This window comes from Benincasa hispida, chromosome 8, assembly GCF_009727055.1.
Source record: "Benincasa hispida cultivar B227 chromosome 8, ASM972705v1, whole genome shotgun sequence".
In the NCBI taxonomy this organism is placed as follows: Eukaryota; Viridiplantae; Streptophyta; class Magnoliopsida; order Cucurbitales; family Cucurbitaceae; genus Benincasa; species Benincasa hispida.
In genome coordinates this window covers 47,817,648-47,887,802 of record NC_052356.1, presented here as the reverse complement: position 1 = coordinate 47,887,802, position 70,155 = coordinate 47,817,648, and the positions used below count along the sequence as shown (strand labels likewise).

The window sequence follows — 70,155 nt, the reverse complement described above, 5'->3', positions numbered from 1 at the left end:
AAACACTTTAAGAAGCTGGTAATCTGGAGGCTTATTGTATAGGGTTTCATAGGGAGACTTGTTGGTAAGAAGAGGTGTGGGTAACCGATTTATGAGCTATGTGGTCGTGTGGAAAGTAAATGGCTAAAAGATGTGTGGAATAGAGGAATGGGCTAGCATGGACAATCCGACCTCTACAACATGTCTATTCTTTCGCTCAACAACGCCATTTTATTGGGGGGTGTAGGGGCAGGATATACGATGGAGTATGCCAAGTTTGTCTAGAATAGATGAGAGGGCTATGAATTCACCTCTTCCATCAATTTAGATTGCTTTTATAGTGCTGGAAAATTGATTAGATATTATTGTTTGAAATTTAATGAAACAGGGGAGAACATCAGATTTTGCTTTTATTGTGTATATCCAAGTGAAGCACGAGAAAGCATCAATAAACAAGAGAAAATATTTATCTTCATTCACTGAATTTATAAGGGAAGGACCTCATACATCAGCATACACAATGTCAAAGGGAGAGAAGGGACAGGAAGTGGAAGTATGAAATAGTAAACGATGGCTTTTGGCCATTTGACAGTGCTTGTAGTAGACATATTGGCATTATTTTTGTAATTTAGTCTGTATTTAGACAAGGCTGACTGAACTATTGGAAAGGAAGGGTGTCCCAAGCGACGATGCCACAGGGAGACATCAGTGAATGTTGAAACAAAAGTTGTGGGATGAAGGGAGGAAGTAGATGAACTTGGAGCAGCTGGATTGATATAGAGCTTGTATAGACCACGATCAAGTATGCCCTAGAGGAGTGGATTCTTGGTTTGAAGATCCTTCACAACAAACGAGTCATGGAAAAAGTCAACATAAGCATGATTGTCATAACATAGGCGACCAATGTTAATAAGATTTTGAGAGATGGAAAGGGTGTGAAGGACAGAATGAAGATGTACATGGGTGTTAGATATAGGGGATAGAAAACGTGAAGAACCAGTATGAGAGATGGGAAGGGACATACCATTGCCTATCACAACTTGTTCACCACCATAATATGGAGTAGGCTGTTGGATGTTAGACAGATCAGGGGTCATGTAGTGGGTAGCTCCGAAATCCATATACCAGTCTTCATTCGGATGATTGGATTTGGTAATAGGGGATACGGTTACATAAGATAAGGATTGATTAGTGGTTGGAATGGTTTGGGCAAAGTGAGCTTGGGGAGGGTGGATGGTTCTGTATTTGGGGTTATCAATGTTGTAGCATGATAAGGTTGTATGGCCAACTTTATTGCAGATTTGACACTGAGGCCGATTTGAGGAATTCGATGGTTGGTGAAGGGGTGGTCATTGAGCTCGGGCAAGGGATCGAGGAAAGGTATAGTCAGCAACATTAATAGGAAAGAAATGAGGATTAGGAAGAATACCTAGAAGGGGAGGGGGGGGCTGAAGGATGGTCTGTTGTTTTGTTGCCAATGTGGTCGTCGAGGTTGAGAATGTAGAGAAAGATGGGCAACGTTGACTTGGACGAGTTGAAGTTGATCCATGACAGTTGTGTTTCCAACCGAGAATCATATGTGATAAGCTGGCTTCGAACATCAGCTATGGAAGGCGGTCAGTTCTGTTTTGAATAGAGGTCACAAAGAGATTGTACTCATTTCCGAGACCTTCAAGAATGTAACTGAGATGGTCACGACAAGACAGAGGTTCTCTAATGGCAACAAATTTATCAGCAATGTCCTTGTTCTTCGCTAGGTACCAGGACACGGTAGTACCGTCCTTCCTTATTTTTTTGTAGTTGAGATCTCAGTCCCATGATCCGAGCTGTTGAAGACGACTTATAGACCATTTGAAGAGCTTCCCAAATCTCCAATGTTGATTCATAGCCGACGATTTCACCCATTTTATCTTTATTTAAGGAGGAGTAGAACCAGTTGATAATAGTGTGATTGCACTTTTGCTAATAAGAAAAATGAGGGTTGATGTGTGTCTATTGAGGATCGAGATATTTGGGAGGTTGGGGATAGGTGTCGTCGATGAAGCTTTCAAGGCCGTAGCCTATGATTAAGTTTAGAAGCTGATTTTTCCAGAGGAGGTAGGTGGAATCATTGAGTTTGACGGTGAGGGATTGGGACATGTGAGGGAAGTTTGCTAATGGAGATTACAGAGATGGGATTGTGGAAAACGGATTATGTGGTACCTGAGTCGGAAATGGGTGGTGGGCAGGAAAATCGACATACTAAAGATGAAGAGGCGGTGGTGGAGGACCATATTAGGGAGGGAAAATTGGGTTTCGAACGGGAGGAGGAATTTGTTGAGTAGTAGGTGGGGTAAATGATGGTAAGGATATGGAGATGTTGGTTAAAGGTGGGACAGTCGAGTGAGTACCTGGATTTGATGTCACCGGCAGAGTGGAATCTTCTTCTGATGTTCCTGAGCTTGACGCCATAAAGGAAGAAGGGGTAGGATGCTTATAGCTCTGATACCATGTAGAGAAAAGAAAAAAGCAGTAGAGAAAGAAAAGGAAATTTGGTAGACGAAGAGACTCACTACCATGCAAATGCTATCGCGGTGCTGATATTTATTAATGTATAAAATGCCACTTGGCACAAAGTGACAGGGAAAGATAAAAACCAGGAGAGAGAAAAATAAAAACTTAACCAAATAGTGAATTTTGAAAGCTAAAGAAAAACAGAAAATTTGAGGAATTGGGCGTCTATTTTATCAGGTAACAGCTACATGCAGTTTGCACGTGGCAAAAATGGCGGCTTTCGAACTTGGTTGTGGTGGTATCTTTGCTTAAGCAAAGATTAATCCCATGTTACGTGTAAGTGGGTTTCTTTTTCCTGCCATTTCTCTTTCATAATTTTCTCTATTTCTTTAGTATCGTGGACAAGTTACTTCAATGTTAAAGATTACGGAAAAAAATTTTACGATAAAAATTGAATGAGATTTTTTTATTGGAAGAATTACACTGTAATTGACTTTCTTTTTTCTTTGCCAACCAATCTTACTCATAATCATGGGTTTCTCCACTTTAGAAGTTGAATGAAATTTTTGTATTTGAAGAATTACACTGTAAATTTTTATATTTGAAAAATTACACTGTAATTAACTTTTTTTTCTTTGTCAACCAATCTTACTTTATAATTATGAGTTTAGAAGTCTAACGATATTTGTGTATCCGAAGAATTACACTATAATTCATTTTTCTATCAGATACTTTTGGTGTTATGAGGTGAGTTTAAACAATATTTTCTATTTATTTCACTGCATGTATTTATAAACCAACTTTAGTTTCTAATTTTTTCATTTCTTTTGTTTAGTTTTATTGTCCTTCAAACAAGTAACACCCATATGAGATCCCAACTTTTTCTAAACAAATCTTGTACCATCATCCTATTCCAATTTTTTCTTAATTTTTTAATTTTATCTTATTTCTTTTATTATTATCATTATATTGAATTTAACTATATTTTTTTAGTGCCATCTTGATTTATCTTCATCTTATTTCGATTTTTTCTTCATTTTTTAGACTTTACCTGATTTCTTAGGGGTTCTATTTCATTTTTAATTTATTTTCTAATGATTTGTTACAATTCAACTGGATTTTGTTAGGATTAAAAAATTTGTCTCTTTTTAATTAAAATGAGAATGTAATCTATTGGAGCTGAGGGTATTAATGATTTTTGCAAATTATTAATTAATTATTAATTTAATCCTTTTGCTACTTTTTAAATATGAAATCAATTTGCCATATTTTCAAATTAAACTTTATAATTTGTAATGCCCAAAATTTATTATTTTATTTATTTATTTATTGTTATTATTTTTTTCACACATATGTTTTATATATTGGGAAATTGTGGTAGATGTGGATAGTTCTATTTTTCTTTTCAAAATGAAAAATGTAAAGTTGTCGATATCAGAAAAACATAATTAAGTTTTTAATTGTGTATAATCTGATTATTAGCCTATTTGACAACTTTTTTAAAAAAATTAGTAAATCTAGTGGACACATAATAAAAAATTTAGAATATCAATAGATATAATATTTAATTTTATATCTAATAGATTAGTTAATTGTCAAATAACATAATTCAACTGATATTAAAATGTATATTATTAGTCCACAATCGATATTAGTCCAAGAAAAAAAAAGACAAGTTATTTTTTTTAAAGACTTCAATACATCTTAGGTCTATTAAATGCAAAATTAAGTTTCAAGGATCTATTGGACGTTCTTAGGTTCGAGGATTATTAATTGTCACATGATATTTGTTGAATTAGTTATTTTTGATATTTGTTTAATTTGAAACTTCTAGTCCATTTCATCCCTTCAAAACATTAAAATTTGAACCAAACAATGTTTTAAGGGATTATATGTATGTTCTTTCAGATAATAATAAATATAATAATAAAATATAATAATAATAATAATAATAAATAAATAATAATAATATAACGTGACAATGATTACGTGCAACTTAAATTCCTCCTAAATATCTATTGTCAATCTAAAAGTCGATAATTTCATCCTCCATTTATACAAATTATTGAGAAAAAAAGGACGAATTAGTTTCTTTTAAATTTCATGCCAACGTAAACATAGCTCACCCATTAAAATACAATTTCTTTCCTTTTATGTTAACGTTAAATATTCGAATCTCACAAACTTACTTGTTGAATTCACTAAAGGAGTCGGAGGTACCTAATCGAGTTGTAAATTAACTTCTTGTTTGGTTCGAAGAATTCTTAGATCTTATCGATAAAAATATCAATTTTATAATTACGTCTCAAACTTGAGAGCTTCACTTATTGCCCTAAACACCGTAAACAAACAATAGCAACAAATTTTATTTATTATTTTTAAATGTTATTTTTATTTTTGGAGTTCCACCCTTTTGCTTGTCTATAAAAGTGGGAGTTGGAAGGGATAGCAAAGTGAATCCATTATTGCCATAGCTGCTGTCCATTCCGTTGAAATTGGAGCTGCGAACCTTCAATGTTAATCCATTAATGTTGAAGATGAAGATGGCAGGTTCTTATATTTCAAACTTTCCCTCCCTTGTTATTCGTGTTTTGCTTTCTAATCCGAAGCAATTTAATGGCCAATGTTTTCAAACGAGGGGCTATGATTTGCCCGATTTGTCTTCAACAAAGGACAAAGCAAACCTTTCTTTATTCATGAAATGAAAGAAACTTATCCAAGTTTGGTGCTCATTTAATCCCTCAACCAACAAAATCAAAAGCAACCCAACAAGGAAATTTTGGATTTTTCAAAGGCAATTGATTGTTGGCCGTTGGGAATGACTAGTTAATTAGTTATTTGTTGGAATGACTTGTCTTAACCAAAATATTTTTAAATGTATTTTCATATTTAAATTTGATAACGGTTATTTAGATATGAAATGTTTTCCTATTTAATTTAGATATGAAACTTTTTTATATTTAATTAAGATCTGAAACGTTTTTAGAAAAACATTTTTGTTGGATTCTTATAGAAAGAAAAAATGGCTGTTTTCACTTGATTCCAATCCTCTGAGAAGGATATTGTGTTAACTTTGGGGAGCAATCGACTTCTAGTGATTTAGCACCGAGGTCATACCGATTTTATTTTCAAGGTCGTGGATCTTCCACTGCGTTATAATGATTGAGATTCGAAATTGACGATGACTAACAATTTGAAAGAAAAATTAAAGAATACCGATCGATTGCATCTCCATTTTCGATCTCCCTCTCCAGATCGAATCAAGAATACTGGAACAGTCAACGGATCTCACACCATTCTCATCTTTGCAAACATTTCAAACCAGATCTGGTCGCCGGAAAAGTACTTAATTGGATTCGAAAAGGTTCATCTCATGGCCGAGTTCGAATTGGAATCCATGTTTGCAATAATCTCAGTCGAATCGATCAATTTGGAACTTGAAGAATCTTGATTAGAGTCCGCAATGGATGTCGGTGGAGGCAATAATGGATGGCTTCTTGTTTGAGGAGAAAGTTATCTCTTTGGATATCGATAAGGAATTTCGAATTTGAAATTATGGATTAGCTTGGATTCAATGAATGAAAAGGTACAAAATTAAGAGAGTAATTTTCCTTTTTAATATATAAGTATAATTGGATTGTTAGCTTGCTTTGTTCTTTATGAATGAATTATGTTGGGAAGAAATTTTGAGCGATATTATACTTTAATTCTTGTTTTGAGATAGATAAGGGATGATCTAAAATTAAGAGAGACTTTCATTCCAGATTAAGAAGGAAAATTAAGAAAATATAGAACGTATTAATTTTGTTAAACTAAACTAAGAAAATAGATGCACTTATTATTATCAATTTTAAATAATAATAATTTGTTGACAAAACCATTTGGCTAGAGACATGATTTGAGGAACTTGGAGAGACAACTCAACATATATAGTTTCCACTTTGTAATGAACAAATTGGTGATTAATTTATGTTGGTTATGTTCTTGTAATAAAATTTTTGTAATATGTGGGTCTTGTAGCATGATATTGAATTTTGTAGTTAACCATCACTGTCAATTTGGATGATGATGCTAGTGATCTTTTTCTTGATTTGATTAAGTTTCATATATGTTGGATATTTTGATGGGTTAAAAATTGGGTTAAACGTAATAGAGACTTCTTGAACTCTACTTAGGCAATCTTGACATACAATTACAATGACTAAAAATTTTTCTTTTTTCTTATGTGACCAATTGTCTACAAGTTTTCTGAAAAGTCCAAACTATAATGCTCAATGGAGAGCTTTGTATACAAGGAAAGAATTATAATCTTTCTAATAATTATTTCACCATGGTTTTGAGCAAAGACCAACGATACATTAGTTGAAAAATGTATTAGGAACTATTTTCTCAAAAAGAAGGAAATATAAAGTAGAGAAATATGCTCATGGTGAGAGCTATTATGTAAGGAAAATTGTGAGGTTTGCTGTGTGTAATATCCAAACAAGGAAAATAGAATTTGCAATACTAGATATTATAGCCATTGAAAATTTGACAAGAAATTATGCATCATTCCATTGTTTGAGATGTTGACTGATGATCTGTTGGACTGCAATCTCTTTGTTGAATGGATTAGTTGAGTTTGCTCTTGATTGATGAGGTTGATATGGCGCCTGTTGATATAGTTAGCTCATGTGGTTGGTGGTTTGTCAGATTGTTTTACAAATTTAATTTTTACATATGGTATGAAAATTTAACAATTTTATTTTATTGCTATTTTATAGCATGGTATTCAATATAATTTTATTAGTACATATTTGAATATTATAGTAAAGTGTATTGTCTTAAAAGAGATGCTATTCGTGATCTACTTGAGCATGTCTCATATTAGCATGAATGGAAATAATATTCCATGCATATGTTATATTTGACAAAGATTATGTATGATTAAATTATCATGTTTGGCCATAAATTTTCATGAAGTTGAAAACATTATTTTGACTATCACCTAGCATGTTTCTAGTATGAAAATATGTAAATTCCATCATCTTTTGTAGAAAGCTTGTAGAATTAATAGTAGTTTGAGACATTGTCAAGCTATAAAATGTGTAATATTTTTAATTTTTTTTTCAAGATCTCGATGGGTATATAAGTGAGGATAATTATCTTTATTGGTATGAGTCCTTTTGAGGTGAAACCAAAAACAAAGTCGTGAGGGCTTATGCCCAAGATAGAATATCATACCATTGTGGAGATATTTAGAGGATTGTTGTCCCTAGTAAGTGGTAGTAGAGTCATGCCCCTAGTTTAGCTATGTTGAACAAAGATGTAGTAGAGCCTCAAAAGTATGTCATGGTACGATCTAGAGTTGAAATCTGTCAGATAGGCAACGTGCCCTAATGAAGAAGAGTTAGCCTAGATAAGAGTTAGACGGATGAATGACTATTTGAGGGGAGGCTCGATGGTCCTTTGTTTGAGGGAAGGAATATTGGGAATGCGACCAAAGTCCCACATTGGTTAGATAAGGAGATGATCATTAGTAATATATAATTTCAATTTATTAAAAGTATGCATGTCTAGGATCTTGAACAAAGAAAATGAAGATCGATGATTTACGATTTTTATAAGATTTAGCAACTTTTGAAGAGACATTATGAATTAAATACGGATCTTCAATTTCTGAAAGAAAAAAAACCAGTTAGGTTTAAATGAATCTTCAAATGTTTTTATGCATGTTCTCATATGACTAAAATATTTGAAATAACCATTATAAACCCTTGATAGCATTTGTATAATACATCGCATGGATGTAAATAAGTATTTACTCAAGTTGTTTGAGATGATTATGTGAATATTTGTTAATATCCTTTGATACATATGTTTACTCAAATTTATTTGAGCTGATTGTGTGATTATCCGTTTTCATGTTGATGATATACTGATTTTTTATACAAACATAGATGTAAGTAATGATACTAAGTTATTTATGACCTAACAATTTGAAATGAAAGATTTAGGTGAGGATGATGTGGCACTTGGTGGATAAGGAAAACTGAAAATAGATTTTCTTTATATCAATCACACATTGAAAAATGAGATTTGATTGCTTTGATAATGCTCCTATAAGAACACCTTATGATGCTAGTATGAATCTTAAGAAAAATAAGGAAAATAGTGTTTCTCGATCTAAACATGCAAAGATTATGGGAAGTGTTATGTTTTTATGAACTATAATAGACCTATGATTAAAGATCATTTGATTGCTCTTCATCATTTATTAAGGTATCTTAATGGTATGATAGGTTGTTGTTTGTATTTTAATATTTTTCCACCATACTAGAAGGATAATGTACGCAAACTGGATAATTAGAATGACGAAGTAAGCTTTACTAGTGGATGTATTCTTATTAGGTAGAGGAGTTATTTCATGGAAGTCTACAAAACAGACTTGTATAACAAAGTCCACCATGGAGTTTGAATTTATTGCAATAGAATTAGTAGGACAAGAGGCTAAGTGTCTTAAAAGCTTATTGGGAGATGCACTATTGTGGGGGGCATCAATATGAGTGACTTAGAAGACTAATGGGAGAAGTACCATTGTGGATGGAAATTAGTATCATACTCTTTGCACTATGATCCATAGGCTGCCATAGAAATTGTCAAGAATAGTGTGTATGATGGCAAGAGGAGGCATATACGCTACAGGCATGGAGCTATGAAACAATTACTGAAAGAAGGATTACTTCATTGTAAGATTTGAGAGGAATTTTATATATCCTCTCACTAAAAGGCCTAACAAGGAGAGTAATTCTAGAATTTTCAACAAGTATGGGACTCAAACTATTATAGTGGTCCATAACCCTTTATCTGGGTGGTTTATTGTTATAGATTTGATAGTCCATAACTCTTTATCTGGGTGGTCTATTGCGATAGACTTGATGGTTTATATCCCTTTATCTGGGTAGTCTATTGCAATAGACTTGATGGTATATAGCCCTTCATTTGGGTAGTCCTAGTACGAACTTAATGGACAGAACTAAAACCTTTAAAAATTTCACAACCCTTCCTTTCGGTGGTCCTGGTATGGACTTGATGGATAATTGTAAAATCTCCATAGCTCAGTTTTTGAGTGGTTTGTCTTTCACATACTTGATGAAGTTGGTTATGGACTAAATATGACGTCTACATAGTTTAGTTTATGAGTGGTCTATTACGATAGACTTGATGAAACAATTAACATGATTGTAAAGGTGTGGTTGTTTTCTATGGAAAAGTTTAAGGGTCTTTTTCTAGAGCTTTCAGGTTGACCTAAGGTTCTATGTGCATGGCCTTAAATAGTACCCTTTTATCGTGAAACCAATCAAAATTTAAGGAATAAAACGTGTTGTATGAGTCTCTACCATAGTTATTGAAAGTTCAAGAGGTAACTCACTCTCTCTAATCAAGTTGTTGCCCTACTTCACTATGCATCAATTCAAATCGAAAGATATTGATGTTTAAGTTATTCTCCTATATCTGCTCGTGTTGAAAATATGGTTATTAATCTAGGGGCGTTTATGTAATTGTGCATAACCCTAGGGTTTTCTACTGTCTATTTATACAGTGTGTCCCTGTGTATTCAGTGTATCAGATTTAAAAGAATAAGAAAAAGTCTTTATATCGTGGTTTTTCTCCCTGTACTAGGGTTTCCACGTAACCTTGTTGTTATTCTCTTCCCTATTTTTTATTTTTAACATGGTATCAAAGCTAGGTGACAAAACCCTAGCCGTTATGGAAGAGAATCAATCCCAATCTTCTTCTGTTGATGGATCTTTGAGTTTTGACATGAAAACGGCTATTCAAGCAGTTGTAAAGGAGTGTTTTCACGCAGCCCTACCGGAGTTACTTTCTGTCGTCCAGTTGCAGTCATTGGAGAGTCGCCGTCAGTGGAAGCCATCGCACCAGACTGTGCCGATTGGACGTCTCCATGCAGAAACTAATCGAACCCGCAAAGGAGGTCAGGTCGCGATCGAGTTCGGCCGCAAAGAGCATATGAATCATCTGGTCGCAATCGAGGCTGGCTGCGAAGAACATACGAACCACGAATAGAAGAGTCGGTCCGATCTGGGCAAAATCGACCACTTCAGTCGTGAAGAACAGGCAAGTCCCTCTGAACTGGGCAGAATCAGCACCTATCTGGTCGAAATCGGGTCATTCCGTGCTGAACCTAGGCAGATCCTCGAAGGAGAGACAGAACCTGTCGACTTCCATTCCAGATTTTCGTAGACTTTTGCTCCAGTGGGTTTTGCACCAGCTAATCCTTCCACGACAAACCCTTTGGGCAGAGAATGAGCCAGTTATCTCGAACAGCCCAGCCGACCGACGACCTCCTTCCAGCCGGTGACCTCTTTCCAGCCGACAGTGACGGCAACGTTCCCAGCCGCTTGTAGTTCAACTCATTACCCATACGATGTGAGACAACGGTTGGCTTACCTGCAACAACAGATTTCTGATTTGAATACAATGTTCGGTGCAAATCCTCATCCAGTTCAACCAGTTTATTCAGAAAATCCAGTAAACTCGTTCCCTATTTTACCAAATGTTTCCTACTTATCTGGTTCGATGGGTAATTCTGCAGGACTTATTGTAGGGAAAAAATTAAATGGCCATAATTATTTCTCCTGGTACCAATCAATTCGAATGGTCTTGGAAGAGCGTCACAAATTTCGGTACTTGACGGGGGAAATTCCAAAGCCGGCTCCAAGTGATCCACAAGAACGAATCTGGAAAGGAGAAGACTCGTTGTTACGTTCTGTTTTGGTGAATAGTATTGAACCCCAAATAGGAAGATCACTACTATATGCTGTACCGCCAAGGATATCTGGGAAGCAGCCAAGATCTATACTCAGAAAGACAGAATGTCTCTCGGCTATATACACTCCACAAACAGGTCCATGAATGCAAACAAGGGTCCATGACTTCTTATTTTAACAAACTATTAATGTTGTGGCAAGAGATGACCTGTGTAGAGAGATTGTCTGGAACTGTGCACAAGATAGGGCCCAATACTTGAAGATTGAGGAGGCAGACCGTGTTTACGTGTTCTTGGTTGGATTAAACCCTAAATTTGATGGTGTTCATAGTTGGATATTGAGCCAGCACCCGACTCCTTCACTCAGAAAAGTCTGCTCTGAAATACGGTTCGAAGAGGATCGATCGTGTGCCATAAATAATCCCATTCCCACTACTGATGCAGCCACTTTCATCTCAAAGTCGTCCAGTGCTGATGGTGATAAAAAAAATCCCACATGTTTGTGAACATTATAAGAAGCTTTGGCATATAAAGGACCAATGTTGGAAATTGCATAGGAAGCCCCCAAACAGAAAGCAACGACAGTCTCATGACAAATCTAATACTAGTCATGCCCTGTTAAGTGACTTAGTAGATGAACAGATTCAGAAGCAATCTTTCGTTGACAGTAAGCACAACTTGAGTACAGTTGGGGTGAGTGCAATTGCACAGTCAGGTAATTTCCCTTCTTTTGACCTGATTAGTATAAATGGTAAAAAGCCATGGATTGTGGACTAAGGGGCCATAGATCATCTGACGAGTTCCTTAGAATTGTTTATGTCATATAACCCAAGTGCTGGTAATGAGCATATTTGCATTGCAGACGGGTCTTTTGCCCCTGTTGTGGGGAAAGGCAATATCTCTCCGTTTAACGGTTTAATTCTGCGCGATACCTTACATGTGCCTAAAATATCGTATAATTTGTTATCTGTCAGTATAATAACAAGAGATTTGAAGTGTAAGGCAATTTTCTCACCTGATTCCGTTTTGTTTCAGGATCTGAAATCGGGGATGGCGATTGGCACTGCCCGACACGATAGAGGACTATACTTCCTTTCTGATGAAGCTTCCTCTAGAAATGATCATCAAACTGGATTTATGTCTTTAAATTTCTCTGTTTCTGAACATGATGTTATGTTGTGGAATTTCCGTTTAGGACATCCGAATTTATTCGTGCTAAGCAATATCGTGTTTCTTTCCGTCTCAGCCTTACAAACCCTCGAGTCCGTTTTCCCTTGTTCACAGTGATGTATGGGGTCCCTCACCAGTTACTACTTCCACTGAAAAATTTTAGTTTGTCACATTTATAGATGATCACACCTGCCTTACCCGCCTTACCTGGGTTTTCCTTCTTATTGACAAATCTGAAGTGTCCCCTGTTTCCAATAATTTTATACAACTGTCGAAACTCAGTTTAAAACAAAGATTGGGATTTTACGAAGTGATAATGGGCGAGAATTTTCCAATGCCTTCTTCAGGGATTTTCTTGTTTCTAAGGGTATTGTCCACCAGAGCTTGTATGCTTACACTCTGCAACAAAATGGAGTAGCTGAGCATAAAAATCGGCATCTGGTTAAAGTAGCTCAATCCCTTATGTTATCTGCCACTCTTCCGTCATACCTTTGAGGAGATGCAGTTCTCACTGCTGCCCACCTCGTTAATCGGATGCCCTCTCGTATTCTTAATCTTCATACTCCTTTAGAATTTTTTAAAGAGTCCTTTCCAACTACTCGATTGATCTCTAATGTTCCTCTTCGGGTTTTTGGTTGTGTTGCCTTTTTTCACTCCCATGGTCCAAACCGCACAAAATTTACTCCTTGTGCTCAGAAGTGTGTCTTTGTTGGATATCCACTCCATGAACGTGGATATAAGTGCTATCACCCGTCATCTCATAAGTATTATGTCTCCATGGATGTCACCTTTCTCGAAGATCAGTCGTTTTTCCCTATTAGTCATCTTCAGGGGGAGAACATAAATGAAGAGACTAACGGGTCATCTTCTGCTATTCCTTTAGAGTCAGCATCTATTCAAAACTTGTCTAACCCTAGTTCTGAGCATAATAGTCTGGTCCTTCCTACCAATTAAGTCCCTTGGAAAACTTACTATAGGAAGAATCTTAAGAAGGAAGCAGTGTCACCTGTTGAACCAGAACTACTGGCTCCAGTGCAGGAGTCAGAATCGCCACCAGGTCCAAGTACGTATATTCCTGAAATTAATGATGTTGATATATGTATGAAGACTGATGAAGGCAGGCAAGACAAGTGAGAAGGAAGCAGTAATAATGAAATAGGACGAAGGGGAAACTGCAAAGAATGAAATGATTATTGCTAATGATGATGTGGAGGATACTACTGAAGTTTCTGATATACAGATAGTCGATCATGGTGAGGAGTCTAGAGAGGTGAAAGAACGTGATGCATCGCTTGATCTTCCTATAGCTTTGAGAAAAGGCACTCGTTCATGTACTAAATATCCTATGTATAGTTACATGACGTATAGTAATCTGGCATCCGAGTTCAAAGTATTCACTACTAGTTTGGACACTAAGGTGGTTCCAAATGACATAAGTGTTGCAATGAAAAAACCAGAATGGCGGTCTGCTATTATGAAAGAAATAAGAGCTCTCGAGAAGAATAGAACTTGGGAACCTGTGGATTTGCTTGAATGGCATAAGACAGTTGGATGTAAATGGGTGTTTACTATAAAATACAAGTCAGATAGGACGATTGATCGGTACAAGGCTAGACTAGTTGCAAGAGGATTTACTCAAACTTATGGAGTAGATTATTCTGAAACCTTTTCACCTGTGGCTAAACTTAATACTATCCGAGTGCTCTTGTCAGTCGTTGTGAATAAAGATTGGCCTCTACACCAACTTGATGTTAAATTTTTTTTTTTTTTTTTTTTGAATGGGAAACTTGAGGAGGAAGTCTATATGAGTCCCCCTCCTGGGTTCGAGAGTCAATTCAAAAACAAGGTGTGTAGATTGAGGAAGTCGCTATATGGATTAAAACAGTTTCCAAGGGCCTGGTTTGACAAGTTCACAACTTTTGTGAAAGCACAGGGTATGTTCAGAGGCATTCTGATCACACTCTTTTTATAAAATCGACATCAGGGAAGATAGTTGTTCTTATTGTCTACGTTGATGACATTGTTTTATCTGGAGATAATGATGTAGAGTTCATGAGGCTCAAAACAGAGATGGCCCGAAAGTTTGAAATTAAAGACCTCGGGAAGTTAAGATACTTTCTGGGAATGGAAATGGCTCGCTCAAAAGAAGGTATATCAGTCTCTCAATGAAAATATACTTTGGACTTGCTAAAAGAAATAGATATGACTGGGTGTAAACCTGTTGACACACCAGTAGACTACAATGCGAAGCTCAGTGATAAGAATGATAGAGTTCCTGTTAATGAAGAAAGGTAACAACGGTTAGTCGGGAAGTTGATATACTTGTCTCACACAAGACCTGATATTTCTTATGTAGTAGGTGCTATGAGTCAGTTTATCAAGCTCCTTGTGAGGATCATATGACAGTAGTTGAACGTATCTTTCTATATCTGAAAGGAACTCCTGGTAAAGGCCTAATATTCAGAAAAATCGATAAACGATCTGTTGAAGCCTACACTGATTCTGACTGGGCAAGGTCAGTTGTTGATAGAAAATCGACGTCTAGGTATTGTACATTTGTCTGGGGTAATCTAGTCACCTGGAGAAGTAAGAAACAAGGAATTGTTGCTAGAAGTAGTGTTGAAGCTGAGTATCAGGCCATGAGTCTAAGGATTTGTGACGAAATTTGGTTGAAGAAAGTATTATCAGATCTCCAGCAAGATAATGAGCTTCCGATGAAATTGTTTTGTGATAATAAAACTGGCATCATTATTGCAAATAACCCAGTTCAACACGACAGAACTAAACACGTAGAGATAGACAGACACTTCATTGAGGAAAGGTTGGACAATGGAAACATATGCATCTCTATATTCCTTCAAATCAAAAAGTTGTTGATGTACTTATAAAAGGGTTACTGAGATAAAGCTTTGATGATTGTGTAAGCAAGTTGAGCCTTGTCGATATTTATGCTCCAACTTGAGGGGGAGTGTTGAAAATAGAGTTATTAACCTAGGCGCATTTATGTAATTGTGTAGACCCCTAGAGTTTTTTACTGCTATTTATACAGCGTGTCCCTGTGTATTCAGTGTATCAGATTTAAAAGAATAAGAAAAAGTCTTTATATCGTAGTTTTTCTCCCTGTACTAGGGTTTCCACGTAACCTTGTTGTTATTCTCTTCCTTATTTTTTTTTTTATTTTTAACGGCTTGAATAAATTATTTATTGTTTTTTATTTGCTTGTCATTCGTGGGGGTTGGTTGGGAATGACTAGTCAATTAGTCATTTGCTAGAATGACTTGTCATAAAATTAGCCAAAATTTCTAAATGTATATTCATATTTAATTTAGATTTGAAAACAGTTTTTTGTATTAATTTAGATATGAAACGTTTTCCTATTTAATTTAGATATGAAACTTTTTTGTATTTAATTTAGATCTGAAACTTTTTCTACATTTAATTTAGAAAAATGTTTTTGTTGAATTCTTATAAAAAGAAAAAATGGTTATTTTAGTTCTGAAGGGTGAAATTTGAGTTTGGCATGATATTTCTCTCTCTTAAAAGTGACTTAATTCTGAGTAAAGTTTTCACCCGATTCTAATTCTTCTTCGACGAGTGCACCTCTGAGAGGGGTGTTGTGTTAATCTTGGGGAGCAATTGGCTTCTGGCGATTTAGCACCGAGGTTGTACCGATTTTGCTTTCGAGGCAGTGGATCTTTCACGACGCAACAATGATTGAGATTCGAAATTGACGACGACTAACCATGGGTATCGTATTTTGATCCAAGTATATAGACAGAATCATTTCATCACAGTCTGTAAGCTAGAGGTTTGAATTTTCAAAGAAATACAGAGGAGAAGACTCGGTCTCTTTCTCTCACAGTTAAATAATAGAGCATTTCTCCCAGAAAAAAAGGCCTCTATGGACTGTGGGATACATAAAGAAACAATTTTGATATTCTTCTTCTCTTCGATCATATTCATCCGGGTCGCTCTTTGGCATTACATTGATAACAACAATTTCAAACAGAGAGGATGTTGGATTGTTATCAGAGGCTTTCTTCTGGTCATTCTTACAAAGATTTCCTTGAGTTTCTTGAAGCTGACATGCTCCATTCCAATGCTTTGTGAGCTTCTCTCTCTCTGAATTTTTGTATATACATTTTTCTTTTCTGAGTTCTTTATGGTTGGTTGGTTGATGCCATATCTTTTGGGGCTCTCTGTGAAGCTTGGTTATGGCATCTTTTGTTGTGGGATTTTGTAACCCAATGCAAAAAATTTGTATGTTGTAATTACTCTACTAGGTAGTGGTATGAATCATTTGTTCATGTCCCTTAAAGTTAATGGAAATATGATTGGTAAGAGTTACCACGGTTTGCCTTTATGGTGTTCTGATTCTTGTTCTACAGTTGGTGGGTTTGTACTTTGAAGAGGAGAAAAAGAAGTTGATCTTTCTATCTTTTGATGATACTTTAAAGAAAGTTATTTGTGTTGGTATGAGATGTTATTGCTCAAAAAGAAGACTAAAATCTCAATAAATTATGATCCTCGTGGTCGTAACTCGACTTTGGTGTCGGTGAAGCCTCTCCGGAGTGAGTTAGGTGGGATATGAGCATAATGCAAGTGGTTGAGATCTCGATATCCCAGTTATAGAAAAAGTTATTTGAGGACAAAAGTTAATAGCAGCTCCCTTCAGTTTCTCAATTATTTCTAGTAGGGACTAGATGCATTTGCTGTCCTAGTAATTAGTTCTGGAGTTTATTTGCAATGTCAAGATATGTTGAGCTCTATCAACTAAAAATGTTAGTTTAAAAATGGAAATGAAGCAATTATCTCATATTGAAATATCTTTATTATGACGCAGTGCAGCTTCATTTCCAAGAGGCAAGGATGGTTCATCCTTCCAGGTGAAATTAGTTTGTATTATTTGACACCAGTTATTCTTTACTTGCTTCAATGGATGGACATACCTATCTATGAGTTACTTCAACCAACACATAGTTCTGCACAAGGTGAGCAAGTTGACTAAGACGTATTACAAGTATTTTATATGAATTAAATGTACCATACCCCACCTATTTAAACTTTTGAGTTGATTGGTTGATTTATGTAACAATCCGACCCTCTAGGACTTGGTTAGGCCGTTACTAAAATAAATGCATGCGTAGAATTTAAAATGACGCTAAGTTATGTTAAAATAAATGCTAATTAAACAAGAGAAATTCAAAAGACATTTATTAAATGCAATTGTTAAACAATAATAGAGTACCCAAAATTCGTAAAGACTAATAAAAGTATGTAAAAGAAATAATCTTTAGTAATAAATTTCAAACGGTAAAACTAAATATTAAGGGAAAAATAAAGACTCTAAATTTCATCATGTGGAAGCGAAAAAAACTAGTCCCAGTGACACGATCACGAATTCCGCTGCGCCATCGCCAGTACATCTTTACCTTTACCTGAAACATCAACATAAGAAAGAATGAGTATGAAATACTCAGTAAGTAACCCCACCACTAGGGTCAAGCTAGACATCTATGTCCTCTATATACCCACCTATGGCACATAAACACATGAAATAGGTAAGAGACTGAGTCCTATCCTAAGGATGCCCACAAAACTGGTGAATCCCGAAGGAAACGCAAAACTGGTGAATCCCGAAGGAAACACAAAACTAGTGAGCATCTAACTAATCAGTGAGGATATTCACACAGTCTCAACGTTCAAAAATCAACACCGTATGAATCTATGACATACATGTAATCCTTGATACCATGGCTCTACCACATACACATAATCCTCAACAACCTATTCTACAACATTCATGTATACCTTAACATCATAATTCCACAACATACAAGTATGCCTCAACATCAACAAATTAGATATCAACATATGAAAACACTAGAAGAAATTCGGGCTTTAATGTCAGTTGGCAACTGACATTAAAGATAGTATTATAAAAGCCCTTTAATGTCAGTTGCCTTTAATGTTGGTTTTAAACCGACATTAAAGGTCTTTAGTGATTAAAGCCTGTTGGTTGCCTTGTGTGATTTACCTTATGTTCTTGTAGGTTAGTTTAATCACTAAAGACATTAAAGGTCTTTAATCTCTTACTTCTCTACCTCAGAAACAGATTCATTGAGTAGGTGTTTGAGGGAGTGATGATCCAAGAGATTGGCTTTTTTGGCATTTTTGGTCGCCATTTTTGATAGCTTTCGGTTTCAGTTCTCTTCACCATCTACGAAAGTTTGTCTGAAATCTGAGAGAGAAAGGAGAGAAACAAAATGTAACCTAATATCATCTTCGTAAGAAACAAAATTGGGGGGGGGGGGGGGGGGGGGGGGTGGGGGGGGGGGGGGGGGGGGGGGGGGGGGGGGAGGGGGGGGGGACTGGGGAGGAAATGGTTTGATGGGGAAAATAGGGTTTAGAAAAAGGGATAGATAGGGATAGATAGGGATAGAAGCGGGAAAATGAAAAAAAAATGGGAGGAATGGGTTTTGTTTTTTTTTTTTTAAGGAAAAAAAGAAAAACCGGATCTTTAATTGTCCGGGTTTTAAACCGACATTATACATCCGATTTCACCGACATTAAAGCCCAAAATTCTTATAGTGAAACACATACCATCACATACTAACGATCAAGTGCCTAGGTGTATCTTTAAACAAAACAGAACCCATGCTAGAACATACTTGATTCAAGTCATACTATCAGTCAACATGCTAATATTTACCATAACATACACTTACCACGCTAGCATACAAATAAAACCTGGCCCGTGGGCAGTTCTAGTGGTAAGATTACTTACCTTAATCAAAATTCCACAGATAAACTCAGACAAGCAAACGGTGACCACGGTTTGAAGTACCATATGAATACAATCGTTAAGTTTCAGTCCAAAAATAATTGCGACAACTCATATTCAAAACCACAATACCCATTGGAAAACTAATGGACAGCATTCTCCTTACCACAATCAAAAAGCACTACGGCAATGGCGCTAAACCTGCACTCTCATTCATCCAATAGCTTACCCAAGGAATTTGGTTAACGACCACTCTAAAATCTCCTTCCAACAGATTTTAACTCCCAAAGGACAACAACTTAGAACCTTAAAGGTACAAGGGTTAAGTCAAACTTAGTTCAGAAATCAAAACGTGCCCACAAACCAACAATAAGGACTATAATCCTTACCAAAACTCTTGTCGAACGATCTCGAACCCACTGGACAGCCACTCCAACAGTTTCCAAGATTCAAACTAAAGCCAAAAATAATTTGAATAAGTCAACCTTCATTCCAAACTTAATGGACCCAAACTTCCACCCAAAACTTCACAAAAGGACCTACTTAAAATTGCCAGATCCGACGAAACCCAAAGATGACGGCGGTGACAGACGGTGAACAAGTGGCGGCAGCAGGGCGGCGGACGCACAGATCCGGTGGCTGGGCTCGGACCTGGGTGAAAATGGCACGTTGGGGCTGGATAGTGGTGCGACTGGTAGCGAGAGGCGCGGCGGTCGGCGTGAAGACGGCAAGGAAGGCGCGGCTGGAGAGCTGGGCAACTGACACGGTTCTTTTGTACATCAGTAGAAAACAATCATCTTCATGTATCAATTTTCGTCTGGAAAAGAGTTGTGGCAAATGGCTGAAAATGTGCTTGCTTATTGTACGGCTAAACAAACCAGAAAACTTCAGTTCTTTTGTACTTCACAGTTAAAATGATATTAATACTCTTTAACATGAATGCAGCTGTTATATTACCATCCCTACAACGGCTTTGTGATTATGCATCACAGGTAGATAGCATTAAAGATCTCGACAAGGGAATGGCAATCTCAAAGAGATTAGAGCACAAGAGGGAACTTTTAGATTTGAACATAGGAAGAGAAGATGAATGTGGGATCTTTTTGGAGTCACGTACCAAAATTGTCTTGCCACATTGTTGCCATGCCATGTGCACAAATTGCTACCATGATTGGTATTTTCTAATCAAGACTTCACTCTCATATCCATGCATTTGACTCGGTACATTCTTAATGGCTGAATGTACTATTAGAAAAATAAAAAAACCTTTGATGTTCCTTGCCCTCATCTATTACAGGAAATCAAATCTTCCCCGTTCTGCCGAGGACATTTGAAGAGAGTAGCCTCAGGGGATCTGTGGGTTCTCACATGCAGTAACGACGTGGTCGACACTCATACTATCATGGAAGAAGATATGTTACGCTTCTATATTTTTATAAACAGCCTATCTGAGGATACACCTGGTGTTCTATTCTTAATGTATTATGAACACTTGTTGTGACAAACCAAATGTTTAGAACATTGTACATTAGAGGACTTTGCTAATTATCCACAAATTTGGAGGGTTGGTTTTCGTTCTTATATCGGCTCTCGTTCTGTTTGTCGTGTGGAATGCTGCACACGTTCGTTTGCAGTAATGCAGTTTGTATATGAGGTTCCCTTCTTACGTAATATATTAGTTCTTAAGTTTGAGTTCTGTAAAGCCATTAGAATAGTTGAATAAATGTTCTATCATCAGTTTACTTGCTGTCTTCTCTTGGGGAAAAGTCCAATGATGGAGGTGATACAGGAATTTTGTTATTGAAACACTTGTTAAAAATCGGAACACTTCTTTTCCTCTGTTGATTTTAACCTCGACTACATATTAAATGAATGACTTTTATGGGTGCCTATCTGTTGAGTAGTTGGTCCTTCAAACCATCTATTCTTCTCTAATTAATTTCTAACCGTTTTTTCTTGTTCTCTTTTTACCGTCGGCTGAAATAATAAAGTATTATTAACTATTAAGCTCTTCTTACGGACTGTTTTCCCATGTTGCATACTTTAATCTATAGCTGTTAAGTTTGAAAGAAGCCATGAATGAGTAGTTTTTTTCTTTGGTTGAAGAAGGCTCTTGTTTGAAGTTACTATCTCATATCTTCTACTTTATGAACAAGGAATTTTATGTTGATATGACATTGTGAATGTGAAAATTTTCAATTGAAAATGAACATTATGGTGTGATCTGATTTCCAATATGGTTCATTTCACTAGTTACAACTAGTACTGCTCACGTTTGTTTCATAGCGAAATTTTAGAGATCTCAAAGATAAACTTTAACAAAACCATCAAACTGATTCACTGTCAACAGTATATCCTTGGTGACGTTTCATGTCCAACAAGTTACTGAAAGGAGGATGGGTAAATCCACCTTCAATTAACATGTCATGAACTACTTTATACATGGCTTCAGTGAGGTGAACCCCATCCCAATTAATGTATTCAGATGGGTTTTTGCAGGAACCGACAGAAGACATTCCACAGACAGTAAATATGTCAAAGTTGTAAGGTTCACCGACACCGCAGCAGGCTTTGAAACGCTCCCTGAAACCGTACTGGCTGGGATTCTTCATAACCGATCGATATGCGTTCCAGTAATCAGCATATATGATGACAGCTTGAGGAAACTGCCCCCTTAAAGATTGTAATGAAGCTTGGAGAGCAATATTGTGAACATAGGTTTGGTTGTTTAAGCTCCCCACGCAGCCGATATTGTCTCTGTCGTCGACAGGAGCTAGAGACATTGATAATGCCAGACAACCACTTGGTGGTAAACCTTGAACAACCACATACTTTGCACCCTTCTTCAGCAGAAACTGGAAAAGCAAATCAAAAGCAAAGAATAACATTGTCAAAGAAAAGTTCTCAATTCATACCATGTATATCTCATGTGTAATCTGTAAGCTCTCTGAATTTTTCTCAACATCTCATTTCAAGCTTCAAAATAAGTAAGATTCTAGTATTTCACAGCTTAATAAACGCCGCAGAGGAGAATTCATTTACCTGCAAAACTCCAGTCACGCTGGCGACACCGAGCTTACGGATGGTATCTTCAGGGATAGAAGATCCAATGCTATAAGCATAATCATTGACTCCAATTTCACCAACCCAGAACAAAGCATTATCAAATGCAGCTTTGCACTGTGGCTTTGTCTCTTCCCCTCTACATCCTTGAGTTTCCAAGAACTTGTTGAACCAAAGGAGCTGAGTTTGGATAGACTGAGGAGTAATGTCAAGGCTAAGGTTGTTTCTAACAAAGAATTCATGGTTTATAGCTGTGGATCCTGCAACAGCAAAGTTTACCCCATGAAAGGAGTCGTTGCCCTTCAAATATTTGTAAGGTGGCAAGAAAGGTAAGGACAGTGACTGGGCTACAAAGTCAATCACCAGTCGTCCATCCGAATATCGGTTGGTCGAGTGGTGAAAGAAGGTACTGCCATAAGGAGGACTAGAGACATGGCCAAATCCGGTTGGCCCTGAAACAGACCTCGTATTGCCAGTGTCTGTGAATGAGTCTCCAAAGGCGTAAATCTTATTGAAAAGATGTGGATGCGTCTCAGTTGCGGTCGGTGAAGCCGAAGCAAAAAAACACAAGAGAATGAAGATTGCACTGCAGGATGTTAAAGCCACCATCATTTCAAGGTTCTTTTGGTTTACTCGGTTCTTAATTTGTGGATGTTCTCTGTGGTTTATATAGTAAGAACATTAGACATAACCAATATTTTTATAAATTTTCATCTCACACCATTCCATTTCCCTTTATTACTAATGTGAATATATTGTTAACTCTAGAAAGATCACAAGAGTTTTTCCATTCTCAAATAAGAGCCTTAACTTTGGAGTCTGGATATCATGTAGATGGACGGAGAAAATTTAGTTGGAGCATTCAATAAAGGACGATTTATTAACAACTTTAGTCTTTATATTCCTACTTCAAGAACTTTCTCGATAATTTTAGAGAAAGGCACTGTGAAAAACCCATTGACCATGAAATTATGGCTACACACGTTAGTACACATCCTTAAATGTTTCAACAACTATCGTTCCTTTCTGGCTGGCGATTTTAATGCAGCAGCTCTCTTTCAGATCGTTTCCTCTTTTGACCTCATTTCAAACAAAAACGTGGAGGCCCACAGAGAAATTAACAACTCTCACCTGATTTTTCTGCATCTATTTACCAACTCACCTCCATGCAGATCAACTTTAAGTTCAATCACCGATTCATATATATTTTAGTGGATAAAACATCAATTATTATTTATGGGATCGATAGTTCAATCCTCACCCTTGCAATTGTTGAATTTAAAAGTACAAAAATCCTAAACTCAACCCTTTTCCACCAACAATAAAACCAACGTTCTGAATAGTTTAGGTTTAACGTTCTGCACAATTAGCGGTTAGATTTTGTCGATTAAGAGGATAGAGATCAAAAGATCAATAAATATGAAGTTGAATTTCTCTCTTATCAAGTATTTTTCATATCCATGCACTCCTCGACTAATCTCACTAAACAATCCATCTGATCTTATAATATTTGGGTGTCAAAGAAATTCATAAGATATTAAATCCTAAGTATAAATGAAAAATGAGATCTGAATTTTGTAATTTATGAGTACAAAAAATGTGAAGTATGGAGATTTAAACCTCTAATTTCAAGAGAATAAGTATATGTCAACTATCACTAAACTATGCTCGTATTGGCATCCTGCATTTTGTAACTGTAGTATATCTTTTCTTACAGTTCATTGAAATAGTTCATTTTATAATCCTCTTGATAGGACTATCAAACTTTTTTCTTAAGCTCATCACATCAAGATATGAAATGCTTGTTTCCTACAACAAAAATATGAGGAAAAAAAAATGAAGTCGATCGATTGATAAGCTAAGGAAATATCCTTAAAATAAGGTTCCAAGGCTTAGAGTGCCTCTACATAATGCACAATAGAGGGTTCAGCACAAAGGGTAAACAACGACGAATTTTATACAGGATTAGCGAGCAGAAACAACAACTTTTAATTGTTAAATAAACGGAAAATCTTCTACCATTTCCATTTCTCCCTCATGACAAAGTCTTCGTGTCCTAACTATTCACCATTTTTGGCACTTTGTTGCATTCGTGACTCATAGAAGAGTCTCACAGTCGAGAAGATTAAGGAAGGTTCAGCCATTGCACCATTGCCGTAGTCCCCACAAGCTAGTCTCTTGGTAACAGGTGGAATAAGAGTTATCCCAAGCTCATCAATTGCAATGAGATGCCGCTCTGTGAAAGGGTTGGTCCACATAAAGGTATTCATGGCAGGCGCAACAAAGAGTGGCTTGTTATAGTCCCATGCTCGCACGACACAAGTCAATAGATTGTCACATAATCCGCCTGCAATCTGGAAAAAAATGCAAGCTATAGCATCAACTTCAAGAGGAATTTTTTCTCAAGGTAGCAATGCCACAATGTCGATAGTATTTACAAATCCAGACAGAAGCTACCATGAAAAGATAAATAACAAGATGAGGAAAAAAAAAAAAAGTTCCTCATGATCTGTAGACAAGAGAATTTAATATTCTACCATCTTAAATCATTGATTGATCTAAAATCTTAAGCTGATGGGTGAAGATAAATTAATATTATATCATCTAATAAAATTTAAAGGGCAAGCTACAAATGATGGGAGTACAATTTACTGAGCAGAATATTTTGAGTACTCTATTATCTTCGGAGATTAAGCGCTTGAGCTGAAGAAGCTTCAGGGAAAAGCAGCAAAAATAATTCCTAAAGACATATGGTACCAGACTACCAGTCATAAGATCATGTGAGCTAAATCCAATATAGATGGATGCGAATCTAAACAAATAATAACAGTTCAGACTAGCAGCATTCATAAATGTACACAGACAGGGTGGATATCAACACATCTTTAACCAAGATGGAAGCAATTAAACAAAGAAACAAACCAGAAATCAATACAGATATTCACAACGATGATAGACTTCTGGACCAACCCAATTTTGAGGAGGAGCCAGATTCCGTATTTTTGGTGCCAAGTGTGAGTAACATTCAGCCCTGTCTTGGAATATACCGAAGAATGAGATCAGGAATAAACAATTTTCATCTTAGTTAAACGACTGTACCTTGCCGAGCGTGTTTGCAGACAGAGGGGCAATAACCATGATATCAGCCCACCGGCGAAGCTCAATATGAAGAACACTGTCTCCAATTTTGTTCCAACCAGTCCACTCATCCTCATCGGTGTAAAGTATGGCATCCTTGGGAAGAGATGCTCGATCGATGAAATGTAAAGAGGCCCTAGTAGCAACTGCTCTAACGTCTGCCCATTCGGAGAAAGAATGGTAGAGATTCCCAAATTTAATCGAAGCTACACTTCCACTGGCAGCAAGTAAAATCCGGGGTTTCCTCGGAGCATTGTTGACTTGCATCACCTCCCGTTCTGCATTAGCAGATTCCGGATACGCCATGCCCTATGGAATAAGCTCCCAAGACCGGCTCCAATTGAAGGATTGTTAAAGCAATTGTTGAACCTAAAAAGAGGATGAAATTGGGAAAGTTTTCGAGCACTTAGAACCGCGAAATTGTGTATTCGAATTTCGAACTGAAAAGATAACGATGGAGTGAAAGAGAAGAAACCCCAGAAAATTGATCAACAAATGATGTTATTGAACAAACAAATCCCGAGAAAGAACAGGTACAAATTAGGAAGTTCAACTTCAATACCTTTATACTTGCAGTTGCAGCGAGAAGGGCTGGAACAAGAGAGAGACAGAGAGAGAGACGGAGATGATTGCAATTTGGGAAGAGCGGGAACCGGTGGGTGAAGGGTAGGACAGAGACCGGAAGAAATACGAGCTTGGAGATCCCGGTTCACTTAAATCGGACTTCGGGTTTCCTCGTTTGGGCACCATTTTATCAACTCCAAAATAATAATAATAATAATAGTAGTAGTAATTAAAGTTTAGCGTTTTTTTCCTTAAAAAAACAAATTTAAAATTTAGTTTTGGAATAAACTTTCCATTTTGTATGTAATATCGTCGGAAAAAAAAATCAATGTAATATGTTTTTGACAAATTCCAAATTTTTAATAATTAATTGGTGTCCTAGGTCTAAATTTGAATTTTATATTTAAAAGAATTCTAAAATTTTCGATTTCATGTCTAATAAGTTTATGATATTTACAAGATCATGGATTATTTTTTAAAAAAAAAATAGGGACAAAATCAAGGTTCGAAATATCGAGATTTTGATTTTATGAAAATATCAATGAAAATACCGATATCGATAGAAATTTCAGAAAAAATTATGAAAATTGATGGAAACTGTTATAATTAATTAATGAAACTTTGATTGTGACTTAACTAGACTATAATAAATCATTTTTAATTACAATTTATGTAAAGTAAGATAACATTTAAATGTGTAAATGTTGATATGATAGCAAAAATTTTAAAAAGAAATACAAAATAATTACAAAATAATATAAAATTTAGGAATAATTTTAAGGTGAAATGATGTCAAAATTATGAAAGTTTTGGATGATTAAAGAAAAAACTCACATCAATTTAATATTAAGGTGAAAAGATGTGTAATGAGAAAAGTTTGAATGAAGTTAGAAATAAACTTATGTTTTTTTATGGTTTTTTCAAATTCGATTGTTTTAGAATTGAAAGTTTTGGGTTGAAAATAAAGCTAAAAATTGAGAAAAATTGGAAATTAGAAAAACTAAATCATTTATTGCAAATGACATTGGCGTGTGGAAGTATTAAATTGTATATAATTAGGACCATAAAATCGAAAAATTTAAACAAACTAGTATATTTAATTAAAGAAAATCAATTTTTTTTCAAAAAGTAGAAATTTATGAAAATTTCGTCCAAATAGGGAATAAGAATATTCTCAAAATTTTCTCGAAATCTCGAAATTTCTTCAAAATTGGGGGAAATAAATTTTCTCCAATCAAAATTTCGAGATCATCGAAATATCGAAAATTTGGGATTTCCATGGAAATTTTAAACAATAGACAAAATAGCCATAAACCAACTCGATGTTTAGAGACTGGATGCCTAATTTAACCCAAAAAACCTAAATTATATATAGTTAAAAAAGATACTTTTGGTGAATTTTCATAAAAAATACAATTTAGTTTATGAACTTTAGTCTATAACAATTTAGTTCCTTTATTTTCAAATGTGTTACAATTTAGTCTCTATCATTAAAAATTTTTAAGAAAGTTAATTATCATTTTTATTATAGAACAATCTAATCTTTAGAATCTAAGAACGAATGTGACCCTTAATTAGTTTCTAAATTTATATGGGTAAGAAATTTCAGAAAATCTTAATAATATTTTCACGATTCCGACTAAATCACTATATGACTATACAACACAAAGACTAAATCGTCACTTATTAAAATTCAAATATTAAACTGGTACTTTTACCAAAGTTTAAGGATAAAAAAATGTTATGAAAATAAGTACTTATAAGTTAAATTTTATTTTTATCCCTCACTTTCAATAACTGTCAATAACTGTGAGTGTGACATGCTTAGATTGATCTTCCATTTTACTCGATGAACTTTTAAAAAAATCATCTTATTCATTAAAACATTCCAATTTCAAAAACATTCCAATTTCAAATTTCTTCCATTTTGATGTTGAGCTTTTAAAATTCTTGAATTTTGAAAAAATATTTATTTTGATAATTATTTTCAAAAATAAAAAAAAATAAGAAAATTATTTACATAAATAGCAAAATTTAATTATAGTTGTGATAGACAATGTCTATCACAGATAGACGTTGATAGACTTCTATCAACCTCTATCAATGATAGAAGACTATTAACATCTATTAGTGGAAGAAATTGATACAAGTCTATCGTTGATAGGCTCATCAATGTCTATCAGTGATAGAAACGGTTAGAAATCTATTATTAATAGAAACTAATAGAAGTTTATCAATATCTATTAGTGATAGAAACTAAGAAAAAAGTCTATCATTAATACCATCAATAATAGAAATTGATACAAGTCTATCATTAATAGATGCTTATAGAAAGTCTATCTTTTTTTTTTATTTCGATAAATAATTTGACATTTTTTCGAAAATTTCTCTATTTTTATTTTGTTTCTAACTTATTAATGTAAACATGATTTTAAACCATATAGATAAGCATTTGGCAAGAGAATATTAGATTTTCTTTTTTTAAAAAAAAAATAACACGATGTAACAAGGACTAAAAACCAAAATAGACAATTTCAAAAATAAGAAACGAAGATAGAAAAAACTTGAAAATTTATGAATTAAAATCATATTTAAACATTAGTTGCGTAAATTAAAAAAAAATACAAAATGATGACACACGCTATATTTTCGCTATTTATTTTTTTCAATTCAATAACACATAGAAATGAAGAACCGAATCTTTAATATTTAGATCGAATGTGAATGTCTTAACTAATTTAATTAGGCTGAAATCCACCTCTTATTCATTAAATTATACTAATGAAAGTCAACATATAAAAATTAAAAATAAAATAAAATAAAATAATTTTAGCCCAAGCGAGAATTTTTTTTAAATAATCTTTTTTTAATATATAATGATAAAAATAGGGTAGGAGGGAAAATATTGTCAAAAATAGGTTTTTAAATCGTGTACTTGGTACAAGTACACGATTACACCCGTACACGATTAATCCATGTACTGGGTACACGAGTTCCTGTTGTTCTGGCATGCGCAGTCTGCCGTGGCATGAGGTAATCGTGTACCCGGTATACGATTACCTTAAGTCGTGTATCTGATACGACGTATACCGGTACAAATTTCCCCTCCCATTAAACTGCATCACGCCTTTCTTCTTCCTCATCCGAGCGCTTTTGCTCTTTCCTCCGTCCACTGTTTGTTTCGTCTTCTCCCCCAAAATCATCCGAAATCTTCCTCCGTTTTGCTTTCCATCTTGTCATCCAAACGTATCATTTTTACCTCCATTTGTTCGTCGTCCAAAATCGTCTGAACGCTTCTGTGGTAAAATTCTTTCCCTTTGTGTTCATATATAATCTTTATATATATAATATATATATTATATATATATATATAATATAATATATCATTTTATTTGGCATTTGGACTGAATGTTTATGGATTCATGATTTATTTGTTCGGTTGAATCAAGAAATATATGTATATATTTGTCTATTTGTTAGGCTGATTTTGTCTAATATAGTTTATGAACTTAGAAATTAGATTTTGTTGGGCTGATTTTGTTTGACTATTTTTTGGGAGGATTATGTTTGTCTATTTGTTGGGCTATTTTTTTATGATTAATTCGTTGGTTTGCAATTGAGCTGAATTAAATGTATGATTCATGGATATTGTTTTTATTTGGACTGATTTAAATGTGTAGTTTATGGATCTTAAATTTGGACTGATTTAAATGTATAGTTTATGGATCTTAGATTTGGGCTAATTTAAATGTATAGTTTATGGATTTTAGATTTGGGCTAATTTAAATGTATAATATTGAGATCTTTAACTTAGAAAATTGGATTTTATTGGGTTATTAACCTATTTTTTTATCAACTATAACCGTTGAAAAAATCATAATAAATATGTCGAAAATTTAGTTATTCTTGAACTTGGAAATGATGGAGATAGTGAAATTAACATTGAAGTGGATGAATTATTTGGAAACGATATGAACATAATCTTGAATTGGTACCGTCGGATATGTTCACCCAAATAGTTTGGAATAAAAGAATATAGGTGTAGATAACTGTAGTTTAATATGGAATGTTGTTTAATACCAAAGAAGAGAATCAAATCAAGATCTTTGGTATGTCAGAGGTAAATCATGGAGTGATAATTGTGCTTTGAGGTTACAGTCATGTCGGTGTAAAACTCATGGGATGTTCGAAATCACCAAACTTTAGGGGAATACAAACAGATTGGTTTTTCCTTCCCTCTGATGTGTCAGATACGACTATTTTTGGTCGAGTTTTTTGGTCCTTTGTAGGTCATTAATCCAGATCTATAGAACTCATCTCTACGGAAAGTATAAGAGGAAATTATTGACCGCTCTATTAATGCAAACAGACATATATTTTCTCTTGCTTTTGCTATTGTTGAAGGTGAAAATTCATCCAGTTGGTCATGGTTTTTGTGGGCATTGCATGAATATGTTACACAAAGAGAGGGTATTTGCTTGATTTTTGATAGACATAAGGGCATTCTGCAATTAATAATGAAGAAATTGGTTGGAGTGAACCTAGAGCGTACCATCGATATTGTCTTCGCCATATTGCCAGTAATTTCAATATGAAATATAAATCAAAGCAACTAAAAAATTTGATGTTTAAGGCAGGAAATCAACACCAAAGGCGCAAGTTCATTTAGTGCATGAAAGAATTGAAACAATTGCACCTTGAATGTCTTGAATATTTTTTAGACATTGATTTGGAAAAATGGACTCAGTCACATGACGGTAGGTACCACTATGGGTGGATGACAAGCAATGAGTTGAATGCATAAATGGTGTTTTCAAAAGTGCTAGAATGTTACCAATTACTTCTTTGGTTAGGCTAACACTCTATCGCACAATACTGTATTTTGAATGCTGGAGACAAGAAATCAGTGAAGCACTCAATCGTGGAGACATGTATACAAAATATGCCCTAGAAAAACTTAAGAGGTGGGAAAAACGAGCATCTACACATACGGTGACATCTATTGACAGGGAAAGTCAAACTTTTGAAGTATAAACTGGCATAAGTATGATTTCTCCCTATAAAGGACAACACATCCAAGTTTTGAGCTTGAAAGAAGGAACATTTTCTTGCAATAAGGCAGTCATTCAAGATTCCATGCTCTCATGTAATTGCAGTTTGTAATTACATGCGTAAGACATACATATCACTTATTGATGAATTCTACAAATTGTCCAATTTCAAGTGATGTTATGAAGACCACTTCCATCCAATACAACACCCAGATTATTGGCCATAATTATCATTTACAGAAGTTCGTCTAAATGCGGACTTACTAAGAGAACAAGGTCGGCCAAAAAGTACGTGCATTCATAATGAAATGGATTGGAGAGAGGCAAGTCAAATAGTGCGATGTACAATTTGCAAGAGAGAAGGACATAACAGACACACTTGTCCGCAACGTACATTAGGTGTTTCGTCTTGGGGTCATTAGGTGTATTTTTTTTTTCTTGTATTTTTTATGTAATTGTATATCTTATATACTTGTATTTTTTATGTACTTATATTTTTCATGTAATTTTATATTTTATGTACTTGTATCTTTTATGTACTTATGTTTTTTTTATGTACTTATACATTTTATGTAATTGTTTCATTTTATATAATTGTAATTTTTATGTAATTGTATATTTTATGTACTTGTATTTTTTATGTAATGAATTTATTTTATGTAATTGTATCTTTTTATGTCATGAATTTTATTGTGTAATGTAATTTGAACTTTTTAGGTAATGGAGCCCGGTCCTTCTAATCCTATACAATTATACCAACAAAATACGCATCGTTCACAATTAGTATGGGATAGTTCTTCCACTGTAGTGTTGAGTTGTCGGAGAAGGGATGCGACACTACACTATTCCCTATGTTCAACAGGCAGGTTTTCTTGGGTTGCACAAATCGGTTTTATCCAGCTTGATTGACACCTTATTACTGCTCTACTTGAGCGTTGGAGACCAGAAATCCACACATTTCACCTGCCTTGTGGGGAATGTATGATTACGCTACAAGATGTTGCCATACAATTTGGGTTACGAGTGGATGGGCAACCATTGACAGGTTCACACAGTATGACTGGAAGAACGTTTGTAAAGAGCTCTAAGGCATTCTACCAGATGATCTGAAAGGATCAAGATTGAGTATCCCCTGGTTGGCATCCCAATTTCCAGAATTACCTCCCGATGTCAACGACATCAGTGTACGTAAGTATGCACGAGCATACATCATGCAACTTATTGGAGGATTTTTATTCACTGACAAGTCAAATACTCTGGTGCATCTCATGTTCCTCCTGCTACTGTCTGATTTCAAGCACGCTGGTACGTACTCATGGGGTGGTGCATGTCTTGCATGGTTGTATAGAGAAATTTGTCGGGCTACCTATGCACTAGCGTTGAAAATAGCGGGACCACTGTACTGCTACAGATATGGGCTTATGACAGATTTCCAATTATAGCACCACAAATCCCGTTACAGGTCCCATATCATCGTCCACTTAGTGCCAGGTATTATTTTATTTATATATTTATTTCTTTACCATTTTATGTAAGAATATAAATTAATTGTATTTTTTATAATTTTAGATGGAGTGGTGTATTAGCTGCCTCTGAACAGTCAGCAAATATGTTCGTGTGCAAAAAAATATTTGACTTGTTGATGCACAATCAGGTAGCAAATGTATATATAAATGAATATTCAAAACATTTTAAATGTATACTTATCTTTTCTTTTTTTTTTTTTGTCAGATTATGTGGACGTCATACACACAACAGATTTGGTCATCCTTACCTGATTATTGACGTGATGATGAAGATATCTGGTTGACTATTAACCCTCTTATATGCTTCCATATAGTAGAGTGACATCATCCAGATCATGTGTTAAGACAGTTCGGTCTGTGACAAACGATACTTTCGTTGTCCTATACACTCCCAACATTACACCAGATCAATTTGAGAGGTAAACACGACCAATATTGGAGTCGAATCCATGCAGAATATATATCCTACTGGCATGGACGACATGATCGTTGTGCACATGGAAAATTAACGAATGGACCAGTTATATCAGACGACTACTTTTCCTGGTACAATTCAACAACGAGGCGATTTATCACACCTGATGGCGCTTATTATTACTGCATTGTAAGAGATTTAAAATCAGACATTTTCCATATATGATATGAATATTGTTTAATATTTATTTTTTTTTTAGATGTTCAATAATATTCAATGCAAAACAACTCACCAGACTTAGGTTCAATGTGTCAGCAAACATTGGTCAACGTAGAAGGTATTATTCGACAAACAAGACGACTCGATGTTACTAACACCGATCGAAGACGTATTCATCGTAGATGACAGCGGCAACAGGGAGAACCTAATTTAGAGGGACACAAAGATGAAGAGTAGGGGCTAGGGGGTCGTTTTTAAATTTCATGTAAACTTTCATTTTCAAATTATAAAATAAAGAACTAATTGTAAATATTCTTTAATATCATGACTTTTTTTTAATATGAGTGCAAGATAATTATGTTTTCACGATTAAATATATAATTGAGTTTAATAATAAAGAAATTTATGGACCCATTCCTAAGGTCATAATATTGTTGTACATCTCCAATTAAAAAATAATAATTATTTAACACACTTTTTTAAAAAAAAAAAAAAAAAAAATCATGGACCGGGTCCACGAGTTTGCATCTAACCAGTCAACCAGTCAGCCAACATGGTGTTGGCTGGACCGAGTACACTATTTCACTATTCCAATTTTGTCAATAGTTTCCCCAAAATACCTATTCTTAGAAAAACTTTCCATCTTACCATATTTTTGTCATTACATATATATAAAAAAACATTATTTAAAAAAAAATTCCCCAAGCGAGCAATATTTGAAAAAAGGAATTTATTTATAAGATTGTTCATTGAAATAATCAGCGACGTGCAACCCACGTTATCTTGCGTGTCGTTTCATTCTCGACTGTCTCTCTCTCAAGAGATTCTGTGTTGTTCTTGCAAACTATTCCTCTTCCATCCTGTTTTGCCCGCACTCTCTTTTTGTTTCTTTCCGTTTTTGGTCTTCTGCTATTCGATCCCCGGCCCTTTTGTCCTGCAATCATGGCATCGGTAAGAATTTCTACACCATTTCTCTGCTCTTTCTTTTCTTACATCAACCCGAGCTGTTCGCGCTACAATTTCCGTTATCAAAATGCGATTGTGTACATTTGGATGATCAGAATGGGTTGTTGATTAGGGTTTGTGATCGTAGTCGTAGAATTGGGTTATTGACACAAGTTAATATTGTTTAATCAATGATGCCAATATTAGCTGACATGAAGAAGGGAGATTTTGGTTCCTATGGAGCTACCAGTGCTCCATAATGCAATAAATAATCGTGTGGTTTGTTTTCTCCTTAGTTCTATTTCGCTTGACGTGTTGAGAACAAAATTGGTGTAGAAATTTCATCTCGTTTGGTTTGTAAGTTTAACAAGCTACGAGCAGGGAAATGTAAGAATCTATATGAATGAAAATATAGAATGTTCACTGTTGTTTTTTCTTAAGTGTCATCTTGCTTGACCAAATTTTCAGTCATGGTAGTCTGATTAGGGAGGAGTTAGCTTGGGTATGTAGGGAATCATATTCATAGCCGCCATTCGTGCAACGAAATGTTAGCTTATTACAACATTCCAAAACATAGAATACGTTGGGTGTGTAGACTGGACCAATGGCAACATTTATATCTCTAGTATTCAAGAAGACCGGGGGAGGTTTTTTGAATAGTGAAGTGGAATAGGAGAATTTTTAGAACTGACGGGCTGCCTTGAAAGGGTTTTGTCTTTAGCTATGCAACTCTATGGTCTGTTTTTGTGGAGTTCTGAAATTATTATTTAGCCCTTATTTCTGTCCAATGAACCCTCATAGTATATGTTTTTGTTTAAGGTCCCCAACATGTTGGTTTTTTCACCATAGCAAGCATACCTCAACTGGTAGATAAATGTGTTAGCAACCAAAAGGTCCGTGGTTCAAATCTCCCTACCTTCTATCTTACTCAAAACACATTGGGCTTGTTCTTTTTATAAGCTTGTATTCCATTTTTTTACAATGAAAGTTTGGTTTCCAATCAGGAAAACCATGCAGGATATTGAAAAATACTGATGTAGACAAGGGGGATTGGTTGTATTACTTATCTTCAGATTAAAGAGTGAAAAAAGCCATTTTATCCATCCATGTACCATGCCTAATTCCTGTGATTCCTTTTGTCGATCCTTCTATCTGCAAGTAGAAGAGTTACTGTAGGCTATATAGAGTTGCAGCGTCGATAATAAGTAATTGTGGCCTTTCCTTTATCTGAAGGCTTTTACTCGCAGAGATCACTTTTAACTTTTTCGTTAGATGTTAGTAAAATACTCAATAAAGAAAGTCTCATGTAGTAGATATCATTTGTGTTTTACAGCAGGACAAGGGCCGTCCATTGCCAAAGTTCGGTGAATGGGATGTAAATAATCCTGCATCTGCAGAAGGATTTACAGTCATATTTAACAAGGCTAGAAATGAGAAGAAGACCACTGGAACTGCTGCCAATAAGGTTCCTCAACAAATAAGTGAACCTGTCTTCAACAATGAAAGTTACCCTCAGTATCCTCCACCCAAGGTCTGTTTAATAGAAGGCTTGATAACCAATTTGTTCTAGATATCTTAAATCTAATCTATATTTTGGTATTTTGACGCAGAAGAGGTGGTTTTGCTGTGGTTGAAGCCACAGTGGTTTCAGGATCTTGAAGTTGTGTAATCTATTATAGCGAAGACATAAAATTTTGCAGCCTTATCCAACCGCGGAACTCTGACTCCACAAAGTTGTTGCACCAACAAATGACTCATACTATTCTTTTTCCCTTTTCACTTTGGAACGTTATATAATTATTTACATCACATGGTACTCAGTTTATTTGCAATGTTATACAGGATGGAAAAGGCAAATTACATTTTCAAAATCACGTTTCAATTCCATGGTGTCGTTTCTATCTTTAACTAAACAAAGCAGATATCCGATCATTCTTCTCAAAAGCTTAGATTGTTAAGCTTTTCCTAGATTTAGGAACCGAGATATTTGAAAGAATGAAGAGACTTAAAATTCAAGGACCCGTGTACAACCTATAGAACAGATAGTGTATAATATACGATATCGACCACGATCAAGTAAAGCTGCAAATGTAAAGAGAGGCTTTGGATGAAAGTCTTGAAGCAAAAGCATTGATCGTTCATGTTCTGTTTAGCCAGGTGACATGGCCGTCAAATGTTGATCTCGAAATCCCCAGATAAGATTGTATCTTAAAGCTACAAGATTCTAGCCACCGTGTGTATTAAGACAGTACATGAGAGGAATTTAAGTATAATTTACATTTTTCCTTAGTTCAACGTAAATTATAGAAAATAAGTGCCATCATTTGAAAAGCTTATGGCAGCTCAACCCGATGAAAACAAGTTGAATATATCCTTGTCCCAAACAAATGCTCCATGAAAAATCCTATATCTAGGAGGCCTCTCTGCACAAACTTCTTATGCAGACTGCTCAACTGTGGCACTGTTTCCGCTCCCTCCAGCCATTTCAGCCCCTTCTGCAGTGCTAAAGTTGCCGTGGTGAGGTTGCTGTTCAAGCTCGCCCACAGTTGAAGAAGCTGGAAGAATAGGATGGTCAAACTTGCATGATGGCCCAAACTTGCAGATGCCATAGCGACTATAATACGTGCATACGTTCTGATCCTGAACGCCATACAAAAATTGAAAAAAATCTAGTAAACAAATAAAGCCAATATATATAAGAACAATCCTTCAGTTTTGGATATGTAGAGCAAATCAAAGGAAGAGAAGGAAGATGGGGGCTGAACAAGGCGTGCAAATAAACTACAAAATTCACAAAGCAATGTAAAATCATTTACAATTTCTAAGTTTGAGTATAATGATTTGTTTCAGTAAAATACGTATTACTCTGGTCCCTTGGAGTAGGGGATCCTAGAAGTTTTCTACAGAAAAGTCTTTCATAACAACCAGGAAATTAGGGCAAGCTTACAGGTCTCAAAGGCAGGCCTTTATCATTGAGAGTGCAAGTTGGTAACTTCAGGTTCCGATTCTTTGGATGGTGATATTTGCAAAGAGATTTGAACTTACAATCCCCCGTCTTTAGAAAGTAACTGCATTCAGGCTGACCAGGTCGTTCAGGATATTCATCCACCTGCTGATGAGAAGAATAGAGATCCATCTCCGATGCTATATTGTTCACGACATATGTTGGAGGTGGAAGCACACTGATTTCTGATGGATATATGGGAGCCTTAACATTGAACATACCATGGAAGAAGTCAGCCAAGGAGTACCAGAAACAAAACCTAATTATTCTAAAAGGCACATCAAGGCACAAGTCCAACAAGAATTACTTTTCTTCCAATACCCCCATATTCGCATCAAAAGATAAAGAAATTGTCGTGAATACCAAGATGATGCAGACAGAAAGATGAGGTGTAAGTAAAAGAGGGGAAACATGAAGCTTATGTCCCGTTTGGTGACCATTTCGTTTTTGGTCTTTGGTTTTTAAAAATTAAGCCTATTTCTTCTCAATTTCTTACAATGACTTACCTCTTTTTTAAGTATAAGAGTTGAATCCTTAGTCAAATTCAAAAACAAAACAAGTTTTTAAAGACTATTTTTAGTTTCTACAAGATCATGCAGACAGAAAGATGAGGTGTAAGTAAAAGAGGGGAAACATGAAGCTTATGTCCCGTTTGGTGACCATTTCGTTTTGGGTTTTTGATTTTTGAAAATTAAGCCTATTTCTTCTCAATTTCTTACAATGACTTACCTCTTTTTTAAGTAGAAGAGTTGAATCCTTAGCCAAAATCCAAAACAAAAACAAGTTTTTAAAGATTATTTTTAGTTTTCAAAATTTGACTTAATTTTTTAAAACATTGCTAAAACGCATATTAAAAAGCAAAAAATTTAGAAGTGGAAGGAATGTTTATAGACTTAATTTTTTATTTTATTTAAAAAAAAAAAAAAAAAAAAAAAATTGCACATTTATCGAAAAAATTCCATATTTCAATCTTTCTCTATTTCTAATAAATCCAACATCCTAGCTACAAACTGGTTATTTTTGCAGTCATAGGAATTTCAACTCCTTTTGGTACTCAAAGAAGTATTGGTACTGAAATTTACTCATTGATATCGAATCGAGTGAGAATCTGAGATGAAATCAATATAGTACCTGGTACCCATTCCATTCTGAATCTTGAGATGGTGAAATCATAGCAGGTACAAATGTTGTGGTTTCATTAAGTACTCTTGGTGAAGTCCAGGATGTGATCTGTGATTGTGATGCACCTTGTAAGGGCACTCCATTATTATATCCTGAAAGAGATTCAGATATAGCAACAGCTGTAGGATCAGGGTGATTAAACTTGCAGTTTGCTCCGTATTTGCAGGACCCTGTGCGCATGTAATAGGGACATTCTTTTTCATCCTGTCAATTAAAAGATCATTAAATTCTTCAAGAACAAATGAGATAAGAGATCCAGTCTATAAAGCTGATGATGAAAGAGAGGTGACTTCAAGACAATTGATGATCCACACTTCAAATTTGGAAAAGGTTCATCTTTAAACAATAATAAAGAACAAACTTAACTGGTCGGATTGGCAGACCAAGGAAGTTAAGCTCTAGAATTGGGCTTGTTAACGCTCTTGGTCTCGTGTGGTTATATCTACAAGCGTTTCCATATTTACAACCCCCGGTCCTCGAGTAAAACTGCAAATGGCTCATCAGGTGTAACAGTTAATCTGATATCAGTAAATCATGCATATCGCAAAGGAATATGAATATTTCACTATCTTGTACGGTAAAGAGAATTCAAGAATATGTGAACTTCGTTCAAGTCCAACATTTCAACATAATTACTATCTATGTATCAGAAAAAGATCATAGAAAGATTCAGTTGGATGAACAATTGTTGAATTTTTTAAAAACCAAATCTCAAAATTCGTTTAAGATGAAAATTCCTGTTCAGCATTTGACTAAAAAACGTCAAGAACCACGAAAGTCTGTGTATGCAATAGACTGCAAATTTTAATTGTTTGAAAACATCATCTTAGTTAAAGATTTTGTCCTTAAGACACCGCAGCAAAAGAAATTGAGAAGAAAAACTTCCCGAGTGGCATGGGAAATTAAATTAATCCAAGATAACCTCTGTTATAAAGGAATATAAGAAAAGTTCACAACTGGGGGAATGCATGAGGCCCTATAATTGTAGTAAAATACTTGAAACATTTTTCATGAGACCACAATGGAAACCTTGCATTCTGCCTTGCTTGCTATCCCAGCTGAATCATCCTCGTACTTCAATTTCTCAGAAACAACCTTTAAAATTAAACAAAGCAAAACCCATCAAGAAAAACGTCATTCAAAAATAAATAGATAGATTAACAACAGAAAGATAAAATCCAGATTTTCTAAAACAAGAAGTAACACTGAGAAATCACTGAATGAAGTGAGAAATAATAAAAAAGAAGAAGCTGAGAAGAAGAGCCATACTAACTTGCAATCAAATAATTAGCAGTTTCACATGCATAAAAAAAGCTATTCGACTATACACAAAAATCAAGAGCACTCGAGACATTTCTTCAGCCCTTCGGACTGGATTGACAAGTAGATGAGAAAATAATAAATGGTTCTACACTTTGCACCAGCTTGGCCTTCATCATCGACCATGTTGAATCTTTCATTGAAAACAGAAAATTACAAGAGACCTAAGCATAGCTAAGAACCACACAGTCCTCTGCAAATTTTAACTTCATACTTAACTAGTATATAAGTATATTTAAGCACTTTTGTTTTAGAGTGTTCCTCCAGAAAATTACCAAAAAGCCAAAATAACAATTCTTCAATGAGTACACTCAAAATATCATAAGATAGCAGTTCCAAATCCATATTTTTACCGATAGAACAAGAGATGGACGGATGCCAACACACCGGAAACAGGAAAGTCTCACCTCGGACAAAACTATGCAGGCTGATACATGTTACTAGCATTTATAATGATGCCTGAGTGAAGGCTACTTCCTCAAATTTAAGAGAAAAAGAGAAATATTATGATCTTTCCAGCTAATTTTATCAGTTTATGGAGTTGTCTTTGCAATCTCCAGTAGGTTGGACTTGGCCCTCCTCATTTGCACTTCTAATTTGTTCAATGATTTTTATTTGTTTTTAATCTAAACAAGTAGACAAAGTTAATGCAGAAATGTACAGCAATCTAGCAGACCAGTTCTTCTGTCGTCAATTCTCTTAACAGAATTGAATAGTTTCTTCTCAGGTAAAATATTTAAAACTATCTGGCATCCCATTTGCATAGATTATAGATGTAGGAGTATAAAAACTGTACATGCAAAAATTAACTTAACTTATCAGCTGAATATAATACTGGAAAAGGGAGATTTTATGATCAACAAACAAATATAAACGATGAAAGTATTTGCTCCTCAAGTGAATGAGATCGCCAAAAGCCCACCTGGTTTTTCTTTCGCGCAGGGTGATTGAATTTACAAAATGATCCGAACTTGCAAGTCCCAGTCTTAAGGTAAAACGCACAATCCTCAGCCTCAGGCCGTAAAGGGTACTGGTTGCTTCTGCCTCTCCAATCCCCTTTCTTTTCCACTTCACCGCCGTCACCGTCACCATCGCCTGCATCAACCTCGTCATCGACATCATCATCATCCTCATTCCTAACGCTTCTATCTCGATCACTTTCATCGATCTTCTTCGTATCATTTCCTTCATCTTCACAGGGATTCTTCGCAACTTCCCATTCTCCACCTTCATCAAAATCTTTCACAGTTTCCTCTTTGTCATCCTTCAAATCCAAATTCTGAAGTTCTGCATGGATGCGATCATCTCTGGCTACATGCTTTGCATCAAATGGTGCAGGATCAAGAACAGAACTATGAAACTGTGAAGATTGAAACCCAGAAGCCGATGCTTCACAGTGATTAGGGACCGAAACAGCCTCAGAAGATTCCATTTCTGCTTCACATTTGAACCCAAAAACCCTAGCTACAGAGAATAAAGTACATGGAGAAATGGGTGTAGTGAAAAAAAATAAACTTTTGTAGCAAATATCAATTGGGTTGACGCTAATTGCTAGTGAGAACTAAAAACAAGAAAAGTTGCACAAAAAAAAGGTTACTTTCTGCACTGCGTACGTTTGCGCTTCTCTCTCTCTCTAAACAATTTTCAAATTTTCATTTTCTTTTTTCTTCTCTTCTGGACGATTCTTGTGGTGCTTTGACCTTATTGGATAGGAAAGTAAATTGGGTTGGATTGGATTTCATTTTTTTTACCAAAAAAAATTTGGAGAAAAATTGTAAATTAAAAAAATTATGAAGCCATTAAAGAGAGGAGTTTCCATCCCAAGGTTCCATGAATCTCAGTAAAAATGACATAAATATGTGTAAAGCCTTAACTTTATTTATAAAAAAAAGAAAAATCCCTTTGATAAGAGAACAAAGAATATTAAACTTTTTTTTCCCCAATATTTATATAAACTTTAAGCTCTCTTTTTTTTTTTCCCAATATTTATATAAAGAAAGTTCTTTTGACTACCTTCCCACTTGTGGTTTTTATTTATTTATATTAAACATGAATTGGATTAACTAATAGAAAAAGATGACTTTTGGGTTCCATAAGAAATGCTCTGTGAATCACAGTGCATTTAAACTGAAATTGGCAACATAATTAAAAGCGAGTGTTTTAATTGCTAAAAACAACCTCAAAATAAGGCATGGAAAGGTAGAGAGAGTCTTAGATTCAGACGCAAAATTTGTCTCCTAATGATAGATTCTTGCATTCAATTTCCCTGCCAGGTTAAGCTCTGAATATTAGAGAGCTTTTGATGTTAAAAAATCAACCACAACTTCCTACATAAGGTTAAGATTTGAATCTTTTATCCTATCTTTTTATTATATTCTTCACTCGAGATCAAAAGTACAAATTTTCAGAAAAGTTTATTTGAACTAAGAGAGAAATTTAATGTGAAAAGAGAACCCCAAGATCCATACATAGCTTAAACTAATAAGTAAAAGGATGAAAATTGTCACCATAGAAGACAAAGAAAGGACTCCTTTGACATTATATGAAGAGAATTTAACAGGTGAAAATCAGACAAAAGTTCTATCTTTTTCAGTAATTTGAACATACTCAACTGGTCAATATCATTTTGATTTGATGAGAAGACAACTTCCAGAGTAGGTCCAAGAAGATTTCTAAAATGTTTTATGTACAAATATCATAAACCAGAAGATGTGCCACCAAATATAGCACCAATATTTCAGTTGTAAAAGTAAATCATTGCATCAATGAAAGGAAAAGAAAACTGCACAAAGTTCCCAGAAGGGGTAAGGTCCAACCCTCAACCAAGATCAGGATTAGCATCTGACTTCATTGGTGAAGAATGTTTGAAGATCCAAGCAATTGCTCAGGTTACAGAAAATAAATAGCCCCAATGAAAACAGACAGCACAACAGAATTAATCGTTACTCTGAATGATAATAATTACAGGGATGTTCTAAACCTATCCCTATATCTAAATCCTAAATCTGTCGATTAACCAACAGAACTACCCAAGTTAAACACATTTTCATCTGCCGCAATATTAACCTCTACCTTTCTTTGTCGAATGTCCAGTCTTCCGCTTGTGACGACTGAAATCCGAAACAAATCTGAATGTCTGACCACATCCTGGTTCAGCACAAACATAAGGTCGGGCACCTGTATGAACACGAATATGTTCTGTTCGTGCCCATGCCCATTTGAAAGTCATCTTGCAGCCCTTCCATGGACATTTGAGGGGACGGTCGTCCATGTGGACTCGACGATGCTGCACAAGGTACTTGTGTGAGAAAAACTTCTTTCCACACCCCTTGACGGGACAAATGTTTCGTTTGTGCAAGACAAGTTCTTGTTTTGAACCAAAACTCATATTGCAACCCTCGATGTCACAAAGATATTCTGATTCTTCATCCCTTGCTTTTGAATCTCTATGGCCTGCTGAAGTCTTCAAAGATGAACCATTCTTCGCCTTTTTCTTGCCAATTGGTTTTTTATCTTTCAGTTTTGCTTCTGAAAGTTTTGTAGGCTTTGGAGTTCTTTTTCTAAGACGTGTGCTAGGTCCACCTGGTTGCTCTTCCTCTGATTCTAAATCAGTCGATTTACCATTCCTCTTAGTTTGCTTACCCCGCCTATTTGTCGCATGCTGTGGCTGAGGGGTCTCTAATTTTAATGTATGGCGGCCTCCACGTTTTAAAGATTGAGCAAATTCTTCTTTCAAAGTTTGGGAGGTTCCTCGCTTTGCGGGTCGCAGGATCTCTTGTTTCATTTGCGAAATTGTCTCTGTCTTGACTGGCTTACTTCGGAGTACCCTCCTACTGCATTGATTAGCACTATCATCAAGCTGGTCATCTGATGTAATTTCTCTGAATTGCATGTTTCTTCTAATATTCCGATGCTGCAGAAGAGAATTATCATCTTCATCTGGACCATCTGAAAATGCATCTTCCCGTGCAGTACGTTTGGCTGGTTTTCTTTGAGGCATACTTCTATGCTGATGAGAATTATTTTCTAGGGAGTCCTCTGAAACTGCATCTTCACTCTCCATAGATTTGGCCTTCTTGCTTCTCGAAGGCCTTTGATGATGCCAAAGAAAACTATCATCCCGTATATCATGTGAAAGGGCATTCTTTTTAAGAACTTTGGTTTGTTTGCTTTTCGGAATCCTTCTATATTGCTTAAGAGAACCACTCTCCAGACACTCATCTGAAAGTGCATCTTGTCTCTCAATGTATGTCTTGCTTTTAATCTTTTTCCCCCGATGCTGAGAAGAATAGTGCTCTAAGGAATCATCAGAAACTGAAGGTTCTATCTCACCCCACTTGGGCAGCTTGAATCCAGAGAACCCTCTGTGCAGATTATGACGATCTCCAAGAGAATCATCTGAACCAGTATCATCTGTCCCACAAGATGTCACTCCCTTGCTGATGGGAACTCCATGTTTTCTATAAGAATCATCCTCCACAGAATCATCCGACATAGCATCATTGCTCTCTTCAAATTTGGATCGCTTGTTCCGTAGAATACTATGATGCTGATGGATACAATCATCAACCGAAGCATCTGAAACCATGTCCTCTGACTCTATAGGTTTTTTGGCTTTCTTAGTTGTTCCACTCCCATAAGTCATTTTTCTCTTGCCAGCAGACTTTCTATTTACCATAACAGTCTCATTTTTCTGAATATTTTCTGATTTCCTATCAACCTTGTCATCTGACATTGTCCAAGAAGGGAAGATGTCTACATCTTCTTCTTGAGGATCTCTCTTTGCTAGCAAAGGATGAACTTGATTTGACATCCAGACTTTCCCACACCATTTCCCTGCAACTACTCTTTTCAACTTGCCAGTCCTCCTTTGATAGACTTTCGGCTTACCAGAAGAGTTATTAGCAGAAGTACTACGGCCAAATGCATTATAAATAACAGAGTTGTATGGCATCTGCTTACTATAAAGAGGAGAGTGACTAAGGTTGGCACTATAAAAGAGATTTATTACCAACTTTACAGCCCAGTCTCCATTACCTGGAATTGCTTCCTCGCTATCTAAAGCTAACTGGATCCTCTTTTCTTCATCTTGGGTGGCACCTCTGAACATTGTATCGGTCCAAAGATGGTTCATACTTAATTCTTGTGCCACCAGTTTTGCTTCTGCCTCCATCTTCGGATAGTCTGTAACAATTTTTCAGTAATGCAGACAATGTTAGATGCAGCAAAATTTTCAACTTTGGCATAATAGTCAGAAAAACTAACAAACAGTAATAACCAATATAAAAATCCAAAACATACTCTATGAACAGTAATCGTATATATTTACCGATAACGTACTTGATATATTTGAATAAGAATGAAATAATTCTATATTGGAAGTAGAGGCATAAATGAAAAATATTGAGGGTGTGTGGTTCAAAGTTGTAGCATTAGCAATAGTGACTAATACCTCTAGATGGCCCTGAGACGAGTACAACTCGGTGACTCATCAACATCAGAAACCACAAAAAGAAAGGTAGAAGGCTTGAAGAATTCTAACAGAAAAACAAAGAAATTGACCTTGTGCTCCATATAACAAGAAAAACTAACATAGAAGTCACCAAGATCTTTACATAGAAGCCTCCACATAACACTAATCAAACTGACATTAATTAGCGGTTTGACATTGTGCTCCATGCCAGTACAGAACTTGACACCAGTCCAAACTAACCCAAGATCTTTGATCCTGTTTTGAAAATATTCCATGTTCGTCCCCAACCACAAAACCCAAAACTACGATTTAAATACTGCAGCAAAAGAAGTAACCCTTCTCAAGAGGCCTCCAGATGTAACTAAGAGATTGAAATTGTTGTTCTAAGAAAACCTAAAAAACATAAAACTCATGTAGCAAGATGCCAAGACCCAACTCCAGCAGGAAAGATAATGATTCGAGGATTCAACATTATATTTACACATTATCAACTGAGAAGAAAGAAAGAGGAGGCCTTTCCTTTGAATGTCCAGTCACAAGGAACCTTTTCAGTGCCAAAATCCAAAGAAATTCAAACTTCTGAAGGGATGACTCCATCATATCATAACACCTCCATAGATAATGGAAAACTTACTAAACCACTTAAATGGTTTGAAACACCAATCAAATCACAAATCAGTGATAAGCAGAAGATATTTTAGGAAAAAATTTTACGTTTATTACCATTAAAATTAGTTGTTACAATTATAACAATAATAATTATTATTATTATTTTGCAGGTTACGTGGAACAGACCAGGGTTCAATCCGTCTAACCCTATATCACAGAACAAGTATATGACTAAATATTGCACCTGGATGACAAAGTAGAAGAATGTGTACTCCTCCAATTGGCCGAAGTTGTTGTTCAACTTCTTTTGCATGCTCTAGACAAAATACATGCAATCTAGAGGAGTCTTCATCGATATCTGGAGCAAATGGCATATTCTCAATCTCCACTGGTTCAGTGGACTTGTCAAACACTGGTTTTTCAGTATCAGCATCTAAGGAAGATCTGCCATTCACATGTGAATCTTGATATCTAGTTGACAAGCCATTTTTCTTTATTGAACCTATGCCATCCATTTCAGACCCAGAAGAACAATTGAACGAGTCTTTGGAATCAGATTTAGCTCGTCCAAATTCTTCATAGTCATTGACTTGAAATTGCATTTGATCTGCAGCGTTAACACGAAATGCCGAGGGATCGTGATTCGAAAGTGCAGTGTTCTTGCAATATTCACTAGAAGTAAGGCCAGAATTCTCAAACTGATATTGGTCTTCTGAAGAACAAATCATTAGTTTAGCATCATCTGCTTCAGCATTGTCCTCCTCAGAATCAGAAGAATGTCCATAAGTCAATGCAAGCATGCCAAGGGCAGAAGTCTCATTCCGTTTTTCAGTATTTAAATTTGCTTCATGACTTTCATCAACTACTGGAAGCTGGCGATTGACAGCCTGGACTGGGACGTCATACAAACCATCAGAAACACACATATCTCTTTTTCCTGCATTGTTGGTAAAATGAGCGTTCTAAGAGAGAATGGAACCTCGACAAAATTATTAATTAAAAAAGGCAGCCAACTACAATATTAATTAGTTATAAAACCTACCACTGTTACTAATCGGCTGAGAGCTAACTGCATGCCCATCTCTAATAGCAATCCCTTCACTGGCTATCCCAGAACCAACAACCCAATCATTAAAGAAGCTACAGTCAGCTGACATAAGGTACCTAGCAGCTTGTTCTCTGGGTTGGATGATGGCTACACAGGCAAAGCTTAAAATACCACACGTGACACAAGAAAATAGTCTTTGATCTGATAATCCATCGCCTTGAACATTACCACCTCGTTCATTCTTGGCATTCAAAGACCTTGAACTTGAAGCACATAAATTGTCCATACTTCTTTCAGATAGAGTAGAATATGGCCCATTAGCTGAATAGAAACCTTTCACTCGATTAATTCCTGGGCTATTTTCTAGTGCAAGATTATCATAATCAAAACTTTGAGGAGATTTCGTTTCTTCCTTAGAACTGCAAACACCAGCAGGAAATCTAGGTTTTGCTCTCAAGTGGGATCCAACACGCAGTCTCGAATAAATAGATTCTAAAGAACCTGGGGGAAGAAGTACAACTGAAGCTCCTCTTCCAAGAATGTCCAGCAAGCTGTTATTCTCTACAATATTCTGTACAAATAACTCTTTTATAACTGTATCTCCTTCACTCTTCCTTTTATCTTTTAGTCGTGAACTTCTTGGTTCAGCACCAGTGCACAGAGGTGCTCTGTAAGTTAAAACATAAGATGTAGTCAAACGAGTGAGCGAGAAAGTCATATATTAGGAGCGATAAAAAATCCAAAAGACCAATATTGATAAGATAGAAGAATTTGTAACAATGGCTACTTAGTAGATTTCCAAATGACACATGTTTAAACCTTCGAAATAGCATACAGAAGGAACATAAAGTTGATGCAGCAATGATAACAAATTTTAGCACAGCAAGTATTTTACATTTCATCAGACTTGAAATTAATTCAAAAAAGTTAAAAGAACAAAGAAAGCAACTGAAAATGAAAGGAACCATTTTGGTAAAATGGATGTTACAAATAAAAGGCAAAACAAACCTGGAACTTAAAGCAAGATCATATAGCAACTGATAATGAGAGACCATTGGAGGATAATTGATCGAAGCTCTACGAATAGCAGCATCTTTAGCAACCCTTAACCATTCTGGAGTTGCAATATTGGCTGCCTCCCCACAGTTAAATCCTAGAGGAAAGTACCAAATACACATAATACATGAAACAGATATAACTATGATTTAGAGTTTATATTAAACAACAAAAAAACATATATTATTTTTTACACGAAAAAACAAACAAAAATTATAAAATGAACGGCAGAGACCAATCACATATGCATCATGAAACTATGGTAGAGACCTCACCATGGCTGAAACCTGTATGATAAGCTCGAGGAAAAGTGACAACAAATTCACCTGCATTTTGCACTAACCTGATGCAAATCAATTAAAGCAGTGAGTATACAGTTCTGACTACTTTTGAGATCAAATGACGATGCGAAGGAACTCCTATTAGTGGGAAAAATATCACATCCACACAGGGGGAACAGGTGGTAACAATAGAAATGGCAATATTTTTTGGGCCAATATCATCAACTGGTCAGAGTAAGACCATTTGTAATGACTGATGTTTTAACTCCCAGGTGCCTACCCTAGAGAAACAATACCTAACTCAAGGAAGTCAAAAGGTTAACATAATGCTGGTTACCTGCAACACGGAACTCCAGCGCTAACTAGAACTTCAGGTGACATCACAGTGGTCTTCTCACCAAGAACAGCAAAAGTTACTGGATGAAAAAAGGAAGAATAACTGATTATGAAAAAAAAAATCCAAAACTGATGCTCATTTTGGGAGCAAATTGAAATTATAGCCATTCTGTACGAACTTAATTTATTAAATGAAGACGACTCCAAAAAAAATCTTCATCGAGAAAGAAAAATGACATAACAAGAAAATATTGATTGTGGAAAGAGAAAAGAGGAGGGCAGGGGACGATTGTACTACTTATATATGACACACATATGAAAAAAGTGGGAAAAGCTAAGAATGATCCACTTCCTGAAGCACTCTTATAATCAAAACTTAACTACAAGTTCCACATGGGGGAGCCATCATTATCATAAATAATAGATAATAGTACAGAATTTTGAACAAGAAAATAGTTGAACAGAGTTCTGTGGAGAAAACACCAATGTAAACGCAAAAGGGAAAAATAAAATGCACAAGAAGCATTGATGGACGGAAACAAGGAACTGTGCAGGCAGTCCGATTGGTAAAAGAATGAACCTAAAAAGTCAAGTGAATTACAGAACCTATCACAATGTGATTGGTCTGACAAGTAACAGGGCCCAATTTTCCCTTGAACAGTCAAATGCCAATAGCATATACAATTATACACCTCGTTATGCAAGGGATAATGATCAGAGGAAGATCCCATTCAGTAGCATGTCTATAATAATGCTATCCGCTTAAAAACACATACTCAGTTACATCAATCCAATTTAACCAATGCAACTATAACATTGCTTCCAAGAACATAACTGAACATGCGTAGTAGACCAGAACTGATCCAGATGAAGTTTAGGAGTGAAGTTAATTTGGTAGGGTGAGAGTGCAAATGATATTCAGAACTAACTTTCTTCCTGTAACCATAAAACATATAAGATGGGGGAAATTGCGAGTAGTAGTTTCCTACTTCAATGAAGCCATCAACTCACCAAGAGGATTGATTTCTCCTCCGTATCCCTGAACCCTTACAACCTCTTCAAACGCCACAGCAGCATCTCTAGGCACGCCATACCATGTCTTTCCCGCCCCCATATGCAGATAATTCAAACTATGCAAATCATGGTCTTCTACATGCCAAGCAAACCAACTGAACATCATAGCAACATAGACCATCGGCGAAGTAACTCCTGGAATCTCTTCCTTCATAAACCTCAATAGAGACCCTTTCGCCCTAGACACACCTCTCATGTTCCACGCCGTTTCCCCAAGCGTCGTTCCTTCCCCTGCCTCCCTAAACATTTTTGCACTTACAGGCACAAAAGCTGAACCAGGCATATCGTTTGCATATTCCACCGAAAAGGGCTTGTCCAAAGTGGCCCTCCAATAGAGTGTCTCGATTTCCAAAGGCGAAAGCCCTCCTTTCTTCGTACATTTCTTCAAATAGCTTTTCTCAAAGCTCTTTGCCTTAGCCTCAAATTGCTGAAATGTATAGTACTCACCGCTCTGCCACACTGATTTCTGAACCGGTCGTGGTTTCCGCGGGCAAAACCCGATCTGTTGTTGTCGAGTTGTGAATGTAGGCGGAGACTTGGAATTAGTCAAGTCAGAACAGGGGGCACGAGCTGCAAGCGACTTATTGAAATTGACGATTACAGTTTTCTTCGGTGAAGGTGGTACAGGGGGCACAATTTTGCAGATTCCAAACTTGGAAGCCTCTTTTTCGATCTTGAAAATGTATGAAATTGGATCTTGAAACTCTGCTAAAGTTGGGTGATATTCAGGAGCCAACGGTAGGGTTTTGAGCCAAGAAAGTACCTCTTGCGTAGGCTCTGCGGCCATGGCTGTGGCTGCCATTAATAGAAGCAAAGTTGAAGGTGAACTACAGCAGGGTTTCTCATGCAAGACCCATTTTCAACGAATGCACAGAATCAAACACAAAAAACAGCCTTCTTGCATTCCCTGTTTCAAATTTTCTGCTTCTTCTTTCTGGAAATCTTGCCGAATACAATTTTGAATTTCCCCTGTTTCTCCAATCATACAGAGGAAAGGAAAGAGAAGAAGAGCAAAAATTGAAAATAAAATAAAATAAATAAATAAAAGAAAAAAGAAAAAAAAAAGTTTTATATTTTGGGGGCAGAGGAGAGTGAGAGGTTGGAGTAGAGTAGACATGTGAGTGGGGGGATTTATTCTGGGTTTGCGAACGGTTCTCAAAATCACGCTTCTTTCTCCATTAATTTACGTTTTTGCCACCTATACTTTCAATTCCAGAAAAATAACTCTACAAATTCGTAATTGCAATCTTGTCTCGCAGTTACCCAATCCTAGTGGTTATTTATTTATTTTATTTGTTTTTCTTTTTCTAATGGTTATATAACTTATCTTTTCGGGAGGGTTGTTTAGCCCATCAACTTTAAATGTTGGACCAACTCAACTCCATCTCTCCCTTCTTTCAATGTTTTCAATGGCTTCACTCATTGGTTATTGTCACACTCCGAAAACTAACTTCATGCTCTGACAACCACCTTCATTGAAAATTCTAGTGACTAACTCCAAGCTCCGACAACCACCTCCAATGATAGCTCCAATGACCAACTCTGGACTCCGACAATCTTCGTGCGACCAACTCCGACCTCCAACACCCACCTCCGATGACTCAACTCTGACGACCACCTTCGCGCTACCAACTCCCACGACCAATTGACTCCGACAACAAACTCTGATGAAAACCACATTCGATGACCACCTTTGAGCGAGCAACTTAGATGGCCAACTTGGAGCTTCGACAACCACCTATGACGACAAACTCCAACAATCAACTCTAATATCATCTCCATGCAACTAACTTCGGACTCTGACAGCCACCTCCGACTACAATCTCTAGTGAAAATCATATTTAATTATCAACTTCGACAAACCACTTTTTTCCGACCACTCTAGGATTTGAAAACCACCTCCGATGACAAACTTCAACAACTAACTCCAATACCACCTTCATATGACCAAGTTCGGGCTTCGACAACCACCTCCGACTACAAACTGCAGTGAAAATCAACTTTGATAATCAACTTTGTCAACCGCTTCTGACTACTGTAAGACTGGTGACTGTATATTGTAGGATTGTTGATTATATAAAAAATATTATTTTGTCTACATTAAATGCAATATTTATATGTAAAAATTTGTTAAAAATTATTTTTATTTAATTGAATTCACATACCAAATGAGTATTAAGAATACTTAGACAAAAAGTATATATCTAGTTGAAAAGTATGTAACATATAACAAAAAGAAAAACCATAAAATGAAAGATTTAAAGTAGAGATTTGTTATTTGATGATACTCCAAATTTAGAAGAATTGAAAGTAAAATTGTTGAACAAATGTAGTGACATTCCATTGGTAGTTAACATGATGTGGGAGATTTAATTAAAAAAAATTATAACATAGTAAAATTAGAGAGCAATGGGAAGAAGAAGATGATAATGAAATTCATGGAGGAAAAAAAAAGAAATAAAAGTTTAAAAATTAAAAGAAAAAAAATTACAATCCACATTTTATTCAAACGAAGAAAAAAAATTAATCCACGTTTTATTCAAACAAAGATAGTAGAATTATTGAATAAAAAAGTTTCAAAACAAAAATAGTAATCATAAAAGCATATTATTTAGAGTTGAAAAAACTACATAAGATACCCATATATGTAAACTCAATTATGCATCCCAAACACAAATATATGAAGTCAGACCAAATAACTCTGCAACCCAAATACAAACATATGAACTCCGGATATCCTATCAACTCCTTCATATTTTGATATCGCTAGGAAAGGGAAATATATAAAGAATTTAACCCAATTAACTTTTAGATTTTTATATTTGTATTTATTTTCATAATTTTAGATCTTTTTTTAAACGACTTTGTTACATTTACATGTATTTGTATGTTAATAAAAGAGAAAAAAAATACTTTTTTTGGTCCCTAGGTTTGAGGTTTAATTTCTATGTCGTCTTTAGATTTCAAAATGAAGTTTTGAAATTGGTTTCAATTTAGTCTCTAAATTTTAAAATATTGTAATTTTATTTTTAACATTTGAGTTTTATTTGAATTTGGTTCTTAAATTTCAAGATTTTACATTTAACCTCAATTTTTTGCTAAATACTCATTTGCAAACACTGACATGAATGTTTATTATTGATTTAAAATATTTATTAAGTACAATTTTAAATTTTAATTTTAAAAATGATGAAAAATAGTGAAACTTAATTAATTATAATTTCATTTAATTATTTTTGCATTAACACTAAATACAAAAAATGAGAATTTAGTGAAAATTAATATTAAAATGTAAATCTTGAAATCTATAGATCAAATTCAAACAAAATTCAAATGAAGGGTAAAATGCAACATTTTGAATCCTAAGACTAAACTTACAAAACAAATAAAAATGGCTATGATGCCTAAGTCACTAAGGGAGCTAAATAATAGAGAAGAAGTAAGAAGTTCTTATATCCCATATCAAGATCAAAATCTCTCCCCCCTTTGTAGAATTATAATGATGTATTTATAAGAAAAATGAGACAAAATTTACTTTTTCTTCTTACAATAAGGATGAGATGAATTCTTCTTAATTCTATTAAGTAAGGATGAGATATGATTAAATAAATTAACTTTATCTAGTATTTATCTTCATTTATCTTTTCCTTATTTTTCACATATCTTGTGAGATCTAAATTCACCCATTAGACCCCAAACCTAAAAACCAAAAATGATTTTTTTCCCTAATAAAAATAATTAACAATGTTTTTGTACAAATTACAAGCATCAACGATAAAAAAAGGTGGTAAGTAGGTATAATGAGACTACAAAATTTGACTTGAGATTCGACCTTTTAGTTTATATATGTCATTTAGGGGCTATTTAAAGCACCGAGTTGAGATAGGATGTTTGGAGTTCATATATCCGTAGAATTCATATGTCTGTAGAGTTTATATGTCTGTGTTTGGGGTGCAAGTTATCTAGTCTGAGTTTACATGTCTGTGTTTGGGTGAGTTCATATGTTTGGGTATCTGATGCAGTTTGTTGAATTCTAAATAATATACATTTATGATTACTATTTTTGTTTTGAAACTTTTTTTATTAAACAATTCTACCCATCTTTGTTTGAATAAAATATGGTTTGCAATTTTTTTCTTTTGGTTTTTAAAACTTTTCTTTTTTTCTTTATTTTTTGGGCAATGAACCCATTACATTTCAGGTATAAATATGGTTAAATAAAATGAGAAACTAAAGCGAAATCAAAACTTTTGATTATAGCTAATTTTTCTCAATGAATTTCATTATTATCTTCTTCTTTTTCTTTTTCTTCCTATTGTTGCTCTATATTTTTACTATGTCATTATTTTTTTTAATTAAATCTATTTCGTAATCGTAATAGTCAATTGAATGTCACTACATTTCTTCAACAGTTTCACTTTCATTTCCTCTAAATTTGGAAGATCATCAGAGAACAAAACTTTATTTGTCATTAATTATTGTTGGAAAATGTTCAAGGAATTTTTTTTTTTTTTTTCATTTTATGGTATTTTTTTTGTTGTTATATGTTACATACGTTTCAACTTCATACATACTTTTCATCTAAATATTCTTAACACTCATTTGATATGTGAATTCATTAAGTATAGATATTGCACTTAATGTGGAAAAAATAATATTTTTTATATAATCAACAACTCTACAACATACTTGGTCATCGGTCTTATAGTAATCGAAAGTGATCGCCGAAGTTGATTATCGAAGATGATTTTTGCTGAAGTTTGTAGTTGGAGGTGGTTGTCAGAGCCTGAAGTTGACTGCATGAAAGTGTATTGGAGTTGATTGTTGAAGTTTATCATCGGAGGTGGTTTTCGAATCTCGGAGTTGGTCGGGTGAAAATGGACGTCGAATTTGATCATCGAAGATGATTTTCACTAGAGATTGTAGTCAGAGGTGACTGTTGAAGCCTGAAATTAGTTGCATGAAGGTGGTATTAGAGTTTATCGTCGAAAGTGGTTGTCGAAGTCATGAATTGGTCGTCAGAGTTGCTCGCTCAAAGGCGATCATCGAAGGTGATTTTCATCCGAGTTTGTAGTCAAATGTGGTTGTCGGAGCCTACGAAGGTGGTTGTTGGAGTTGGTCATCGGAGCCAATTGGTTGTCGAAGTTGGTAGCACAAAGGTGGTCGTTGGAGTTTGGGTCACTGGAGGTAGTTATCCGAGGGTAGAATTGGTTGTCAGAGCTCGGAGTTGGTCGCCAGAGCTGTCATCAAAGATGGTTGTCGAAATCCGGATTTCATCGTCGAAATTTTCATCGAATGTGGTTGTCAGAGCCCGAAGTTAGTTGCTGAAGTTGTCATCGGAGGTGGTTGTCGAAGCCTAGTTCTCAGAGTGTGACAATGGCCAATGGGTGGAGCCATTGAAAACATGAGAATAAGAAAGAGTTAGGGTGAGTTAGTAGAATATATCAACTCAACTTCACCAACATTTTAAGTTAGTGGGTTAAACAACGAGTTGGTATATCAACTTATGTTTGTGAGCCAAACACCCCCTTAATGAGTTAAGAACACAAGTGGGATATTAGCATGCTACTTTACAATTAAAAAAAGAAGTAAGTTATTATTAATTTAATCGAGAGAATTTTTTTTTTATCTTTTTGATCCCTAGATTTTGATTTAATTTACATTTGGTCTATAGATTTTAAAATGCTATACTTCTAGACTTTAAGTTTTAAATTTGAGTTCAGTTCATAATTATATTAAATTAGTTAATAAGCATTACATGAAAGACTGAAGATGATTATTTAGCAAAAAAAAAAAAAAAAAAGAGGTAAAAAATGTAAATTTTAAAACTTAAGATCAAGTTGTAACAAAACTCAAGACAAAATTGTAACTTATAGAACTTAGAGGCTAAATTGAAATCAAACTCAAAACCTAACATTTAGAAACCTAAAGATCAAATGAAAACTAGATCCAAAATCAAGGGACCAAAAAATTATTTTCCCCTTAGCCACAATAAACATGAAATTACTCTAAAAACAATAAGTATAGAGGAAGTTGAGTTGGGGTATTGATATAATTTTTTGGGAAAATTTCAATTTATACCCTTAAATTTTGGGGTTATATTAATTTAAACTCTAAACTTTTATGATGGTATCAATTTACACCAATGCTATCATGCGAGACATTTTTTTTTTTTTAATTACACTTATAAATTATTAGAAGTGAGTCGATTTAAAACCTTTATGGAGATTATATTTAAAAACCTTAAATGAATCCATTCTTATATGACTTTTTCAAATGCGATTTAACATAATAGAACAATTATAATTTGAATTTTCGAAAAAATCTTAATTAAGAGTCTAAATTAATTCGTTATATAAGTTAAGAGTTTAATTAATAAAATTATAAGTGTCACACGATATTTATCAAATAAAACATTATAGAGAATTTAAATTGATATGCTCATGAAAGTCCAGGATTTAAATGATACAATTATTAATTTAGTGTTTTAATTGATACAAAAGGGTATAAATTGATATTTGTCCCCACTTTTTTATTCAAAATATTATCTAAGCAATGATAGTGACTTTCATTAAAATAAATAAATAGGTCAATTCAAATATAGTTTAATATACAATTTACCTATTACCATTTCAAAAGTTGTTGATTTAAACCTACGGTTAAATATCATTTTGGTCATAAACTTTAGACTTCGTTCAATTTTAATACGTATACTTTCAAATATCTAATTGTAAATTATCGATAGAGACTAAATTTAAGAGTTATTGGAATTACATACATTAAAATTAGAAATTTAAAATTTTCAAACTAGAATTAAACAAACCACAAAATACTCTTGATGAACTTTGAAAGGAAAATTTACACTAAAAACAGACAATGAAAAGGAAGAATATAGTCAAGGCGCAAATTAGCAACATTCACAAATATAATAATAAAAATAAAATAAAATAACAGAAGAACTAAGTTGTTTTTATCCAACATGTCTGAGCAATTAGACAAACAACAATGTTTCTTCTTCTTCTTTTTTTCTTTTTTTTTTTTTAATAACATTTCTTTTAAAAAAAATTTTAAAATATTTTTAACAATGTATTTTCAGCATTGACATGAATGTGTACCAGCCAAGCATTAATTAAATTAATACCCTTTATCTTTTCCTCTTTGTCTCATTCACCCCTCTTTAATATACATATAACCTTTCAACTCCATGTACCGCGAATTGAGTTGAAAACTTTTGAAGGTAAAATAGACGCTTAATTTAGTTGCATTGTGTTTATATATCTTTAATATAAAAAAAAATATGAAATCTCAATCAAATAAATACATATTAATTATCGTTAGGCTAATTATATTCAGGTTGGAATAAATTTAAGGAATTGAAGTGTGCTACTAAACACAAACACAACCCTGAATACAAGGAATTTTACATTAAGTTTAGTAAATTTGATTTTTTTCGAGAGGCTTTTTAAAAACACAAGTGAAAAACAAGTTTATAATTGACAGAAACGAACTAAAAAATAGCTCAAAATAAACTATTTGAACATGGAATATCAGAACTGATGAAGTGGAGCAACCATTTTAATGAGCATTGGAACAAGAGTGGAGCAACCATGTCTTTAGCTCAATAGGCAACTCTGACGAATATCTAACCAGAAAAGAGAGAACTAAATTATAAAATATAAAATTGCATATTTATAATAAAATAAAACAGCATAAAGGTGATAAAATAAATAATCATGGGATTCCAGAAGTGTCTGTCCACCAATCATAGCAAAACCCATGAAAATTGGTCCCATGAAAACGACTCAAAATTCCCTCAGTAGAAACCAGGGCATTCAACTGATAACAAAACTGAGAGATCTTCATTTTGTAGCCTAAAAACAGAAGTGAACTTCAAGAACTCTAAAATTTTGGCAAGAAAAAGTCTAATGGAACAATATTCCCAGCAGCATTACAGTTTTAGATCTGTTGTATTCATACACGTACTCCAGGAAGTGTTACTATACAAAAAATAAATGTTAAAGTGTTAACTATACGATAAAAGGAGGTTCCTAATAACTTACTAAATGAAGCAGTCAGTTTTTTTGAGGCGAAGGGCAAGAACTGGCTTCTGACAGCTCAAGAGAAACGGGGCAATGATCACTTCCGTAGAAATCTGCATGAATTCAAGATTACGGTCAAAAGTAATATCACTTTTTTTTTTTGTCATATTAATAGCATGTTCGGAAGTGATTCTAAAATGATTAAAAATCACTTTTTAATTTTTTTTAAAATCATTTATAAAATATTTTTAATCATTCGAAATCAATTTTAATAGTATGAAGAATACATTTAAGAGTGTAAAATTAAAAACTGAATCGATTTTGACTTTTGAGTGATTAAAAAGTGTGTTTTGGAGTGATTTTAAACACCAAAATTGATTTTAACCATTTCATAACTACTCCCAAACATACACTAAAAGAAAATATAAGAGTAATCATATTGTTTGTCTTCCCAGAAGACATTTTGTTGGTTCATGAGTTTGGAGCTTCACTATGAGTACAAATTATACAATGAACTATGTAAAGGAATGAGTTTCAAAAAGTCTGAACTTTTATTGCTTTGGTTTCCATAATTTTTATTGTTTCAATCTGTAGGATCAGAAAATTCATAATTTGAGGTAAAAGCAAATTTGTATCAAATCTAGGCTTGCTTGACTAAAAAAGACAACCAATGAGAGTCTAAAACCATTAGTCATTACCCCAGAAGTCAATAAAAGTATAACTAAAACTACATGAGTCAGATTTCTAAGAATAATGGACTGCATCTGTAGCAAGTTTTAGATAAATATAGACTTATTAAAAAACATATAACCATCAGTATGGTTTTGAAAATTGTAGGTCCTGTCATGAAATTTCAAACTTGGCACTAATACTATAAGCTTAAGAATTATATCAAGAAACATATATGATGAAAAAGAAAGAGAGGACACCTTGTAATTCAATCCCTTGTCCATGCATCTCACATGAAGCAATCCTACCAATTAGACTCTCAGAAACTAAGAAATAGTCAATTCTCATCCTTTTGCCTCGATACCTGAAAAGATATGTAATCATTTATTTTTAGCAAGAAACAGAAATTTCATATAGGTGAAAACAAGATGTCACTTGTACAAACCAAACCCAAAACTCTAAAATCAAAGTGTAACTTTCCCAAAGTTCTAAAAAGTACATTTGATTAGTTAAAAACTGTATTAGGATTTTACTAAACACTAGTCATTTAGAAGATATGTGCTTCAGTCATATATAAGCACTAAAGCATGCCAGCACTCTCTAACAGCTCTAAGGGTAGAGTGACCACTACATGATAATTGTCAAGGCAAGGAATACGGAGTAATAAAATACCAGATATTGGTACTTCTAGTTAAATCAGTAATAACTTAAAGCAAATCATCATTGATTAACCTAGTGGTAGGTAGGGGTGCGTGACCTTGATAAAGGATTAAGAGGTCATGAGTTCAGTTCAATCCATGGTGGCCACCTACTTAAGATTTAATATTCTATGGGTTTTCTTGACACCAAATATTGTAGGGTCGAGATTAGTCGAGGTGGGCGTAAGCTATCCTGGATACTCAAGGATATATATATACTATATATATATATATATATAAAAGTAATAACTTAGAGCAAGCCATGCAGTATCTTTCTTACTTTCCAATGGGGTGCCCAGACCAAGAAAAGCCACGCTCCATGTCTTTCTCCTTGTGCAGGAATCTGTATGCATCTATCAGCTTTCCCCTGGAACATAATACACAAAAAAGGCAAAAGACATAGCCATTTTCCCAACATAACAAGAAAGGAAACCAAAATTCATATACTTCTTTCTTCCTTTGATCAAATAAGAAAATTGTAAAACCTGTTGTGTGTTTATTAGAAATCAAAAGGTCAAAAGATGAGATAGAATTGGGTGAAGTGAGATTGGCAAAGGATAAGTAACGGCTTAAGTTATAACAACTCAACATAGCTCACTTTTGAAATGGACTTCCTACCAGCAGCGAAAAGATAATTAAAAGGAGCCAGAGAATGCTAGCAAGAAACAACAAAATAGAACTTTTATATTGAAATTGCTTACTCTTTCAATATAGCATTGAAACGCTTCCTTTCAGCCAAGGTAAAGCCAGGCTGCCCACAATCCTGCACCATCAGAAAACTAATTTTCCAGATTGTTTTTCATTCTGGAAATACAACACCAAGCCAGTGATAGATGACATTCATGATCTCGTTCTAGTTATAATCTTTTTGAATATATATATTTGGAAAAAAAATACAAAATACAACAATAATTTAAGTGAAATCTTCAAGATAAACCAATGCAGTATAGGACTCTCGACTTGTTCTTGGTTTTGTTCTAATTCTCAATCACATCATAAAATATTGCATCCCTTAATCAATGACTTCCATTTGGGAGCACCATAAAATTTTTCATTCTCTCATAGATTATTGATGGGGTGGCTATCATTTTAACACTCTATACTACGGCCAAACAACTGAATAGCAAAATAAGATTAAATACTTTTAAATGAATGCAAGTCCAAAAAGATAAAGTGTATCCGGCTATTTTTGAAAAACTTCACTGGTATTAATAGAGCAACAGAGACAGCCATTTATGAAAATTCTAGGGGAAAAAAATGTGGCAGAGTTCTACACAACAAGCTTCAGTACCTCCTTATTTGGGGGTATATACCCATTAAGTTTTGCTGCGCTGAAAAAATCTGGATGGCTCACATCAATCTCTTCATGACTGCACAATAAATTTAATGCAACAAAATCAAAATTGAGTGAATCTAAATACAATCCGTTGGAAACTTTCTACTGCTTTATGTTACCAACAGAAGGAGGTATACTCTTGTAAATAAGTCTTAATTTGAACAGGTTCTCATTTTGTAGTGTAAGCTGGTTCTTCAGATGCTTGATCATTTTGGCTGCTTTTTTTTAGCATACAATTCTTTGAACTTTTGTTGCTTCATGAAATTTATTAAAGAATTTTGTATAATATGAGCTCTTAAAAGGTTCTCTTTCCTTTCAAAACAAATTTGGATCTAAAGGCATTGCTCGTGGTAACCAACGATTTACTAAGCAAGATTATAAGCGAAGTTAAAAATTGTGTGAAGTTTGATTCATGGAGGCAGAACAATATCCTGTGACTGACAACTGGTCGCAAGAACCAAGGTAGAAGCAAATGAATAGCTTAGCCTTGAATGATGAATAGAACATAGTCTACATAGATGACAATATAAATGAAAGAAATTGAAAGATCATGGCATGGACCAATCTTCAAATTAATCAAGAACACTTACCTAACATTCAGGTCACCACACCATATAAGAGGCTTATCAGAAGATTGGATAACAAACTCCAACATTCTCTTGTCCCATTTTCTTCTCCTTTTAAAAGAGTTCTCCTCTTCCTTCCATCCATTATTTGGTGAATATGTATTCAATAAACGAAATGTCTCGAATTCAGCTAAAATTACGCGACCATCCACTTCATGCTTTGAAGCTACAAACAGGGACACCTCTATCATTTAATAGCTCTTCCTCGTGCAAATGTAAAATAACAGATTAAATATCCTAAACTTGAGGACATGAATAGACACATTTATTTATGTTTCATAACCATTTACGTCCATAAAAAAGGGGGCAATGGTATTTGATGTGAAGAGTAAAGAAGACAAGCTGCAATACACGACTTGGAAGTCCCCCACTGACATTAAAAGAAAAAGTAAGAAACAAAGCATGTCTTGATTATCGACAAAAGTATTTTTTTTTTCTTTTTTTTTTTTTTTTATAAAAAAAATATATGTTATTCTAGGGTCAACTCATAGTTCTGAGGAAACTTGCAGAAGAGAGAGATTTGAAAATTTCACAGAGAAATGATCGTGTCTGTCTGTCTCCTTCAAACATTTTATATAAAAATAAAAACCATTGCTTAATAATACTTGGCTGCTTTCTGGGAGCTGCAGCTAGAAAGGAGTGAAAGAAATTTTTAATGGATGGATTCATAGGACTGCAGAACTCACTTAGGAATTGGGAGAACAACAATTTTTGTGTTTTCCTCTTAGGCCTATCTTTAAAAAGAGAATGCATCAAAACATCAATAGAAGAACACTACATCAAATGTTATAATACATCAAGGAGAGAAGATACCTATTCTGTCTAGATTGAAGGAAACCTTTTTTGGTTGAAAGCACTTTTTTATAAACAATGCAGTTCCAGCATACTTGGAATCTGAAAGAGACCACCAAACACGATAATTTGCAAAGGGTGGACTGGAAAGAGCACGCATCAATATCTGCATATTTAAGGGTTGCATTATAAGTGATCATCATAATTTTCCACCAAGAACACTGATTTATCAGCCAAATTACAGAAAACAATAACTCACCTACAGATCCCCCAAGATTTGAACTAAAATTTTAATTAGATTAGAACTTCAAGGCACCCAATAGACTTCCAACTTTGCTACTTAATTAAAGAATTAATTTAAAACTCTATGCCTTAAAATAACAAAAGTAATAAAAACAAATCATTTTGCTCTTCTTTTCATGAATTGGATCATTATTAGTTCATCAACTCCATCAAATAAGTTTTGGAACCCATCTTCACATGCTATGCTTGATAAGTTTATTCACATAAAAATTTAATAACTGCACAGAACAAGACTATAATCAATATGTTCCACAATCAATCGTCTCCCTTTCTGCTTGATATGTCAAATTTTCCCACTCATTTAGAGTCTCATTCAATAAAAAGTAACTGAAAACATTGTTACCTGCTTCTCTTCCCGTGATGTGCTTGTGTCATCTTTCAACTCTCCTTGGTTTTTAGATGCACTTTTTGAACCTGCTGCAGGAATCCTTACTTCCTAGTTGTAAACATAGTCGATAAGTTTATAGTCCATGCAAGTGGATAACTTGAGTCATGCGTAGTACAAGATAACGTATCAGATGAAGCGCGAACAGTATCAGATGAATTCATCAAATAAATAACTGATCTGATTAACTGCAATCTAGATAGTCCATATGATTGTTAAATCATAGACTGTGGGAAAGTGAAATTAAGACTGTGTCCTGTAAACTTATCTAATGATTCAATTGAAGGGGCCTACTTCAAAACAAAAATCTCTCCGACCCTCCCTATGCCTCAAGCCTCAAAGATATTGATAGCATAATCATTCCCTTTTCTTTCACGTATGAAGTGGACGACTTTATGTCCCCTGGGGATGTTTCAAAAAAAAAAAAAAGAAAAAGAGAATGACCTGGATAGGTCATTAGGACTACTTTGGCTATTTAAAGGAGATTTTGGGAGAGAAAAATAGGATAATTTTCTATACAATTTATAGAGAGGATCTAGAATAGAAATTTGGAATTGGATGAGGGTTGGCATTTTGAATCGGTTCCAAGTTACCAGGGAATTCTGAAGCTACTCCTTTAAATTTCAGCAAAGAGGACAGCATTCTTCAGTTTCCATTTTATCTTATGCTTAAGGTCTCTAAATTTTGTTGTCTTTCCTCTACATTTCTTTTAGATTCAATGCAGTTCATCTTCTGTGTGTACGTGGTATAGGGCACAACATCAATCAGGGTCCTGAAATTAGCAATTACAGCTGACCTTCAAACATGTCTTGTAAAACATCTTAAGTAGCGATTCCAATGTACTGGAAACATCAAAATGATATCATCAAGTGCAGATGCATCCACACCCATCTTAAAAGAAAATCATTGACAGGATTTTCATTGTCATAACTTTTTTTGAGAGCTAATGCATAAACTTCCTTAAAGAAGCAAGAGAGAGATAGCAGACATAAAACATACCAAATTAACCAATTACACCAACACATTCGGTAATTCAAGTTACTGATTTCTTGCAGTCAAAAAATTAAAACAATGATAAATCATGCGAAACCTAAACAAGTGAACCAGCACATTCCAGGAATTACCACTTCCTCGCAGCCCATTAAGAAATTTAGGAACTCGCATTTACTAGGGAAATATCTTGCATGGTCCGAATATGGCCAACTTTCGAACACACACATTCATGAAAATTCACAAGACAATCAAAACCAAATAAAAAGTGAATAAAACATCAATGTCCACACAAGGTAAAACAAAGAGGGCATTGACGCATTACTCACTTGTATGGCAATAACATCCGGATCAAGGTTGGTGACGAACTTAGTGAATTCCGGCCAGTCGTTTTTAACTCGGAGAAGTAAACTATTTGCATTCCAAGTTACAAATTTAAGAGGCTCTTTCTTGTCGGGCGCTGATGCTTCCGAATCATCATCATCTTTCAGCGAAGCTGAGAGAGCCGCTTTCTTCGAAGACCCTTCCTTCTCAATTGGTTTAAAGAAGCGTTTCATCCTTGGCTAACCTCCAATGGCCGTATATGCTTCGCCGGAGCTTCTAGTCTAGCTGAAGCTTTTCACTAACAGTCAAAGCCGTAAGCCAGGGACTTGACGACAAACTATTTACATATTTTTCCTTTTTGCAAAATCTACAAAAGTTGGTCCCAAAATTTCATAAAATAACCCAAAAACAAAAACTATTCTATAGATGATCTCTTTTTTCAAATGATTGTTATAGTAAGTGTGACCCGCCTGCTAGGGTTTCTAGAAATTTTGTTCTCATTGATCTTTTATACGTGTGAAATATTATTTTTACCCTCTTTTAAAAGCTTCTCTCCTACTTTTCTTCATCCTTTGATCTTCCCTTTTAACCACGGATGGTTTACAATTGATGGTCTACAATTTAATGCAACTATTTATTCTCAACCAACATTGTACATTGAATTCAATGCTATTGGATCTTAACCATGGGACAAAGTAAAAGAATATCATTTACGCCTCTTTAGTTTCACTCAAACACTATCATCTTCTCTATCGCTCTATCATTTTTAGTTGAACACAAATCGCTTTCGACTCCAATCAATTTATTTTATGGGTCTAGAACGAGTATTCTTCGAAGAAAATCCTTCTACATACCTAGAAACAAATACTGTAAGTGTATCATTATATATGCAATTTTGTACCGTTGTATTTTTTATCGTATATTTTAGGTATATGATTGTATACCACCATATATATGATCTTATACAACAACATACACAATCGTGTACCACAACATACAAGATCATATATCATTGTATACACGATCGTGTACTAGAGCGTACAAGATCGTATACCATTGTATATACGGTCGTATACATCATGGTACACGATCGTTTACCACACATATTTCTAGTTATGTAATTTCAATGTTTGATCGGTTATTATAATTGGTGTATTGCATATCAATGACATTACCATGCATCTTTGTATTGGAAATAAGTAGCATGCACAATGGAAGCAACGAATCATAATGCTCTAATTACAAATAATTAACTAAGGATTACGCATGTAAAGAGAGTTAGAGATAAAGTTTTTGTAGTTTCCACGAATCCACGAGCAATTGGCACCACCAATGGTAAATCCTTGCTATTCTCCGATTGAAGAATATGGTTGTGGGACCGAAACTTTTACTGAAAAATAGGGAGTTTCGTTAATTAATTTGGAGAGTCAAAGAGAATTTGAGAAAGATTAATTTCAAAAATAGAGAGTTCCACCTCAAACTTTATTAGCATGAAAAAGATAGGTGTCAAGCTTGGCAAGAGCCACCTCAAAACCCACTTAGTTAGTGGGAAAATCTGGATTTTTCCACTAACTAATTTTTTATTAAAAAGATTTATAGTAATTTTTTTTTACAAAATATTAAATACTATTTTCATATTTTAGAAATTATTTAATTAAAATAATTTTAATTAAATAAAATAAAAAATAATATCACATATTAAATTGACTTTGACACCTAATTTTGATTAATCACATTAATTAATTTTTTAAAAAACTATGCTAATATAAAAAATACTCTCCAAAATAGGAAAATTATTTCAAAAGGTAAAATTGTTGAAAATATTTACAAGATATAACAAAATTTTAGAACTATCTGTTCTCTCAATCTTTCCCTCGCCCAAATCATAGAGCCCATAAAACTTACGTAATTCTCATCCTAGAGAATACAAAGGACTCATTTGTGATGGTGGCCATTTGAAGATTGATTTGTTCTTGGCCATTTTACATAGGAGAAATGAAGAAAAGTTCTTCAAAGGTAAGAAACCCTAATTTCTCTCTTTCTCTTATTTTTGTTTTAGTAGGCTGTATATTTTATTTAAAATACATAACATTCTGTTTACTTTCTGTAAAATTGGGATTTGGGTTGGTCCCCGTTTCCGTTCAAGGACCTTCAACGGTTCCTTCAGGACTAAACCTTCGAATAGTGTGATGAGAGAGTTTGAATTGTTCATATTCGAATTAGGGAATATATGTGATATATTTAAAGACGTATCATTCAATTTGGAATTGAATAATAAAGATAGAGTCAAAGATATTTAAATAAGGTTTAAATTACAAAACTATGAATAAGGATTCATCGAGATTAATGTTGGATTTAATTATTGAATATTAAATTAAATTAATTAAAATTTTAATTAATTATTTAATATTAATTTAATTTAAAATTAATTATTTGAATTAATTTTAAATTAAATGGAATTAATCAAAGTTGGTCAAAGTTAAATATTGACTTCACCAAGCTTTGAAGGTCAAAAGTCAAAAGTTGACTTCACTAAGTGGAAAGTTCAAATATTAGTTTTGAATTAATTTTGAATTAAAATTATATTTAATTAAAATTTGATTAAAGTCAATTGTTGACTTCAAAATAGTCAAAAGTCTAATTTGACTTCAAAATTGTTGACTTCACCAACACACAATTATTATCTTCCCTAAACTCTAGATGCAGAGCTTGTGAACTTCTGTTAGCTCTTCACCCGACGAACCATGCTAGTTAAGTTTACAAATCATTGCGAATTTTTGATAGTTCCTCACGTATAACCCTATCAGACTTGTTTTTCTTGTGTTTTTATGAGGATTTTGTGTGCTTCTCTGCATGTTTAACTAACCTCTTCTTACGTGTGTCAGACTGCTCTGTATGAGACTGAAGAATTTGAGGAGAATTGGTCATTTGGTGCTCATCATGATCACCATGTCCCACAGTAGCCTCATCATGATAAACTGGCGCCTTTTCATCAATCATTCTTCTTTCTTCAAAGGGTCACATCAAGCCTTAATAGTTGGTCCTCTTTGTACCTTATCTCATCTTCCATCAGTATAAGTTTTAGCATAACAATAGTCTGTATATAAAAGTAGTTAACATTAGCATGAAAGATTACTCAGCCAATTACACAGTCACACAGTGTAAGATAGACGATCAGATACTTAAAGCTATACGATCATTTAGCTTATACTAAACGATTTCACAATTTCACGTAAACCCCAGTGTATACAGAAGTACATTCTTACATTTTTGGGTTGGAAGACATCCCTTTGTAGCAGGTTCCAGGATGGCGCTACCGAACATGTCCACTTCAAAATACGTGGGATTGCATTCTTGCTAACTTTGGTAGCTATGAACTTACTAGATGTGGAGAATAATTCATAAGTCCATACCTATACAATTAAATAGACAACATTGTTAGTATACAACATATAAATCAGTTGATATTGAAATAAATTGGAACAATACGTACCTGAAATGCGTGTGCATATCCCTTTACGCAGTAACATGTGACATATTTGGGATTTGATTGTCTCCTTAATTTGTGTACCTCCTTTTTGCCGCGCAAAATATTCATCAGACTTTCCAATGTTCATTTATATATGATCGAGGACCAGCCATAATGTCTGAAGACTTCAGTGTCATCGATGATCCTAAATGTCTTCAAATTGAATTGGGTTTTCTTGTATTTCCCCACTATCACAATTTCAATGTACAATGCCAATGCAACCTTCACGACATCTTCGTCGTTCGAAAATTTGAATTTTTCAAATGCAGCCTCCACATCCTTACAAAGAATTGGCTTGCTATCTACCTTTGGTATGAGGATGAGATGTCGTGGCCTCTCACAGTTGGTATCCCTTTCCAATCTTTCCTCTGTCGGCCACAACCCAGTAACCAAATTAAAATTATATTGTGTGAATGTTACCTTCTTCCCCTTGATGTTGAAGCTTACGACATCTAGATTCTCATCGGTGACCTCCTTTAGAAGAAAATGAGGCATAAGCTGGCCATTGAATACAAGGTCGACATCAAATAGTGGACCAAAGTACGTTTTCTGGAACACGCCCTATGTTTTTGTTAAATTCTTCTTAATCAGTGCATTCGTCTTGCCAATGTGGGCCAAGCAAGTTAGTAGTAGGAAAATATTTCTCAACTGGGACTGAGTGCGCCATCTACAATATAACAAACATATATGATCAAGTATTAAAAGATATGAAATCGAGTATAAAAGGCTATAGGACCGAGTATGAAAAGCTAAACGATCTTATAGCAAAAGCTAAATGATCGTATAGCTTTTTCTAAAGGATTGTCTAAATTAAGCTAAACAATTTTTTAGCTTTGGCTATACTATCGATCAGTTTTTGCCATACGATTGGTTATATAAATCTACGTGAACTAGTATATGAATCTATGCGATCTAATATTAAAAGCTATACGATCGATTATATAAAGCTATACGATCAATTATATAGAGTTATACGATCGATTATTCAAAGATATGTGGTCTATATCCATGTACTAAACGAAACTTAGACCCTAATTAAACCCATGTACTGAACGATTTCAAACAACGATTGACGAGAGTACCATACCTTTCGAATTACTGGAACAGTAGAGAAGAAGTTGAAACGAAGGCAAAAATGAGTAGATACAATCGACGGGCAATGAACGACGTCGAAGACGAAGGGAGACATTGAGAGAAAGCTGGAGGAGTACTCGAATGTGCATATATACACTTGTAAACGAGATAGAATAGGCACTTGTTTGGTTTTAAAAAGTAAGGGTATATTTGGTATTTCACACGTGAAAAAGGTCAGGTATATAAAAGTTTTTAGAAATAGGTCATCCATAGAATTTTTTTTGTTTTTTGGGTTATTTTATGAAAATTTCCTTTAAATTTTTATTTTTTTTATGAGTGAGATCAAGCTCTCAAAGTCAATAGGACAAGCTTATACTAGTTGATCTATGTTTATGTTGCTTAAAACTTTCAATTTGGTTAACGTTTAAAACAAGGATGTAGATAGGTTGGGTTAGATTGATTGAGGATGTTTTTGGATCAATCCAAAAATTTGGGCTGGTTAGATCGGTAACCCAAAGAACCAAGGTAAAATCTCCAACCCAACCCTTAAAATTTGGGCTGGGTTGGGTTGTCGAGTTATAAGTTATTTCTTTTTAATTAAAAATATGCAGATTTATCTACAATACATTACTAATAACTAAAATATCATAAAATTCAATTGCTAAATACCAAATATCTATGATATTTATTGCAAACTTTAAACAAAGACAAATATCATAACAACGTTAAAAGAAAACATATTAAAAATTCACACCTTAATCAACACAAAGTAATCAAACTCTAAACAAAAATTAATATAGAAAGAACTTAACCCAACCCAATCCAAGAACAAAACTAACTCAACCCAACTCTTACATATTGGGTTGCATAGTCAGGGGTGTTCAGGTTATTTGAAGTTCCCTAGTTTAAAATTGTAAATTAGTATTATAAATTATCAATTAACCTAAAAGCTTAAGTTAGTGGGTGAATGTAAGTTTAATTGTATATCATCTAACACTCCCCTTCACTGATGAGCTTGAAATATGAGGAAAGTCCAACAAATAGAAATCAATATTAATTGGGGAGTAAACAACAATGCATGTGATTGAACACACGACCTCCTCCTTAGACCACCTGCTTTGATGTTGTACTAAATTACAAATGAGAAAGGAAAATGACAACCTTTTATTGACCTTCAAAAAATATATATAAACATCACCAATAAGAAAATAACCGATTAGCAAAATTAACAAATTTTGTTACAACTAATAAAACCTAAAGGAGAAGACAACAAATCAGCAGCAAAACAAGTACCACAATGAGCAACTCGATTTCTAGTACGAGGAGATGTTTATCCTACTGTCCGATCAAAGACCCAATCTCATCCATCACATTCTTTTTAGAAAAAACTATAATAATAATTATATGTATAAAGAAAGGAATCAAAAAGAAAAAAAATCCCCAAGCTCAAAATAAAATGATCGATCATCAACTCGAAGAACAAACTTCAATCTAAAGCAACGAGGCCTAAAAGAAAGTTAAAAAATAAATTAGGAACAAAGGTAACAAAATGGCATGAAATGCATTCACAACAATAAACTTAATCACACTGCATATTTATGTTCATAAATATTGATTTTTTTCCCCTTTTGAAACGATCTAATTGAGAATTGATAAAGTAATAAAGGTAAAACTGAAAATTTTAAAAATTATAAATAAAATTATAGTTTACCTAAGAGATTAATGACTGAAAATTTTCACAAATAGAAAAAATGTCAAACTATTTACAGAAATAACAAAAAAGAAAAAAAAAACACTGATTATCACATAGTATCAACGATAGACTTTTATCAGTTTCTATTACGGATAGACTTTTATCAGTCCCTATCCGCCTCTATAAAAAAAAAATTA

The 70,155-nt window shown here is 34.6% G+C and overlaps 8 protein-coding genes across 14 annotated transcripts; 2 read left to right on the top strand and 6 right to left on the bottom strand.

The window, feature by feature from the left end:
- Nucleotides 1-16,379: 16,379 nt before the first annotated feature.
- LOC120082479 (E3 ubiquitin-protein ligase AIRP2-like) lies at nt 16,380-21,239 on the top strand. 4 transcript variants are annotated; one of them, XR_005483190.1, is made up of 5 exons: nt 16,387-16,518; nt 17,256-17,403; nt 19,753-20,058; nt 20,142-20,370; nt 20,494-21,239. XR_005483190.1 is itself a non-coding variant. In XM_039037665.1 (4 exons), the coding sequence occupies exons 1-4, from the start codon at nt 16,427-16,429 to the stop codon at nt 20,528-20,530; spliced, it is 501 nt and encodes a 166-aa protein (XP_038893593.1). In that variant the 5' UTR covers nt 16,380-16,426; the 3' UTR covers nt 20,531-21,239. The 4 variants fall into 4 exon arrangements, 1 of the variants encoding a protein (XP_038893593.1); XM_039037665.1 differs by lacking the exon at nt 19,753-20,058 and having other exon boundaries at nt 16,380-16,518; nt 17,261-17,403; XR_005483191.1 differs by lacking the exon at nt 19,753-20,058 and having other exon boundaries at nt 20,189-20,370.
- Nucleotides 21,240-21,373: 134 nt separating this feature from the next.
- LOC120082478 (GDSL esterase/lipase At3g48460) lies at nt 21,374-23,101 on the bottom strand. The gene is made up of 2 exons (XM_039037664.1): nt 22,239-23,101; nt 21,374-22,051 (listed from the first exon to the last, which is right to left on the bottom strand). The coding sequence occupies exons 1-2, from the start codon at nt 22,869-22,871 to the stop codon at nt 21,524-21,526; spliced, it is 1,161 nt and encodes a 386-aa protein (XP_038893592.1). The 5' UTR covers nt 22,872-23,101; the 3' UTR covers nt 21,374-21,523.
- Nucleotides 23,102-24,082: 981 nt separating this feature from the next.
- LOC120082582 (phosphopantothenoylcysteine decarboxylase-like) lies at nt 24,083-26,117 on the bottom strand. 2 transcript variants are annotated; one of them, XM_039037821.1, is made up of 3 exons: nt 25,960-26,117; nt 25,359-25,766; nt 24,083-24,613 (listed from the first exon to the last, which is right to left on the bottom strand). In XM_039037821.1, exons 2-3 carry the CDS (start codon nt 25,701-25,703, stop codon nt 24,320-24,322), a joined length of 639 nt encoding a protein of 212 aa, XP_038893749.1. In that variant the 5' UTR covers nt 25,704-25,766; nt 25,960-26,117; the 3' UTR covers nt 24,083-24,319. The 2 variants fall into 2 exon arrangements, with proteins under 2 accessions (XP_038893749.1, XP_038893750.1); XM_039037822.1 differs by having other exon boundaries at nt 25,359-25,837; nt 25,960-26,106.
- A 7,826-nt stretch (nt 26,118-33,943) lies between these two features.
- Nucleotides 33,944-35,991, top strand: LOC120083149 (protein NOI4). 2 transcript variants are annotated; one of them, XM_039038749.1, is made up of 3 exons: nt 33,944-34,123; nt 35,451-35,648; nt 35,731-35,991. In XM_039038749.1, the coding sequence occupies exons 1-3, from the start codon at nt 34,115-34,117 to the stop codon at nt 35,749-35,751; spliced, it is 228 nt and encodes a 75-aa protein (XP_038894677.1). In that variant the 5' UTR covers nt 33,944-34,114; the 3' UTR covers nt 35,752-35,991. The 2 variants fall into 2 exon arrangements, with proteins under 2 accessions (XP_038894677.1, XP_038894676.1); XM_039038748.1 differs by having other exon boundaries at nt 35,728-35,991.
- A 234-nt stretch (nt 35,992-36,225) lies between these two features.
- Nucleotides 36,226-41,285, bottom strand: LOC120083148 (zinc finger CCCH domain-containing protein 43). The gene is made up of 6 exons (XM_039038747.1): nt 40,546-41,285; nt 39,333-39,398; nt 38,670-38,789; nt 38,253-38,507; nt 37,065-37,325; nt 36,226-36,757 (listed from the first exon to the last, which is right to left on the bottom strand). The coding sequence occupies exons 1-6, from the start codon at nt 41,053-41,055 to the stop codon at nt 36,554-36,556; spliced, it is 1,416 nt and encodes a 471-aa protein (XP_038894675.1). The 5' UTR covers nt 41,056-41,285; the 3' UTR covers nt 36,226-36,553.
- Nucleotides 41,286-42,358: 1,073 nt separating this feature from the next.
- LOC120082735 (lysine-specific demethylase JMJ705) lies at nt 42,359-50,616 on the bottom strand. The gene is made up of 7 exons (XM_039038015.1): nt 49,438-50,616; nt 48,428-48,506; nt 48,085-48,152; nt 47,762-47,906; nt 46,748-47,421; nt 45,950-46,642; nt 42,359-44,807 (listed from the first exon to the last, which is right to left on the bottom strand). Exons 1-7 carry the CDS (start codon nt 50,300-50,302, stop codon nt 42,685-42,687), a joined length of 4,647 nt encoding a protein of 1,548 aa, XP_038893943.1. The 5' UTR covers nt 50,303-50,616; the 3' UTR covers nt 42,359-42,684.
- A 6,289-nt stretch (nt 50,617-56,905) lies between these two features.
- On the bottom strand, nt 56,906-64,087 carry LOC120082523 (DNA-(apurinic or apyrimidinic site) endonuclease). 2 transcript variants are annotated; one of them, XM_039037726.1, is made up of 10 exons: nt 63,668-64,087; nt 62,307-62,399; nt 61,682-61,826; nt 60,833-61,034; nt 60,198-60,276; nt 59,608-59,669; nt 59,187-59,273; nt 58,469-58,572; nt 57,561-57,652; nt 56,906-57,142 (listed from the first exon to the last, which is right to left on the bottom strand). In XM_039037726.1, exons 1-9 carry the CDS (start codon nt 63,893-63,895, stop codon nt 57,573-57,575), a joined length of 1,080 nt encoding a protein of 359 aa, XP_038893654.1. In that variant the 5' UTR covers nt 63,896-64,087; the 3' UTR covers nt 56,906-57,142; nt 57,561-57,572. The 2 variants fall into 2 exon arrangements, with proteins under 2 accessions (XP_038893654.1, XP_038893653.1); XM_039037725.1 differs by lacking the exon at nt 56,906-57,142 and having other exon boundaries at nt 57,314-57,652; nt 63,668-64,086.
- A 2,265-nt stretch (nt 64,088-66,352) lies between these two features.
- LOC120083780 lies at nt 66,353-68,182 on the bottom strand. Its single transcript, XM_039039645.1, has 3 exons — nt 67,156-68,182; nt 66,929-67,075; nt 66,353-66,759 (listed from the first exon to the last, which is right to left on the bottom strand). Exons 1-3 carry the CDS (start codon nt 67,258-67,260, stop codon nt 66,673-66,675), a joined length of 339 nt encoding a protein of 112 aa, XP_038895573.1. The 5' UTR covers nt 67,261-68,182; the 3' UTR covers nt 66,353-66,672.
- Between the last annotated feature and the right edge of the window lie 1,973 nt (nt 68,183-70,155).

Excerpts from the sequence above, each read along its gene's own strand:
- LOC120082479 (XM_039037665.1), top strand. The coding sequence starts at position 16,427 with ATGTTGGATTGTTATCAGAGGCTTTCTTCTGGTCATTCTTACAAAGAT. Across the intron at positions 17,404-20,141 it reads AACACATAGTTCTGCACAAG|CTGTTATATTACCATCCCTA; the intron begins GTGAGCAAGTTG and ends ACATGAATGCAG. Across the intron at positions 20,371-20,493 it reads ACAAATTGCTACCATGATTG|GAAATCAAATCTTCCCCGTT; the intron begins GTATTTTCTAAT and ends CATCTATTACAG.
- LOC120082478 (XM_039037664.1), bottom strand. The coding sequence starts at position 22,871 with ATGATGGTGGCTTTAACATCCTGCAGTGCAATCTTCATTCTCTTGTGT. Across the intron at positions 22,052-22,238 it reads GCGTGACTGGAGTTTTGCAG|TTTCTGCTGAAGAAGGGTGC; the intron begins GTAAATGAATTC and ends TTGCTTTTCCAG.
- LOC120082582 (XM_039037821.1), bottom strand. The coding sequence starts at position 25,703 with ATGGCGTATCCGGAATCTGCTAATGCAGAACGGGAGGTGATGCAAGTC. Across the intron at positions 24,614-25,358 it reads CTGCAAACACGCTCGGCAAG|ATTGCAGGCGGATTATGTGA; the intron begins GTACAGTCGTTT and ends ATTTTTTTCCAG.
- LOC120083149 (XM_039038748.1), top strand. Across the intron at positions 35,649-35,727 it reads CTCAGTATCCTCCACCCAAG|AAGAGGTGGTTTTGCTGTGG; the intron begins GTCTGTTTAATA and ends ATTTTGACGCAG.
- LOC120083148 (XM_039038747.1), bottom strand. The coding sequence starts at position 41,055 with ATGGAATCTTCTGAGGCTGTTTCGGTCCCTAATCACTGTGAAGCATCG. Across the intron at positions 39,399-40,545 it reads CTGCGCGAAAGAAAAACCAG|GTTGTTTCTGAGAAATTGAA; the intron begins GTGGGCTTTTGG and ends TTAATTTTAAAG. Across the intron at positions 36,758-37,064 it reads AAGGCCTGCCTTTGAGACCT|GATCAGAACGTATGCACGTA; the intron begins GTAAGCTTGCCC and ends TATGGCGTTCAG.
- LOC120082735 (XM_039038015.1), bottom strand. The coding sequence starts at position 50,302 with ATGGCAGCCACAGCCATGGCCGCAGAGCCTACGCAAGAGGTACTTTCT. Across the intron at positions 48,507-49,437 it reads AGGAGAAATCAATCCTCTTG|TAACTTTTGCTGTTCTTGGT; the intron begins GTGAGTTGATGG and ends TTTTTCATCCAG. Across the intron at positions 48,153-48,427 it reads GCTGGAGTTCCGTGTTGCAG|GTTAGTGCAAAATGCAGGTG; the intron begins GTAACCAGCATT and ends GATTTGCATCAG.
- LOC120082523 (XM_039037726.1), bottom strand. The coding sequence starts at position 63,895 with ATGAAACGCTTCTTTAAACCAATTGAGAAGGAAGGGTCTTCGAAGAAA. Across the intron at positions 62,400-63,667 it reads CGGATGTTATTGCCATACAA|GAAGTAAGGATTCCTGCAGC; the intron begins GTGAGTAATGCG and ends GTTTACAACTAG. Across the intron at positions 61,035-61,681 it reads CTTCAATCTAGACAGAATAG|CTTCAAAGCATGAAGTGGAT; the intron begins GTATCTTCTCTC and ends CCCTGTTTGTAG.
- LOC120083780 (XM_039039645.1), bottom strand. The coding sequence starts at position 67,260 with ATGAATATTTTGCGCGGCAAAAAGGAGGTACACAAATTAAGGAGACAA. Across the intron at positions 67,076-67,155 it reads GATATGCACACGCATTTCAG|GTATGGACTTATGAATTATT; the intron begins GTACGTATTGTT and ends TTAATTGTATAG. Across the intron at positions 66,760-66,928 it reads ATGTCTTCCAACCCAAAAAT|ACTATTGTTATGCTAAAACT; the intron begins GTAAGAATGTAC and ends TTTTATATACAG.